This window comes from Ruditapes philippinarum, unplaced genomic scaffold (assembly GCF_026571515.1).
Source record: "Ruditapes philippinarum isolate M1 unplaced genomic scaffold, ASM2657151v2 ctg3576_1_1_1_1, whole genome shotgun sequence".
Taxonomy (NCBI): domain Eukaryota; kingdom Metazoa; phylum Mollusca; class Bivalvia; order Venerida; family Veneridae; genus Ruditapes; species Ruditapes philippinarum.
This window is the reverse complement of record NW_026858846.1, coordinates 14,352-64,885: the sequence shown is the minus strand read 5'-3', so window position 1 is coordinate 64,885 and position 50,534 is coordinate 14,352. Positions and strand designations below refer to the sequence as shown.

Below are 50,534 nucleotides of genomic sequence, written 5' to 3'. Positions count from 1 at the left end.
TTTTAGAAATATTTCGTTGACAGTTTTTTTTCTATTTACATATCATTTCTTAGAATAAATCGATAGAGACACTGATTTACAAGTTTGACCAGAGTTTTTAGGCATGAATTTCATTCTGTATTTAATTGCTTGAAAGTAGAAAATCTGAATTATATCAGTTTGGAACACAAAATATATTGCTCTACAAATCTCGAACTTGTATGGAACAAATTTTCTCTGTTATATATTTTGTGTTTTGTTTTTGTTTAAAAGAAGCCTTAATGTCTCTCCGGTTGCATGTCCGTCTCATTCAGTGCTGCAGCACTTTGATTTTGGTTTATGTTTAATGCTCGGTAGATCTCGCTAGCATTTTTGTTTAAATTTACATTTTCATAAATAAATGAATGTTAATGAACGAAGTTTTGTTGATTTTTAGCCCAATATTTTCTTTCTAGTTTTAACTCTTTTAAGTCATGTTGAAAGTTGCCATCTGAAACCTAAATTTTATTAACTTGTTTTTTTTAAAAAAAAGGGTTAGTAATGCCCCCGTTGGTTTTTATTAAAAGTACCCCAAGGGCTCAAAAAATTTTAAAGCATAAATAAAAATTTTGGAATGTTGTTTATCTAAAAGGTTTTGTAAAAAGTGTTTTTTTTTTTAAAAGTGTTTTTTTTTTTTTCCCCCTTTTATTTAATTTAAATGTAAAATTTTCCCCTTTTAAAATTAAAGAAAAATGATAGAATGTTAAGAGGTATCATCATCACACTTGGAATACTTGTTGTAAAACAAGGGTATTATACTGAAAGCTTTAAATTTGCATTTACACCCATTTTAGCTTGTTCTCAAAGAAAACAAATGAGGTATTTCTACTGTCATGTTGCCCTTGTGGTTGCTGTAGAGAAAAGTTAACATGGACCATTTTAGCTTGACTATACGAAGAATATGGAGAGCTATTGAAGTCGCCCTGGCGTCCGCGTCTGCGTTGGTTAAAGTTTTTTGTAAAGTCAAATATCTCAATTATTGCTTGAGATATTCAATTGAAACTTACAATACTTATTAATAGTAACATTGTACAACATATTGACAATTTGGATAACTCTGCCTACAATATTTACAGAATTATTCCCCTTTTTAACTTAGAAATTTTGGTTAAAGTTTTTTTAGAGTCAAATATATCAATTATTGCTTGAGATATTCAATTGAAACTTACAATACTTATTTATAGTAACAATATACATCAGTTTGCAAAGTTGCATAACTCTGTCTGCAATATTTGCAGAATTATTTGCCCCTTTGACACTTAGAAATTTTGGTTAAGGTTAAAGGTCTTCAAAGATATTTACTTGAAACTTTACACATGTACTAAGGGTCATAATTGAAGGTCACATCTCAAGATTCATTACTCTGCCATGTATTTTGCCATGAATTATACTCCCTTTTTGTACTAAAAAAATCTCCTTTTCTTGGTTAAGTTTAACATGCAAGTTTTGCATATCTCTGAAACTATTAAAGATACAAACTCGAAACTTCATATGTATATTTGTGGTCATATATAATGATCACTGAACAGCACTCATATCTGTGTCATGTATTTAGGCTTATTTATCTCCCCCTTTTTTATACGCCCGTTTGAAAAACGGGACGTATTATGGGAACGCCCCTGGCGGGCTCGGCGTCTCATTTTGTCCGGAGCATATCTCCTACATGTATGGAGGGATTTTAATGAAACTTCATAGAAATGTTCACCACTATGAGGAGCAGTATCGCGCACATGAACCAGGTCTCCAGGTCAAAGGTCAAGGTCACACTTAGAGCTCATTGAAAAATGCTTGTCCGGAGCAAAACTTCCACATGTATAGAGGGATTTCAATATTACTTAGCACAAATGTTCACCATTGTGAGGCGGAGTGTCGCACGCAAGATTCAGGTCCTTGCAGCCAAGGTCAAGGTCACACATAGAGGTCAAAGTTCAGATAAAAATATGAAGATGTGTATATGGACCATTTAGTCATCATTTATTGAGGGATTGTAACACAAATGGTCATTATCAAGACTATGGCTGTGATACATATAATTTAGGTCAATATATACAAGGTCAAGGTCACTAAAGATGATGAAATATCCAGATTTTGTCCGGAGCATATCTCCTACACGCATGGAGGGATTTTAATGAAATTTCATAGAAATGTTCACCATTATGAGAAGCCATGTCACACACATGAACTTAAGGTCTCTAGGTGAAAGGTCAAGGTCACACACAGAGCTCAAAACGCTTGTCCGGAGCAAAACTTCCACATGCATAGAGGGATTTCAATATAACTTGGCACAAATGTTCACCATTGTGAGGCGGAGTGTCGCGCACAAAATTAAGGTCCCTGCAGCCAAGGTCAAGGTCACACATAGAGGTCAAAGTTTTGATAAAAATATGAAGATGTGTATAGGGACGATTTAATCATCATTTATTGAGGGATTGTAACACAAATGGTCATTATCATGACTACGGCTGTGACACATGTACTTCAGGTCAATATATGCAAGGTCAAGGTCACTAAAGATGGTGAAATATCCAGATTTTGTCTGGAGCATATCTCCTACATGTATGGAAGAATTTTTATAATACTTTATGGATATGTTCACCACCATGATATGTATTTGCTCCATGCATGATTCAGGTCTCCAGGTCAAAGGTCAAGGTCACACTTAGAGCTCATTGAAAAACGATTGTCCGGAGAAAAAACTTCTACATTCATAGGGGGATTTCAATATAACTTGGCACAAATGTTCACCATTGTGAGGCTGAGTGTCGCACGCAAAATTCAGATCCCTGCGACCAAAGTCAAGGTTACACATAGAGGTCAAAGTTCAGATAAAAATTTGAAGATGTGTATAGGGACCATTTAGTCATCATTTATTGATGGATTGTAGCACAAATGGTAACTATCATGACTACAGGTGTGACACATTTAATTTAGGTTAATATTTGCAAGGTCAAGGTCACTGGAGATGATTAAATATCCAGATGTTGTCCGGAGCATATTTTCTACATGCATGGAGGAATTTTAATGTTACTTTATAGAATTGTTCACCGCCATGAGACGTAGTGCCCTGCACATGAACCAAGTCTCTAGGTCAAAGGTGAAGGTCACAGTTAGAGCTCATAGGAAAACGCTTGTCTGGAGCAAAACTTCTACATGCATAGAGGGATTTCAATATAATTTGGCACAAATGTTCATCATTGTGAGGCTGAGTGCCGTGCATAAAATTCAGGTCCCTGCGACCAAGGTCAAGGTCACACATCCTGTGCATATCTTCCCTACTGATTTGTTTTAAGGTTCATTTAACTACACAGTGCCAAGAATAAAAACTTGCTTGCTAGATAACACTTATCCATAATGCCCCCATCTCCATCTAAAGCTTTCGTAAACGGGCGTATTTTGTGACTATGGCACCCTTGTTACTTACTTAGTCTCTTGGTTAATGTTTACATGTAAGTTTTACATATCTCAATTACTATCATAGATTTTGATTTGAAACTTCACATATGCATGAAGGGTCATAATTGTATGTCACTATCTTGCATTTAGGCTGATTTATCTCCCCTTTTCTACTTAGTCTCTTGGTTAATGTTAACATGCAAGTTTTACATATCTCAATAACTATTAAAGATATTTATTTAAAACTTCACATATGCATTAAGGGTAACTCTTGAAAACTCTGCCTACAATATTTACAGAATTATGCCCCTTTTTAACTTAGAAATTTTGGTTAAAGTTTTTTTAGAGTCAAATATCTCGATTATTGCTTGATAAATTCAATTGAAACATACAATACTTATTTATAGTAACAATGTACATCAGTTTGCAAAGTTGCATAACTCTGCCTGCAATATTTGCAGAATTATTTGCCCTTTGACACTTAGAAATTTTTGGTTAAGGTTAAAGATCTTCAAAGATATTTACTTGAAACTTTACACATGTACTAAGGGTCATAATTGAAGGTCACATCTCAAGATTCATTACTCTGCCATGTATTTTGCCATGAATTATACTCCCTTTTTGTACTAAAAAAATCTCCTTTTCTTGGTTAAGTTTAACATGCAAGTTTTGCATATCTCTGAAACTATTAAAGATACAAACTCGAAACTTCATATGTATATTTGTGGTCATATATAATGATCACTGAACAGCACTCATATCTGTGTCATGTATTTAGGCTTATTTATCTCCCCCTTTTTACTTAGTCTCTTGGTTAATGTTTACATGTAAGTTTTACATATCTCAATTACTATCATAGATTTTGATTTGAAACTTCACATATGCATGAAGGGTCATAATTGTATGTCACTATCTTGCATTTAGGCTGATTTATCTCCCCTTTTCTACTTAGTCTCTTGGTTAATGTTTACATGCAAGTTTTACATATCTCAATAACTATTAAAGATATTTATTTAAAACTTCACATATGCATTAAGGGTCATAATTGTAGGTCACTGACCAAGATCCATAATTCTATCTTGCATTTAGGCTGATTTTTCTCACCTTTTTCAACTTAGAAATTCATGGTAAAGTTTTCCTTGTAAGCTGTTATCTCCATAACTACTGAAGGGTTTGTGCCTGTTTTGGGACAATTTTATGCATTCATAATAATAAAGCAGTGGTTTACTTGATAAAACATCTTAATAACAAGCCTTTGTACGTTTTCGGTCAATTTTATGTATTCATAGGTAAGCATAAATTATACGAGGGACGGTCAGAAAATATCCGGACTTTTCATGCTTCTCTCTTTCCACGTGCAGCTATATACACACATTATATATTGGTGAAAACTACATTCATTCGCCAATAACGTGGTCAGTTTATTTTCAATGATAGTTGAGTATACACAGTATTTTGCTCTCTGATATATGATAGGTGTTTCGTCTATCATGGACTCTTTGTTAGAGAAACAACGCTCTGTAATAAAGTTTCTGGTTGCAGAAAGTGAACAGCCCTGCCACATCTTTCAGAGGTTTAAAAAAAGATTTTCTGATAAATGTGTATCACGTTCAACCTTCTACAACTGGGTTTCTCAGTTTCGTGAAGGCAGAACAAGTGTTTGTGACAGGCCTAGGACTGGGCGGCCAGCTGAGGCGGTGACCCCAACAATGGTAGCAAATGTTAAAGCTTTTGTCAACAAAAATCGTCGAGTAACTTTGGAGGAGGGTAGCCAACAAGTTTAGCATCGGTAAGGCATCGGCACACAAGATTTTACACGAACACCTAGGCATGAGCAAGGTAAGTGCCAGGTGGGTGCCTAGACAGCTGTCCGCAGATCAAAAGGCAACCAGAGTAACCAATGCAAAAGAACATTTAAGTCGTTTTAATCGTGAAGGAGATAAGTTTTTGAACCGCATTATCACTGGAGATGAGATTTGGGTTCATTATTCCGAACCTGTGACCAAACCTGAGTCAAAGCAGTGGAAACGAGCTGGTTCCCCACCTCCTAAAAAGTTCAAGCTGTCTCCTTCGGCTGGCAAAGTCATGCTTGTTGCCTTTTGGGATTCACGAGAAATGATACTTACTCATTTAATGCCAAAAGGTCAAACTGTCACCGCCAAGTACTATTCTGAAGTAATTCTGAAAAATCTCAGAAAAAAGCTGAAGCAAATGCGTCCCAGGTTAGCACAGAAAAAAATGTCCTCCTTCTTCACGGTAACGCCCCCTCCCATACCGCCGCAGCTACAGTGGAGGTTATCAACTCTTACAAATGGCAATTGTTGTCTCACCCTCCTTATAGCCCAGAGACCTCGCCCCCTGTGACTTTTATTTGTTTCCAGAACTGAAAAAAATTGCTTGCTGGAAAGAAATATAAGACCAGGGCGGCTTTGATATCTGCTGTTACACGTACAGTACCTAAAACATAGGTCTACGTCATGGTCCACAGCGTGAATACAAAAGCCCCCCACGAAGATGGCAAACGTGCGTAGACGTAAGTGGAGAATATTTTGAAAAAGAGTAGAAAGATTTTTTTTTTAAATGTTGAATGGTTTTCTCGAGAACGAGTCAAAAGTCCGGATATTTTCTGACTTCCCCTCGTACTCAATAAAACACCCATGTGACAACTTTTTCGAATAGTTTAGCCTTACTGACTCCTACATGTACATTTCTCATTTCTTGTTTGTGTCCCCCTCAAAGAAAAGGGGACACATTGTTTGGCCATCCTACATTGTTGCAATTCAATAACTTTAGAACGCATGGACTATTGAGTTTTGGGTTACGGCTCAAAGGTCAAGATCATTTTGACCTTGTATGTCAAAACAGTTTCTGACCAAAAACAACTGATAGGCCCTCATCCCTCAAACTTCACAGGTACATTGGTGTTCGCTAGTAGATGACCCCTATTGCTTTTGGTCAGAACTTTTTGTTATCAATAACTTGACATAAAAATAGAACACTTAAAATTCATAGGAACATTGGTCTTGGGTATTAGATGGCCCCTTTTTATTTTGAGTCAAGGGTTAAAGGTAAAGGCCACATTGATCTTTCATGCCAAAACAGTTTCAAACCAATAACTCGGCAGCCCATGCGCCTTTGGTCGGAGTATTGGTCTTGGGCAGTCGATAACCACCTACAGGCTAGGTCACATTGACGTTGTATGCCAAAACATGCTGTAGACCAGACTGCCTTGACTCATAAATGACATTGACCTTCAATTTTGCTTAAATTAGCTATAACTTTTTTACGCCCGGCCCAAAAATATTTCAGCGTATAATGATATGCACCTGCTCATCTGTCCGTTTGTCTGTTAGCAGTTTTTTTTTATTTTGAACCGATTGAAGGAAATTGAAACTACTTTGCGGAAATGTAAATCATAATGGATGTGCGGAGCGCAGGTTTGACCTTTCTCAAGTTCAGATTTCAAAATATCGTGTCAGCTCTGTTTCTTTTGAACAGATAAAACGACATTGAAACATGGCAGAAATATGACTTATAATGAGACGGTGTGCCGACCACAGGTCCCGGCTTCCCGAGATCTAAATGACCCTACCCAAGGGATAACTTGATTTATGCAGACTTATATAGGAGTTTTCGTGTCCAGTCTATATCTTTTGAAAAGGTGGAAGGAAATTGAAACTACATAACAGAAATGTGAAGACGAAGTCTTACTGGTTTTACCTTTCTCAGGTCAAGGTCACGCTTAGTCATTTTGTATCAGATTTTGTATTTGTATTTCATTTTTTTTGTCTGCTCCATATTTTTTGAAACAATAGAAAGAAATTAAAACTTTTTTTGACAGAAATACATGTATTACTTATTGTGAGAAGGTGTGCATAACACAGGTTTGGGCTTCCTGAGATCAAAATTTACTTTGCCCCAGGGATTACTTTTAATAACTTGCTTTAACTAGATTTAGGTATCGGAAAACACATCTTATATTTTTGTTGATAATTGCTATGCCTCTATATTTTGATATTTAGCATTGCCTAGCAGACCTCTATAAATGTTTTATGAATCATGCACTTAGGGTAAAAAATGCTTCCACCCTGGAGGTCATACAGTACCAATAAGGTTAATTAAGATAGAATATTTTTGCAGACAAGTTTCTTGATCGGGTCTCTACCCTAATTGAAAGATTATTTTTGATAACTCAAGCAAAACATTTGGGCGTACAATGTACTACATGTATATTGCTTGGTTTTTTCAGTGCTCTTGTTTAAAACTTTGCTTGATTTCTGCTATGACTGGTGTATGGATGGAGTGTAAACTTATAGCTACCTGAAGGTCAATGTCTTGGAGAAGGTCAAACACAACACTCATTGTGACAAGTCATTCGAGAAGAATTAATTGAACTTGATATTGACTCTAATTTGACCTCCAAGTTGACACTTTAATAGGTCATATTAGTGAATTTTGCTTGAATGGTCATAACTTTGATATTTATTTAGGATCTGATTTATACTTGGACAAAAGAACACTTATTAGAAATCTGTCCTGTGTAATAAGTCAAATAAAAACATGAACTCATAAAAATCATTAACTTTTAATAACAGATTGTCTTCATACTTCCTTCAGAACAATAACCAAAAAAAAACTTTTCTCATTTAAATGACTTTGACCACAGGATCGAATAATTATATTTTGCTGAAATTTTGTGTTATTAATTTGTAAAATTGATTCATTCTCGGACAAAAAATTCCTATGACAAAATTGACATGATGAATATTTCAAATATGACATCGAACCTTAGTGACCTTGACATTTGTTGAAACTGAAAGTATAGCTATAATGGAAACATTTGTTAATGAGAAGACGTTTAATGTTTTCTGCTCACCAGCTCTATTTAATATAGACAACATATTTTAGTTTTTCCAATTTATTAGAGCAAATTTATCAGAAGTTGGAATGTTTGCCGTGGCATTAGTGGACACATGGTAAAGTTGCAGCTGTGATTGGCATGTTTGTATTGCTACCTGAAACAAAATGAAAAAATGCATCGTTTTTATTTATGCTTAAAGTTAATCCAAAGATATCTGACTGAACTTAAGTCAGCGTGAATTATAAGAAATAATGTTGTGTATGTGCAGTTATGGGTGACTTGGGACGATACCCAATGTATATCTACTCATCAAAAAATTGTATTAAATATTGGCTAAGACTGTTAAAAATGCCAAACAATAGATATCCTAAATTATGTTATAATATGCTATTATATTACATGTATGATACAATAGGTAGGAAAAATTGGGTTTCAGATATCAGAGAAAATTTATTTAGTAATGGTTTTGGCTATATTTGGGAAAACCAATATGAAACTATTAATGATGATTTTTTGAATCTGTATGTCAATAGACTAAAAGATCAATATCTACAAAATTGGAGTGCCAAATGTATGCTTAATAAGAAATTGACATATTATTCATCATATAAAACAAGATTTACAGTTGAATATTATGTACATGTCCTAGATATTGTCAAATTTCGAAAATGTTTTGCTTCTTTTAGATGCTCTGTTCACAATCTTCTTATTGAAACAGGTAGACATTATGGCTTAAGTAGAGAAGAACGTATATGTCCTTATTGTGAAACTTCAATAGAGGACGAGTTCCATTTTATGTTAATCTGTCCTCTATATAATGATATACGCTGCCAATATATTTCGGAAAATTACAGAATGCTACCAACACTTGCTAAATTTTATTCATTAATGTCTAACGAAAATGAAATTAGAAACACTGCAATGTATTTTTTCTATGCATTAGATAAAAGACAAGGTTTCTTAGATATTTTTCAATGAATACTGAAATACTGTTAGTTTTGTATTTAATCATGTCTGTATCACTCACTGTTTATGTATGTATATTATATATATGTTGTAAATGTTTATGGGCCGGAGGCCTAAAGGCTTATCAATAAAATCTTAAAAATCTTAAATGTGCTATATCTATAGTTCTGTATTTCTGTAACACTCATTTGACAACTTGTGGTATAGAAATGAATACTGTTATGTAATATTCAAACAAGGCACATGTGTCGCCTTATGATAGCCAATTGCATGTTGCAGCTACTGTGTAGCAGGAGACACAAAAACCATTAACAGGGCAAAACGCATCTTTTATTCAAGGGCTATAACTCAGCCGAAAAAAAAAACATTCTACTGGAAAAAAAAACCCGTTTAATATACGCAAGTACTCGAGGTACCTATCTATCCTGTAAAGTTTCATTTAAATTGCATTGGTAGTATAAGAGAAGTAATCCAAAAAGAAAATCATTAAAGGGCCATAATTCTGACAAAAATCATAACTAGGCTGAGTACTGATCATTCCCTGTAAAGTTTGGATGAAAGTAGTTTCTTTATAGTCTGGACACGCTTCTGTGTAGCTGGCAGGGCAAAAAAATCACTTTTTAATTCAAGGGCCAAATCTCAACCAAAAAGCCATTTAAGCGGAAAACCCGTGTAATATGCGTAAGTACTTGAGCTACCAATCAATCCTGTAAAGTTCCAATGAAAAAGGTCAAGTTCGATTTTCAATGCATTCAACTCATTAATGGAAACGTTATGCCATTTTTGTGTCGCCTCTACGGAGTAGTGGCGACATATAAGGATCACTTCTCCGTCGTCTGTCCGTCCGTCCGTCTGTCTGTCCGTCTGTCACAAAACTTGTCCGGACTACTCCTCATAAACTACTGGTGCAATTTCATCCAAACTTTACAGGAATGATCAGTACCACGTCTAGTTGTGCATATTGTCAGCATTTTCCGGTTCAATGATTTTTGTCAGAGTTATGGCCCTTTAATAATTTTTATAGTTTGTCCGGACTACTTCTCTTATACCACTTATGCAATTTCAATGAAACTTTACAGGATTGTTTTGTAGCTCAAGTCCTTGCGCATATTGCAGGGATTTTCCGGTTGAATGATTTTTGGCCGAGTTATGGCCCTTTGATAAAAAGGTGTTTTTTTGTGTGTTGCCAGATACACAAAAGCTTGTCCGGACTACTCCTCATAAACTACTGGTGCAATTTTATCCAAACTTTAGAGGAATGATCAATACCAAGTCTAGTTGTGCACTGTCTGTCTGTCTGTCTGTCCGTCTGTCACAAAACTTGTCCCAACCTGAAATTGGCCATCATGAGGCGACACATGTGATCACTGATCACTCTTGTTTGAGTTATTGCCCTTTGTTAATTTTCATATTTAATTTTTGTCCTGGCCATTTCTCCTAAATTATATTGTTCACAAGGCGACACATCCGACTCGTGGAGTTCTAGTTTCAGCACATTGTAAAAAATATTGGTTTCCACACAATTACTTTAAAAGGACTACCCTGAATGAGTAATGTGTAATGTAATAAGTGGTCGAACCCTTTTTCTTTCAAAATGTATTTTTCTACTTTTTTCTATATATTTGAATTGTACATCTTGTAAAAAAAATGAAAGGAGAAAAAAATATGTTTAAATTAAACATCAATGTGTTTGTATTTTGCATATCCAAATACAGGAACTTAAAAAATTAGACTGTATGTTTTTTCTTTTACAGTTGATGGAAAAATCATCATCTGATCAATTAACAACAATTAATTTGTTAATTAAGGCACTTCTTTAAAATTTGCCATTGGGCGTATATTGTTTAGCTTATTGTAGACAAATTTATTTTAAATCAAATAATGCATACACAAGATATAGGCATCATGTATAGGAAAGAAAGAAAAACAATGAAGTATTTGTACAGAGTTATTTTACAGATCTGCTACATTTACCTGGAATCCACCGGACTCGCACTTTATGAAAACTCCAGCTACAGAAGGACCTCCAAATGTCACAGCAGCTATCGCCGTATAGTGAGGAACATTCTGACAGTTCTTGACCACCTAGTGTATTCAATATTTATCTGTATTTCTATATGGTTAGACTGTATATTGTAAATCATATTTAAATGTATAATATAATAAATTTACTCCAAACAGCAGAAAGACTCTTTACGATGAATATTGTCAATAAATCTGATATAAATTTATGAAGAAAAATAAGTCAATGAACATTATAATGTTCCAAAAATTTAGTCAATGAAGCAGAAAGGAAGAACATAATCGTCAAAAGCTACATAACAGAAAATAATAACATAATAGATAAATCCCATACAATAGAAAGAAACAACATAATCGATAAACTCTAAATGACAGAAGGAAAAACAAAGATATAAATAAACGCCATAAATTAGAAAGAAACAACATAATCGATAAATGACAAAGAGTAGAAAGAACCAACAAAATAGATAAACTCCATATAACAAAAAGAAACAGTTAAATAGATAAACTCCATATAACAGCAAGAAACAACATATAAATAGACACCATTTATAGTACAGAAAGATAAAAACACAACAGCTAAACGCCATATAACAAAGATAAACAAAATAATTAAAAGTTTCCATATAATGGAAAGAAACAAACAGCATACAGAAAGAAACAACATAATAGATAAACACCGTATAACAGAAAGAAAATAAATATAGATAAATTTGCCTTAACATGGATGATTTCTAAATAAAATACCTTATCCCCGTCAATCCAGCTTGAAGTATTAGGAGCGCCGCAGTACTTTTGTACGAGTGCCTCGCTTGGCTGGTGAACACCGTCAGGACAGGTAGAGGTACCAGTGTAGGACACCGAATTCCCTTTTGCTACACTACTTATGACACCAAACTTATCACAGTCTCTTGATACAAGGGCTAAAATTGGAATATAATCTGTAAAACATTTTTTAAATTTTTTTGTTTGAATTATTTTTTGTACTTGAATAATTTAGTTATTTTTTAAGACTAAATATTGTTTAAATTTTGTTACTGGTTATTCTCTCGGGTACATGTTCGGACTATTTTACATTGAAGAGAAGGATATACGAATTACCTGTGGCTGTTGAGCTTGACGCTGTTGAAAACGTTGTTGATGACGTCGTTGTTGATGACGTCGTTGTTGATGCTGATAAATTTTTCATGCTAGTTGTTTGTATTTGGTTACCTCCAAACTTTTCAATGATTTCTGTCATATTGTATGCTTCTGGAAATATACAATATATCAAAATTTAAAAGTAGGCTTCCTTCTTTTATTCATTTATCTTTGAAAGTCGTACCGATAATTATTCAAAATTACAAACATTGGGAGATGTGTGAAGTTGGCGGCCCAGCGGCCTGGCGGCGTGAAGTTGGCGGCCAGCAGCTGGCGGCGTGAAGTTGGCGAGTTGGGCCGATATAGAAAAGTACATCGATTTGATGTCGGTCCGATGTAGTATTTTGGTAGTCTGGATTATCTGCCCCTTATCACTATCGTTACTTTTACGTAGCAAAGTACGACCGGGAACCAGACTAGTATGGCTACGTGTGACAAAGGCAATCGGTGCGTGGCTTGGATAATATACATGTACATGACCACGCCCACTTATTTTTTATAAATTTTTTTTTTCCTCTAATAAAATATTTTTTTTATTCAAAATGTTTTTAAAATATCTTATTTTCAATAAATCAACAAAGAAAATTTGTTTTTAAAAATTTCATCCATATATATACTATACCGATTGCCTGTGCGTGGTGAGTGGCATGATAATGTGACGTCTATAGATATAAGTGTCCGTAAAGTTAAGAAAGCTAGATCAATGTGTTATTTAGTAACTAATAAATTTTGCGTATATTTTGTAAGGATTTAAAAACGCTTACTGCATTTGTTACATGTTTTTTTACATGCATCCGCAACGTTAATTTGGTTGTTACAGTATCTCGATAGTCCGAGGCATATTTGCGGGTCTTGTGTATCGATGCACGGAACACCTGAAAGTGTAATTAAAGAAGAATAACATGCTTTCAAATTGGGAAAGGAGGGAAAGAAAACAAATATTTGTAATAGTTATCTAAGTTATCGCATACCCGTGCCGCTTTTGCAACTCCTTAAAAATGGCAGTGCACGGCCGTGCACATATTTTGATGTGACGTCACAAACCTAGCGATATTGTATATTTTTAAGCCATTGGAGTTGATTTTTTAATACCTACCGCTCAGTTTTTTACTGTTATCATTATTTGAATAAAAGAACCAATACATTATCTTGCAGCGTACATGTAGCTTAAGGTCTTCAGCTTATCCGTTGATATACTATGACGCATCAGACGTAAGAAAAATTGTTTAAAGTTTTGGAAGCGAGAACTAGCGTACATGTTGCTGACTTTGGGAGCCTTCAGTAGTCGGAGAGGGTGTTATTTTAGTTCAAGGGTTGCTAATGTGCACTATAACCATGAGAGACATGTGTTATTTTTTATTATACCGAACCAACATATTAAAGTTATTATGTACGATAAATAAACCAAAAAAAAAAAAAATCGTCCAAGGCATTTAAAAATGATTCATTGGATTACAACCGTAATTAAAGTTACGAAAAAAGCAATTTGTGCAATTTTTCAACTTTGACTTTCATAAGAAATACTTTTATATCGGTCTCCCCCCCCCCCCACCCTCCCCCCCCCCAAAAAAAAAACAAAAAAAAAAAACTCTATTTATAATTAGGTGTGCATTTAGATGTTTATTTACATTTGCACTGTCGATTACATTCACCCGGTGCTGTGCCGCTCTCATAATGAACTGATAGATAAACAAAATGTCCTTATAACGAGGACTTAACCCTTTACCTCATATATACGTGAAACAACGCACTTTTGACCGCCCTCTTTTAGGCCTCAGATGGTGAAAAAATGTCCTGTTTGGGCTCCAAACACATGTTTTCGTTTGAGAAATGTTGATAAAAAAGTGAGCACTTTTTCGGCGCCGCCCCCATCCAAAAGGTACATCAGGGGGTTGCCAGAAGGGGGATGTGCCCCCTTCTGTTGGGGGGGGGGTGAAGGGGGCGGTAGTCCCCCTCATCGCCAAGAAAATTTTGGACTTGTGAGAGGCTAAAAATGACCCCAGGTCGATCATAAGGTAACGTGTAACCAACACTGAAAAGCCTTTGACTCTATCTGAATCCATTGAGAAGTTGCAGCACTTTGAAATCAATTTTGATGGAAAAAATCAATGCAAAATAGTGATTTTGGGCAATTTTGAGATGTCCCCTCGTTGCCATGGTAACAGGAAATTTAAGACTGAGCATGTTGTTACAAAGGCAATGGTCGAGTCAACATGTGTGCCAAGTTCGATTAGTATTGAAGAAGTTTTTATAGTTTTATAGCAATTTGAACTTGTAAGGGAGACTTTTCAATGAAAAACAGCAATTTTTCACAAAATGCTAATGAAGTAATGGGTTAACAACAAATCACACTTTTCGTGCTTTTTTGCTTAATCTCAGATAAATAAATTCAAAACCCTACTTGCACAGTAGGCAGGCGATATTTTAGCTTTTCCTGAAAACCGTTCTCTGCTATAATTTATAAACAGATTATCACTTTAACATTTGTAGGTCAATGTTCATATGCAAATATCTTAGTTTTAGTCAAAGTTTGGGAAACAAACATTATTTCACTATAAAATAAACTAACCAATTGGTCATTTGTTTGGGTCGTCAGACCAAACAAATAATGGTTGTGAAAAGCTGATATGCTTATTTGCAAAATGCGAAAGTAGTCCGAACTCCTCGAAGCGGTTACTTCCCTTTATAAGTACACTAACGCCGAAAAAATAAGGGGAGATCACTGCGTAAAGATTGTCAAATGACAGGCGCATTGATTTCCAAGCCTTCTCTGGGAAGAAAAAATAGTTCCCGATTGGTCGAAGATTTCTAATATTGTGTCATTCTTTACAGATGTACATGCTTATATTGAGCTCCATGATTATTTACATCAGTGTTAAACAACAGGTTTACAGTGAACAAAATATCTCGAACTTAATAAGGATTACAAACCCTTATTAAGAATAATATGGTGTACTTCAAGTCATTTTCTTATAACTTCCCCTTGGTCCTGGAGTTACACGCTCGTGTAGGAAGCAAAAGGTCTGGGGATGAAATCCCAGTTAAGGCAACTCATGTTTCTTTATTTTTTAATTCTTTCAGCCAAAAAACATTGAATTAATTGAATATCAGTGATGCAATAAGCGTTATACCTAATTTACTACAGTTATAACACTGGAAACAACGTTGGCGGCCTATACAAAAACAAATTGGTTTATATCTCACAACCTTCACCTTTCTGACATTCTGAGACCTAAACAAATTCAGCGCCTTCTGTGCTTTGATTATAGCATGGAGCTTTAATATTGTAAAACATTTGGCGGTCATTGGAAAGAACTATAACAAGAACATCTGTATAGATTACCCGCCCTTGGGGTCGAGATAACGCCATATGAGGTATAATAAACAAAAATACCCGTCTGTCGAAGATGTTTCGGATTTGGTAATACAATGTATTTGTTTGTCAATAGGAATTCTTAAATCGATCCCGATTATCACGCATTGTCTTTATCAACACACTCGGAAAAGAAAACAACAGTTATAGATGCGACAACGGCAGTACTACACACGTACATCGAGTAGATGGTGATTGTATTTCTGATTTTTATACCTCCCAATGATATTTGGGTAACATTTAAAACATACATCTAAAGGACTCTGTTAAGAAACTTCTGGCCATGTTAAGTACTGATTGTACAAATATTATATGCAAATGTTTTTAAAGTTTTTCAATCAAGGATAAAAAACTTGACTTTGCAAGAATTTTGATTCGAAATAACCACACTAACATTTGGAGAAATAAGTCACAAAACATACGACATTTGAGTATCGTTATCAATAGGCTAATAAGCGATGGCGGCCTTAGCGACCGAAACGTTTATAATTGTTAAGATAAAAAAAATATATATACATGCATACAAAACCGACTCTAAATAAAATTCTAAATGAAGATATTTTAATTATTTTCATTTAAAGGTCGTATTTATAAGCAGGTCACACATCTTCTTTCGCGTGCGTTTTTGCAATTCATGCGTCTTTTCAAATTAATTTCTGTTATTCCATATACATTATAATACAATAATTATCAAAACAAGGTAAGAATAGGCCCTGTAAGACGTTTCTATCATTTCAGCTGATACAAAGAACGATATACGTTTTAACAGAGAACTTTTTTTTCGTTATTTAATGCAGAATATACACTAAAAATAGAAACCTGACAGTGTATATTTTGTTATTATTTTCATGAAATCGATGACGGAAGCATGAAAAAGAGATGCATGCATAACATTGATATGCATTTTGTTGTTTATTAATTATGTTTAAGTTTGTTAAATTACGCTAGTTCTAAGGAAAGTGTCAAATTCAATTTATCAATTTTGTGGCTATAACGTTTTGACTACGTGCAGATAGGTTTTAATCATTTCATTAACAGTTTTAAAATGCATGCGATTTTTTTCATTTATTTCAATATCGGTTACGGCGACCTCTGGCTCTAAGCAGTGCGTCAACGCGTCGATGCATAAAATTGACGAAACGTTCAACAAGGTTATTTGGAAGATTGTTCCATTCCGCTATCAATGCATTTGTCAGTTGGAGGATATTCTGTGGGGCATGATGTCTTCTGACATTTCTGCCAAACACATCCCAGATATGCTCTATCGGATTCATATCTGGAGATATTGCTGGCCATTGCATGGTATTGACGTTGGCTGCAGCTAAACGAGCGTGAGTTATCCTCACAGTGTGAGGACGGGTGTTGTTAAAACACAACGGGACCATTTCTTTGCATAAACGGAATAGCCTCGGCATTCAAGACTTCGTTGATGTATCTCTGGGCGTTGTAGTTGCAGTGTATAATAATAATAAGCCGGGTCTTTTGTCCACCCATTATCCCACCCCATACCATGACGCTTCTACCACTGAAACGATCATGCTGCATACACAAACAGGTGCAAACCTTTCGCCCTTTCGACGGTAAATTCTTACACGGCCGTCGGCATGACTGAGATTGTAACGAGACTCGTCTGAAAACAGGACAGTATTCCAGTCACGTCGCCGCCAGTGACGGTGCGCACGTGCCCACCTAATACGGGCCTGACGATGGCGTAAAGTGAGAATACCGCCTGTATATGGGCGTCGCGCTCTAATCGGGCGTTGTTGTGCGCGCAACCGATTGCGAATGGTTTGTGCAGTTACGTTAAACGCGGGCGCGGTCAAGGTCGCCGGTCTGAACCTGTCACGTAAGTGAGTTAAAACAATTGCACGGTCGTCCCTTTGGGTAGTTGCCCTTGGCCTACCTGGCCTTGGACGATCGTGCACATCACCTGTAAGTCTATAGCGTCTTACAAGTTCATGAACTGTGTTGCGACTGCAGTTAAACGTTCTACTCACGTCAACAACAGATGCCCCACCCAGCAGCATTCCTATTGCTTGATTTCTCTCTGCTTCTGATAAACGTGGCATTGTGAAAGCTATCAACTTTAGGTGTGAATAACACTAAATTGTTACTGAACACATGTATAGTGCCTTACATCACTGTCTATCTGACATCGTTCAGCATGCACGGGGTTCACGTGCAAAAACTAAAATTTTACGCTTAGCTGCATTCTACCGACAATACGCGGTCAAAACAAAAAACATGTATAGTGTATCTATAGTACACGAATACTCACTACACATGTTTTGATTTAAATCACAGATTAGAAAATATTTAAAAGAAACAATGTGCCAGGTTTCTATTTTTGTTGAGTATAGTTTAAATCTACTCGTATTATAAAGAAAATATTAGAAAATTAATACCTAGTAGTATTTTTTTGTGATTTTGTTTGACTTAAGGTTACACTCTAATGAAGGCAGAGGATCCGAGTTATAATTGTTGTCAATGATATTATAATACTCAGACGTATTTTATTTAATTTACCGTAAAAGTAATCTTATTTACGCTGTTCAATATTACATTCGTAACATGAATTACTGTTGATTTCATTATCGGGCGTATTTGATGATTTAACTGATAAACCATCGCATTTACACTGTTCTAAATTGTATTTGAAACATAAATTAATAAATATGCTATATCTATGTAATGAATTGATCAATTAACATATGTGTCTGTCTGTTTTTTCCTACCATTCAAGGTATCTACAGTCAACAGTTGTTCCTACAACATATATTACACACAGAGATCCAAAGTTTTTATGCCCTCTCTTGGATTTCCAGTATCCATTTGTCCGTTGTTCCTGTTCCTGTGTGTTCTGTGTATCTGAATGATGTGAATGTATGTTTCATCTTTACAGTACGAACATAAGCATCGTCTTCCTACATAACCGGTAAACCGCGGATAAAACTACTGTCTAAGAAAGCTGATACAAAAAATATCATCGTTTCATTTTATTTTATTATTTTATTTTATTTTATGCTTTTCAGTGGATTACTGATTTATCCGTGAAAATTATATTTGATAATTTCACAGTGAAAATTATCAAAATATAATTTCACTTTTTTCAATGACGAAACTACTTTTTTAAGATTTTCCCCATGTGGTACCTCAATTTTATTTTTACTGACAATTCTGACAATGTCAGGCTGTTAAAAGAAATAGCAAAGCTGAAATAGATAAATAACTTAAATGTCAAAAGTAATAAAGAGAGAAAACTTACTTCAATTCCTTCAAATTCCAATCAACAAATTTCGTCTCTAAATTTTTTTGTTTCGTTTTTACAGTCTGCAAAATACATTCCTTCCCCATGCAAAACTGCTCTTGATGACATTTGGGCATATTTAAGTATCCTACAATCAATAACTGCCGTATGCTTTATGAAAAATTGAAAAGCATTGACAGCCATCACTCGTAAAATAAGTAAAACAACCCCAGTGAACCCAGCGTTCCTTAGCAAGCTTCCAAGTTCCTAGCTCCTTTTCTGAATGTTTTCACCTCTGTCAACACTTATTTTTTGTCAGTTACAATCCTCAAATAAGTTTTCTTTCTTTTAAAAAGGTGTATGACTAACAAATCCAAATTATATCCTTCTGAATCTTACACAATTATTTTCCTACCATGAAATACACAACTTTAAAAAATGGCTGCCGCTTACATTTTACAAAGCCAGGTCTAATATAAATTCGCAGTAAGTAACAGAAATATGGATGGATGGTTGGACTTTTTCTCCTACAAGAATTGTTTTTATTATTAAAACAAGCGATCAATCATATTTTTTTAATAAAATGAATAAATATCACCGTCATTTAACCTTGATTAGCGGACTTATTTTTCAGCTCAAGACTTCTTGTTTTAAATGAGAAATTCCATCTAAATGGGGCTCTCAACGGGGGAAACAGATTTTAATATTAACGTTAAAATTATGGAAATTTCGTTTTAACTTGTTTTTAAGCATAAAATAAAAAGAAAATTTGTCTGTTTGTTGTGTAAGATGTAATTTTATTTCATCTCGTGAACTTTAAAAACAGTATTCTCACTCGTGGCTACGCCACTCGTGAGAATACTGTTTTTAAAGCCCACTCGATGAAATAAAATTTCATCTTACACACAAACAAACAAATATCCTCTATATATTTCTTTATTTACGTCAATAGTGCACAACGTCTTACGATAATGTTGTAATACGCACATTTTAATCTATTTAGTTACATTGTTCTTCACATATAGGTGACACGGAATAGGGCAGAGATTGTTGGTGTAAAGACAACCGCCGTCCTATAGAAGATATTGTTTTTTCTTCTTCATTTTTTCTCGTCATAATTCTGCGGTTGTTTAAACAAATAAATAAATAAACAAGAAGAATCTTTAAAAAAGATACTCGGCAATTTCAAACAACATTATCTACGCTGTCGGTAAAGCAATTATTTTTATAAATAGAAGATCTACTTGATTTATATGCAAAAATATATAAAAAATATAAATATTATATCAATTGAACACACCAATAATCATATAATATATTAGACATTATTGAACAGCATAAACTAAGGGTACCTGATAAGTTCTGATATTATTCTCGTTATTTTTGAACAAAATTTAAATTTCAGATGTTGTATAAAATAAACTCAGTAAGTTCATACGTAAAATAAACTGATCACTGAAAATGTAATGAGATCTGAATGCAAGAAGTATTGTTGAACAGAACTTAAATATCTGAGCAATGTAACTAAAAAGTTAAAGAACTATCATGTACATTTATCTTATAACTATCCTTTGCATCTTATTTTATAATGTCAAGAATTATCCTTTATATTTTAGTTTAGAACCACATGTATCTTAGAATGACACGAACTATCCTTTTAAATTTTATTTTAGAATGGCCAATGAGATTCCCGGATTTCATTTTGTATTTTTAAAATGACCAATAAAAACTCTTCTTCTTTTAAGTTCTTCCCTGTAAATTTCACGAAAACAGTTCGGCCTTTGGCCGGGAAAAAATAAAGATTACACATTTTGCTGTAAAAAATGTTATATCATGTGGTGATTTACAGAAAGCGAAAGACACAATATGCATATAATACCAACTATAGTTTATTTAAGTTACAAGAAATATCAATATGAAGTGTAATAGGCAAAGCAATCCTTTAATTAATAAACTGTTTTGATTTTTCTATAAAATGAGGCATTTCTGATTTCTTTTATTGAAGGAGGCAACAGTTATGGACGTAGTTTATGTAACATGACTCAAACACTCCTTTCTGTTGTGAGATATGCGTCATATTGTAATGACATGCGCTGTTCTTGTTCTAACTAGATACATGTATCTAAAATTCATTATTCTTACAACAAATAATGCGAAAGTCGATATTTTCTAAGAAATACAGGTATATGATTTTTTTGCAAAATAATTTGCCAAAGAACTTTCATATTCGGGCAGTCATTACAGGGGGTTTTCAGACATATCAATAATGATCGTGTGTTGTAGCGTCGTTCATATTGTCTCTTCTGTTTGTCTATTGAAAAAAACGTATTTATCTTACAACAGATAATGTGAACTAAACGCTATAATTTATAGATAAATGAAATGGATATTTAAAGTATAACAATCACCAATACTTGTTCCACGGATACGCAGATGACAACCTAACAACAGATTCTTACTTGTTTGAAGTACACTCGATTATTTCATAGCTATTATTAATCGTGTTAAATTCGTTAGGAGAGAGTGAGATTTCTCTTGACAAAGATTTCTCTTAATTTTTTTTTTATTTTAATTTCCCCAATTAGAGACAGAATTAGATTAAAAACTGTAAACGCGGAAATTTTCTTGTGTCGGAATAGTGATCGACATGACGTAATGAGGTAAGATTGTTATATCTTCAAGAGGGATATGCAATTTTAAAGTATCTATAATGATTCTCAAGCAGTTCACGAATTCTGTTCTGAAATTTTGCATCATTAGCTAGATTTTTACCTTCTCTGCATTTTGTACAATCTGTATAGATCCATCTTTCTCAGTCGTTATTGTTTATTAGTAATTTAAAGAACAATATTAGAGTAGATGTCAACTTTCCTTGATTTGATGGAAGCATTTTGATTTAAGCAGGCGAGGTGGGTGGTAGGAAGAGCTCATATAAGATCCAAAAGCCTAATTTCATTAAGTTGAATTTCTTACTTAGATCAAGCATATTTTGTACTGTGTTCTCAGCCCGATTTGAGTGAAAAGCGTTGGAACGTTTTTCATCTTAAATTAGAATAATTTTCTGGAAAAACGGAGTGAAGGAACGATCTGAAATTTCGCAAACACGTTTTTTATCGGTCTTTACCTACACCAAAAGAAACATTAATGTCGAAAAATTATTTCCAGTACCATCGTGTCAAACAGCTTCATTAAACACAGCTTTAAATTGTATCCCCGATGTATATCAATTATAAATGTCACTTGTTTTGGGATTATTATGAGTCAAGACGAATTGCGCATGATTTAAGGTCATGGCAAGCAACATGTTTTCATAATAATGTCTTTTATACTTTTATCAGAAGCCTATCTACATATGACGTATATTTATATATATATAATAAACAGTTGTCACACTATTTACTTATAAATACAGTTTTTTGCATGTTTACATCCAAGCTTTACAACTTGCCAACCGTAAATACACTGCAAAAGAATCATTTTTACGGTATTTGACCGGGTGTAAACGATTTTATAGAAGCAAACGCTTTCAAAACTTTGTGACATGTTTTATTGATCATGGAAAACAAATTTACAAAGAAAACATACAATTATATTTTGTTTTTATAGTATTATATTTTGTTAACAAAGTAATGGATTACACAAACTAACATCAGTTGCCCCTGGTAATGTAATATAAATGACTGCAGTGTTAACTAGAAATATCTAACCTTTATTGAAAAAAAATGAGATAAAAGTCCGTAAATAACGCTTAGTAGTCTCTAACAATTATATTTTAGTATGGCTATGTGCAATGTATATGCTTAAGTTTTATGTATTGTTCAATGAAAGATTAAAGAAAAAATATTGTATCCTTTTTGGTTACCGGTTACATCTACCTGATTAAATTATCAATATACTATTTAGGCTTTATTAAAATGAGGTCCATGATTAGATATCTACGGTGGCATAGAGGTGACATTTGCAGTTTTATTTTATCTCGTAGACTTATTATCTTGAGGCCTCAAGATATTATCTCGTGGCCACGACTTATTATCTCGTGGCCTCAAGATATTATCTCGTGGCCACGACTTATTATCTTGTGGCCACGAGTTATTATCTCGTGGCCACGAGTTATTATCTTGTGGCCTCAAGATATTATCTCGTGGCCACGACTTATTATCTCGTGGCCACGAGTTATTATCTTGTGGCCTCAAGATATTATCTTGTGGCCTCAAGATATTATCTCGTGGCCACGAGTTATTATCTTGTGGCCACGACTTATTATATTGAGGCCACGAGTTATTATCTTGTGGCCACGACTTATTTCAGCCAATGAAAATGGTCGTTTCATCTTGAACAAAAGTTAATATCAATAAGACCTTATATCACACTGGCCACAGTTTCACAAGAGCGGCGGGTGAAGAAAGGGAACGTTTTATAATTATTATTCTTCTTGTTTTGTATGATCAGGTGTTTCTTTCATTCTTCTTTAAAGATATACTTTGCTTAAATTTAGTATTAGAAAATATTGATAATTGTTACATTGTCCCTTTGTACATGTAAACATATAATGAACATGTTTTGACTTCAAAGATAGTAGATATGTTATGTTTAAAATTCTACACAGTATAGGTGTTCACCATGAATATATATATTGTCAGTTTTTTAAGTAAAGATTACCTGACCTGTTATAAGGAACGCAGCTTCCTGTACATAGTTTATTGATTTCTTTATTCAAGTTAGACGCATTAAGTTAGAATACCATAGATTAAAAAAAATCTGTGATTTTAATTTTCAATGATGAGCACGGTATATCTAATTTAATTGAGATTTAATTAAGAAATATATGCGGTTGATGTATACTTTTAAGGTCGTTCATGGAAAAAAATTGCCCCTTTTCCCTGTGGATTCGAATCCCATTAAAGACTTGTATCTAGATAGTTATTATTGAAGATATACTACAATATCACAATGATAAATGAGTATCTTTGACGGGTTATCTGAATCTTTTTCTTTATTATAAAAACTGACATACTAGTATACAAGTTTCAAAGACATATGTCAATTCTTTTAAGATCTCCTCTTTGATTGGTACTGCTTATGCTGTGCTATTGCTACTGCCAATTTCACGTTTTATAATTTTGTCACTGCTACTTCTGTGCTACTGCTACTGCCAACTTCATGTTTTATAATTTTGTTACTGCTACTGCTCAATACTACTGCTAACTTCCTACTGGTGATGACCACTTATAAAAGTGAGTGTATTTTATGAAAAACTGCATCTATAGAAACTTGATCCTTAAACGTTAGGACCATAAGATAAGAATACAGAGGGCCAATTAGTGATGACAAGACTCTACTCAGTGGACGTGTTAATGTGGTCAATACAGTTTATAGTGATATACTAACTGATAAGCCTTACTGAAATTCAGCACGTCTCTGGGAAAATGCGTGAACTTAAGTAAATATATGGTGGTGATTGACACGCCCCTCCTGTGACTGCTATTGCCAGTGTGATATTAAATTTTGTTCAAGATGAAACGACCATTTTCATTGGCTAAAATAAGTCGTGGCCACAAGATAATAACTCGTGGCCACGAGAAAATAAGTCGTGGCCTCAATATAATAAGTCGTGGCCACAAGATAATAACTCGTGGCCACGAGATAATATCTTGAGGCCACAAGATAATATCTTGAGGCCACAAGATAATAACTCGTGGCCACGAGATAATAAGTCGTGGCCACGAGATAACATCTTGAGGCCACAAGATAATAACTCGTGGCCACGAGATAATAAGTCGTGGCCACGAGATAATATCTTGAGGCCACGAGATAATAAGTCGTGGCCACAAGATAATAACTCGTGGCCACGAGATAATATCTTGAGGCCACAAGATAATAAGTCGTGGCCACGAGATAATAAGTCGTGGCCACGAGATAATATCTTGAGGCCTCAAGATAATAAGTCGTGGCCACGAGATAAAATAAAACTGCAAATGTCACCTCTATGCCACCGTAGATATCTAATAATTTTATGAATATGGTCTATAAGCAATCATCGGAATTCTAGTACATTTATTTAGATACATAAATAAATACTTCAGAATACATTGTCTTATAATATAGCACTATTACAACGTCAAATATAATTATATTTCAGAGCTAAAAAGACAGGAAGTAAACTAGTATTTATTTGAATTGCCTGAAGCCTTCTGGTTGATTGACGGATGACATAGAAAAATATACTATAGTAAACTGTAAGTGTAACAGTGATATATATATCGTAATAAAATAATTTAATCTAGTTAACGTTTGTATATCATCAAAATTAAGTTATTGGATGCACACAAATTCCTTCAATATCGATCAGTTCTAGTGAAAATTGTGAAAAGTGAAGACATTGCTGACATATTTATATGGATACAATCAGTATTGTTTATATCAGTGCGGAAGTGATTATTGGCGTGGCCTCGTGCGGCGGAAATGGATTGGTTCTATTAGCTATTTTAAAACATCGCAGACTGCAGACAGTTACAAACTGTTTCATTGGTAGCTTGGCGTTGGCAGATTTTTTAGTTGGGGTCGTCGTCGCTCCATTGGCAGCTTTAAGCTATTTAGGACTACCTCATAATTTTTCTGGCTGTGTTTTTACAAATTCGATTATTGTTGCATTCACACAAGTGTCTATTTTCAACTTGTTAGCCGTGGCATTTGAGAGATATTTTGCGATCAAACATCCGTTTGCATACACGAAGCATCTAGATATTAAGCTTTCTTTGCTGGTAAATGCTGGAGTATGGTTTCTAGGTATGGTTATCGGATTAATACCATTGTTCGGATGGAATCTTGAGGACAAACGTAACGAAAATTGGACTTGTAATTTTGAAACTGTTATAGACATGGAATATACAGTGTATTTCCATTTCTTTGGATGTATTGTGATACCTTTGATTATTATAATTGCTATATATTGTTATATTTTCATAATTGTGCGGCAGCACATGTCTAGGATTACAGCTCTGACTATCCCATCGCCGCAATACAGCACGTCAAGTAGTTTAACAAAATTTAAAAAAGAAATTCAAGCCGCAAAATCACTTGCTATTGTTATTTTATTATTTGCAATCTCTTGGATTCCAATACATGTTCTCAATACTATAACGTTGATGTGCACAAATTGTTCTAGCCCAGTAGAACTTTTACTAGCAACGATAGTGCTGAGTCATGCTAATTCCGCCATAAACCCGTTCCTATATGCATACAGTAACGGTAATTTTAAAAGCGCATTTAAGAAAATGTTTTGTAATCAGACTACTAATGAAACACATACAACAGCCAATGCTGGAAATTCACAAATACAAAGTACAAGAAGCGTGGCAAACATTTCAGGTAACCTGGATATTGAGAGTCAGCAGCAGAACATTGTAAACTTGTTAAGCTATAAGAAACTTTTAAGATAAGTGTAAATAAAAGTTAGTTCATTAAAAACTTGGTTGATTTCAAAATGAATTCATCATTTGTGTTTAAATTTCCCTTTGCACTCAAAGGGTGGTGTCATCCTGGCGATTAGATCTTTCCGCCATTTTTTATCATTTCAATGAACAATTAAATCATTCGGAACATCTCGGGTCTGACAACCATAATTAATTGAAAAATGCCCAATTATAACCAAATCCGATTTTGTATTTTCAGTTTCTACAACCATAATAATAAGTAATATAAATAATGTATTGTTTACTTTTATATTGATAAATGCACTAAATTTAGGTGGACTTTTGCTTGATATATTGGTGTAAATTTTGTCATCAACTCCTAGCATTAAATTACTATTTGTTTAGTTTCTTAGCGTAGGTTGGACTTCGAGATTTTTCTCTAGAAGGGACAGACTCTACACTTTATCCTATTAAAAATATGAAAGAAAAGGTTTTATACACGCAGAACACAAAATGTCACGTGGTATAGCAATTCCTATTTTGGGACCTCAAGCTAATACATAAGTAACTCCGAAACTCAGCTCATTTTTTTAAATGCAATGCAAATTGCATGTATTGTTAATTATGCATGGTTTGGACAACTTTTTCATAATTTGCAATTCGGATCTGATACGACCTTTTCATGAGTAATCTATAAAATATGATGATATATGCAACACAGAATATGGCATTCCATTTACATGCGGTTCACTAGAAATAACCATTAATTATTTTATATTTTAAATGAACTTAACTTTTCACATAAGAACCTCACAAAATGTTTTGTTTAACTATTTTTTAAGTTGTCTGTGTTTGCAGACAATATGTTGTCGTTTTTATCTTTAAAAAATTGTGGACTATAGACAACGTTATTCTAATTTCGAATACATGTCAACTTAAACATCTTATATGGCCAAAACTTTGTTAGCATGATCCTGATACTCATACTGACCGTCTATTTATACAGACACTGAATGTACATGTATATAGTAGTACTGCTGTCGTCGCATTTAACTGGTGTTGTTTGGAGTGATAAAATTAGAAATGAAATACATTCGTTACTTATTATTTGAAGAGAACTATCATGTTAGAGCTTCATTTAATCCGTTAATCAGCGGGTATTTGTTTGCATGGAGTCGTATATCTCATGTTATTGATGTGAATAAAAATGCTTTAATATAATATATGATACTTACAAAAGTTACAGCTTCCTGGACAGGTATCGGCTGCTATCTGTAGAAATTGGTGGGATCTACATAAATTATTTTCTTTCAAAAACGTGCAGTCTTTCTTTGTATCCTCACAAATACCTTTATATAAACAAAGAATATTCATATACAGGTATAAAAATAATAAGCTATCCATAGTCACGTCAAGATTTCAAAGAATGATCATATACTATGGAACGCCGTGACTGTCTTATGTTATCAATGTTTTTGTTATCTTGTGAGACAATGATATTATTTTGTCGTTTGAGCATGTTAACATGTGCAATTACATCATGTCTTGTCTAAGGAACATGCTGACTTGTACAAACAGCATGTTAACTTGTCAAATTATTATGATGACATGTGGGGACAACATGCTAACTTGTCAAAGTATCGTGATGACTTGTGCAAATGACATGGTAACTTGTCGAATTATTGTGATGACATGTGCAAACAGCATGTTAACCTGTCAAAATGTAATGATGACTTGTGCAAACGACATGTTAACTTGTCGAATTATTGTGATGACATGTGCAAACAGCATGTTAACTTGTCAAAGTGTCATGATGACTTGTGCAAACGCCATGTTAACTTGTCAAATTATAATGATGACTTGTGCAAACAACATGTTAACTTGTCGAATTATCATGATGACATGTGCAAACAGCATGTGAACTTGTCAAAGTATCATGATGACTTGTGCAAACAGCATGTTAACATGTCAAATTACCATGATAACTTGTGAAGACAACATGTGAACTTGTCAAAGAATCGCGATGACTTGTGCAAATGACATGTTATTTTGTATCATGCTGACATGTCAAAACGTACTGTTAACTTGTCAAAGTATTATTATAACTTGTGCAAATGCCATGCTAAGATGTCAAAATTCCATGATGACATGTGTAAACAGCATGTTAACTTATCGAATTATCGTTGTGACATATGCATACAGCATGTTAACTTGTCCAAGTATCATTATGACTTGTGCAAACGACATGTTAACTTGTCCAAGTATAATGATGACTTGTGCAAATGCCATGCTAACTTGTCAAAATTTCATGATGACATGTGCAAACAGTATGTTAATTTGTCAAATCATCGTGATAACATGTAAAAGCAACATGCTAACTTGTCCAAGTATCATGGTGACTTGTGAAAGCGATATGTTAACTTGTCAAAATTTCATGATGACATGTGCAAACAGAATGTTAACTTGTCAAAGTATCGTGATGACTTGTGCAAATGCCATTCTAACTTGTCAATGTATCATGATGACTTGTGCAAATGCCATGTTAACTTGTCAAATTATCATGATGACTTGTGCAGACAACATGTTAATTTGTCAAAGAACCGTGATGACTTGTGCAAAACACATGTTAACTTGTTAAGGTATTATGAGCATGTCATCACGATAATTCGACAAGTTAACATGCTGTTTGCACATGTCATCATGAAATTTTGACAAGTTAACATGTCGTTTGCACAAGTCATCATGATATTTTGACAAGTTAACATGTCGTTTGCACAAGTCATCATGATACTTTGACAAGTTAACATTTTGTCTGCACATGTCATAATGATTATTTGACAAGTTAACATACTGTTTGAACAAGTCAGCATTGTCTTTAGACAAGATATGATGTAAATTGCACATGTTAATATGCTTAAATTACAAAATAATATCATCATTTCACAAGATATCAAAAACATTGATAGCATAAGACAGTCACGGCGTTCCATAATATACAGTATATATTGTATACTGTGTACTGTATATGACTAAGACATGGATAAACTAAACTAATAAATTGCACTGATAAAACAAGTCTTCATGTAAGCCAACAAATTGTCTAAGTTCCTGGTATACGTTAAGTTGGTAACATTTTGAGAATGTAAAGTTTAACAAATGACACTTTCCTAGTTATGTTATTAGCTATAAAGATTGTTGACAGGTTATATGACTGTATATAAACGGCTGTTTGTAAATATAACCATAGCCGCTAGGCGAGGGTTATATTGCAAACAGCCGTTTATATACAGCCATATAACCTGTCAACAATCTTAATAACGAATTTATAATACAGCAAACATCATTTTTTAGAGAAAAAAGTAAGATTTCTTCATGAATCGACAACAGCCGTGTATATAAAACTATATAAACGTCACGATTATCCGATGAAAAGCGACGTTACAAACGTGCAGTATTATAATAAATGATATAATGATCAGTATTTCTCTTAACAATTCATAAAGTTTCCATTGAAACATTTTGATATTGTTTTATTCATTGAGACCTACTTTATACTAGATTTGTAATTGTGAATATATTAATGTTATGTCTTTATATACAAGTACAAATGTTGCTGCAATGCAGCAATTGAGAAGCTCCGCGCAAAAATGTGCTCATTACAGATACATTACCAAATCATTCCTACGCACAGGTCATGTTATATTCAGATTAAGTACAATTGTATATTATTCCGGATGTTTTGTAAATCATTTTTGCAAACTTATACTTATCGTATACACTGTCGTGAGAGAGGGGCCAGATATCAAATTAAAAAATGTTTTCACTAATGCCTACTTGGTAAGGAAAGTAATTCCATTGAATACAAACAAGACTGTACACATACATGTACTTATCTTTAATTTTGTCTATGTAAGTATATTTTATTCTTAAATTCTTAAATATGAAATACACTTACGACATTCTCCACATTTCTTTGGACAAAATTTCTTCGCCTCTGACCAGCTACAATCGATTTTAGAACAATCCTCCTCCGAGGTATCTGCGCAATATTGTGGTGTGATATCTGTTACAGCTTTAAAACAAAAAAAATAATTATTCAGATTTCCCTTTTATTTAAAAGACTTATTTATACTTGTACAAGAAATATAAATAATATTTGAGTTAATGTTCATTAGCCCAAATTCAGAGTGATAAAATGTATTATTTTCTCTATTTGGCCTTCAATTTTGTGAATGTCGAGTTAACGTCTTAGAGATAAAATATGTTTATAGTGTTCACCATTGTTTGTTTCTGTTTTCGAATTTTCCATATTTTTTAATCCCGTCGTTGTTTTTGATTTTGCCATATGGCGACTTATCAACTTTTCGCGTTGATGAAAACTTCAGATATTTTTTCAAGTACCAGTGGACAGTATATATATATCTTGATAATCACATGAAAAACTTGCCCAGCCCGCATTGCTCAATCGGTAAGAGCGCGAGACTTGAAATCTCGACATAGTGGGTTCGATTCCCGGGCTGGCCAACTAAAATTACTAATCAGTCTTTAAGATGAGACTTTAAATCGAGGTCCCGTGTATGAGTGCTTAAAAATTGTCAGGCTAAAGAACCAGGTGAAGCTTCTGGAATTGGGGCATCGTTCTGTATTTGTACCTTGCACTATCCTCCAAAATCTAAAATGACTAACACTCTTCTGAAGGACTCGCCCATATGGGCAACCGGTGGCGAGTATAAATAAACTCAAAAACACACAAAAACTCTAGAGTGAGTCCCTGAAAGGTTTGTTTTAGCCACATCGGTACAGGGTAACCGATTTGAAGTTAATGACCTTAACAACTTGGTCACAGATTTTAAAATTTACGTCAAAGGTCTATCCGGTATGGAAAATACGAGAAGAGGAAATCGTTTTTATTAAATAATAATCTTACCTATAGTATCTGAATTTACAAAACACAATGTGTTTTCTAGTAGAAATATCCATATTATTCCAAAAAGAAGCATTTTTAATGTTAAAACTTAAAATAAAATTGTATCCCCATATGACATGCAAAGAATGGGTCGATGAAAAAGTATTGCTGTAGGAGGGTTGAATATTCACTTTTGCATCATACATTCTATGAATATACTTACAAATTGGAGTGTATATTCAAATTGTTTTGTTTTTTTTCATCATTTTGGCAATTAATGGAAAGTGATGACATATTTTAAGGTAGAAATAACAAACAAAGTTGAAAGGTTTCTAAAATTATCGCAACAATTCCCGCATTAATAACAGATTGCTAATTATTTACAAAGGTCGTCCTGATAAATGTGCAAACTGCGATTGACAACATAAAATTTCACAAATGAAAAATATATCTTACATCCTTGTTCTAACAACGTGTTTGTTTTGACATCTGTATCAACATGAGAACCTTGTGATTAAATCCCTATTCTATTCTTCGATGTTTCGTTTGGACAAACTTGATTTTTTATTTTGATGGTACGATGGTGAAATGCAATGTTACCATCGTGCATCGCGGGTTAGGACAAAAAAAATCACGACACCGTACCAGTCAACAAACTATCATGGAGTCATAAATTTCAATGCTGTGTTATAGGTATTACAGTTTACATATATTTGATAATAGTATTAACACCTTGTCTAATCAATTTTGAAACATCCCACTAAATCACGATCCCGTCGATATCTTAGACTGCTTATCTGTTAGTAACCTACATAGAATGTAGCAATGTCTAAGATAGCACTGACATTGTCACAAAGTAGGTTCAAGATAGCGGACACTTTTGATAACTAGCAATGTATTTGTTACCCATGCACTCCAAATCCACGACCAGTTGCTGCCCCGACATGGGGGGGGGGGCGTCAATGTAATAAAAAATTAAAAAAATAGCTAGTGATACCGGTACTATGTTATGCACATTATTAGAAAATGGGCGAGAGTTTTACCATTTGAATTTATAACCGAAATTTTACCTGAGGTAAAACAGTACAATGACAAAATGAGACAGTACGATTGTGACAGTACAACATTACAATGACAAAATATGTCAGTACTATAGTGACAAGACAACAATACAATGACAAAATGTGACAGTAACATGGTGACAGTACAACAATACAATGACAATATTTGACAGTACGATGGTGACAGTACAACAGTACAATGACAAAATGTGAAAGTACAATGGTGACAGTAAAACAATACAATGACAAAATTAAACAGTACGATGGTGACAGTACAATAACAAAATGTGACAGTACAATGAAGGAAGGACAACAGTGCAATGACAAAATGTAACAGTACGATGGTGACAGTACAACAGTACAATGACAAAATGTGAAAGTACGATGGTGGCAGGACAACAGTGCAATGACAACATTTGACAGTACGATTGGTGGCAGGACAACAGCGCAATGATAAAATGTGACCTGAACGATGGTGACAGTACAACAATACAATGACAAAATGTGACAGTACGATGGTGACAGTACAACAGTGCAATGACAAAATGTGACAGTACGATGGTGACAGTACAACAATACAATGACAATATTTGACAGTACGATGGTGACAGTACAATAACAAAATGTGACAGTACAATGAAGGAAGGACAACAGTGCAATGAACAAAATGTAACAGTACGATGGTGACAGTACAACAGTACAATGACAAAATGTGAAAGTACGATGGTGGCAGGACAACAGTGCAATGACAACATTTGACAGTACGAATGTGGCAGGACAACAGCGCCAATGATAAAATGTGACAGAACGATGGTGACAGTACAACAATACAATGACAAAATGTGACAGTACGATGGTGACAGTACAACAGTGCAATGACAAAATGTGACAGTACGATGGTGACAGTACAACAATACAATGACAATATTTGACAGTACGATGGTGACAGTACAACAGTACAATAACAAAATGTGAAAGTACAATGGTGACAGTAAAACAATAAATGACAAAATTAAACAGTACGATGGTGACAGTACAACAGTACAATAACAAAATGTGACAGTACAATGAAGGAAGGACAACAGTGAAATGACAAAATGTAACAGTACGATGGTGACAGTACAACAGTACAATGGACAAAATGTGACAGAACGATGGTGGCAGGACAACAGTGCAATGACAAAATGTGAAAGTACAATGGTGACAGTACAACAATACAATGACAAAATGTGACAGTTCGATAGTGACAGTACAACAGTACAATGACAAAATGTGACAGTACAATGATGGAAGGACAACAGTGCAATGACAAAATGTAACAGTACGATGGTGACAGTACAAATGTACAATGACAAAATGTGAAAGTACGATGGTGGCAGGACAACAGTGCAATGACAAAATGTGACAGTACGATGGTGGCAGGACAACAGTGCAATGATAAAATGTGGCAGAACGATGTTGACAGTACAACAAAACAATGACAGAATATGACAGTACGATGGTGGCAGGACAACAGCGCAATGATAAAGTGTGACATAACGATGGTGACAGTACAGCAATACAATGACAAAATGTTACAGTACGATGGTGACAGTAAAACAAAACAATGACAGAATGTGACGTAACAGTGGTGACAGTACAACAATACGATGACAAAATGTGACAATACGATGGTGACAGTAAAACAAAACAATGACAGAATGTGACAGAACGATGGTGACAGTACAACAATACAATGACAAAATGTGACAGAAGGATGGTGACAGTACAACAGTGCAATGACAAATGTGACAGTACGATGGTGACAGTACAACAATACAATGACAAAATGTGACAGTACGATGGTGACAGTACAACAATACAATGACAAAATGTGACAATACTATGGTGACAGTACAACAATACAATGACAAAATGTGAAAGTACGATGGTGACAGTACAACAGTACAATGACAAAATGTGACAGTATGATGGTGACAGTAAAACAAAATAATTTGACAAAATGTGAAAGTACGATGGTGACAGTACAACAGTACAATGACAAAATGTGACAGTATGATGGTGACAGTAAAACAATACAATACAATATGTGACAGTACGATGGTGACAGGACAATAGTGCAATGACAAAATATGACAGTACGATGGTCAGAGTACAACAAATACAAAGACAAAATGTGACAGTACTATAGTGACAGGACAAAATACAATGACAAAATTGTGTCAGTACTATAGTGACAGGACAACAATACAATGACAAAATGTGACAGTACGATGGTGACAGTACAACAGTACAATGACAAAATGTGACAGCATGATGGTGACAGTAAAAAATACAATGACAAATATGTGACAGTACGATGGTGACAGGACAATAGTGCAATGACAAAATATGACAGTACGATGGTCAGAGTACAACAATACTAAGACAAAATATGTCAGTACTATAGTGACAGGACAACAATACAATGACAAAATGTGACAGTACGATGGTGACAGTACAACAGTACAATGACAAAATGTGACAGTATGATGGTGACAGTAAAACAATACAATGACAATATGTGACAGTACGATGGTGACAGGACAATGGTGCAATGACAAAATATGACAGTACGATGGTCAGAGTACAACAATACAAAGACAAAATGTGACAGTACGATGGTGACAGTACAACAATACAATTACACTATTTGACAGTACTATGGTGAGAGTACAACAATACAATGACAAAATGTGATAGTACGATGGCGACAGTACAGCAGTACAATGACAATATTTGACAACACTATGGTGAGAGTACAACAATACAATGACAAAATGTGACAGTACGATGGTGACAGGACTTCAATACAATGACAAAATGTGACAGTACGATGGTGACAGTACAGCAGTACAATGACAATATTTGACAGTACTATGGTGACAGTACAACATTACAATGACACTATATGACAGTGTGATCATGACAGTACAACAATACAATGACAGTATTTGACAGAATGATGGTGGCAGGACAACAGTACAATGACAAAATGTGACAGTACGATAGTGACAGTACAACAATACAATGACAAAGTGTGACAGTATTATGGTGACAGTACAACAATATAATGACAGTATTTGACAGTACTATGGTGGCAGGACAACAGTACAATGACAATACGATGGTGACAGTACAACAATACAATGGCAAAATGTGACAGTACGATGGTGACAGTGCAACAATACAATGACAAAATATGACAATACTATGGTGACAGTACAACAATACAATGACAGTATTTGACAGTACTATGGTGGCAGGACAACAATACAATGACAATATTTGACAATACGATGGTAACAGTACAACAATACAATGGCAAAATGTGACAGTACTATGGTGACAGTATATCAATACAATGACAAATTGTGACAATACTATGGTGACAGTACAACAATACAATGACAGTATTTGACAGTACTATGGTGGCAGGACAACAGTACAATGGAACTATTTGACAGTACGATGATGACAGTACAACAATACAATTACAGCATTTGACAGTACGATGTTGGCAGGACAACAGTGCAATGACAAAATGTGACAGTACCATGGTGACAGTACAACAATACAATGACAAAAATGACAGTACTATGGTGACAGTACTACAATACAATGACAAAATTTGACAGTACAATGGTGACAGTACAGCAATACAATGACAAAATGGTACAGGCCTATGGGACAGTACAACAATACAATGACAGTATTTGACAGTACTATGGTGAGAGTACAACAATACAATGACAAAATGTGACAGTATTATGGTGACAATACAACAGTGCAATGACAATATTTGACAGTACGATAATGACAGTACAGCAGTACAATGACAAAATGTGACAGTACGATGGTGACAGTACAGCAGTCGAGACAAAATGTGACAGTACGATGGTGGCAGGAGAGCAGTACAATGACAAAATGTGACAGTACGATGGTGACTGGACAACAGTACAATGACAAAATGCGACGTTACTATGGTGACAGTACAAATGTACAATGACAAAATGTGACAGGACAAAATGTGACAGTACGATGGTGACAGTACAACAGTACAATGAGAAAATTTGACAGTACTATGGTGACAGTACTACAATACAACGACAAAATGTGACAGGACAAAATGTGACAGTACGATGGTCACAGTAAAAGTACAATGACAAAGTGTCAGTACGATGGTGACAGTTCATCAGTACAATGACAAAATTTGACAGTAGATCTACTATGGTTACTACAACTTTACGAGGTATGATTTTTTTCTGTTACTCTAAAACCCATGGGATATTTATTTTATTTCCCCTGAACAAATACTGTAATCATTCGAAAATTTCAATTAACTGTAACAAATTGAACCTAGAGTAACAATAACTCAACTATCCTTACCTTGCACTTTTAAGTGTACTTGTGAAGTGAATTTTCTTTTTATGATGATATCTACCAGTCATAAACAAACAATAAGTTGTGTTTCATAATTTCATACACAAACCCATTTATGCGGTTATGATCTGTGAAATCTGATCCTACCGCTACTGTATCACATGTTGTTCTTTTTGCCATGGCCATTTACGATGATATCCTACATATGTCTATCACATCTGTTATATTTCATGGATTAAATATATTATCCTTTATTGCATGCTTTAATCGTCTGTTTGTTCTCTTTTGACGCATTCATGCAATAACTTCCGCTAAAAACGGATGTTTAACTTTAACTATTCATCTAAAAGGTATTTAAGACGCGAAAAGCACTCTGTATGGTGCAAATAACTTAATTTTCTGAGTGTCATTGTCACTCTGGTGATGCCAAACGAATCCCTCCTTCGTGGTGAACGAAAAAAGAGGTTGAATCGAGAAAACAAAATGGCGGTCATTTTTGGCTTGCCGCAAGCCATTTGTTTTGGAAAAGTTGTTCCGGTTAGGTGGTTTCCTGCTAACATTTGTTAGTGCATGATGGAACGGGAAACCAGTCTAGGTTTCCGCTGCAATCATGACAATTCGGGCGATTCCGTCATACTGCGGAATCAGACGAAGTAATATTACGGAAATCTAAGCTATTTTTAGCTACTTTGGTAATCCAGTTTGTTTATATAAATAGGATTTCTATTTTTTAATTTGATTTAAGTACACAAATTTTATATAACATTTATTAACCCATTGCTTCATGAGCATTTTGTGAAAAATGGCTGTTTTCATTGAAAAGTCTCCCGTTACAAGTTCAAATTGCTATAATACTATAAAAACTGCTTCAACACTAATCAAACTTGGCACAAATGTTGACTGGACCATTGTCCTTGCAACAACATGCTCAGACTTAAATTTTCTGTTACCATGGCAACGAGGGGACATCTCAAAATTGCCAAAAATCACTACTTTGCGTTGATTTTTTCCATCAAAATTGATTTCAAAGTGCTGCAACTTCTCAATGGATTGAGATAGAGTCAAATGCTTTTCAGCGTTGGTTACACGTTACCTTATGATCAATCTGGGGTCATTTACAGCCTCTCACAAGTCCAAAATTTTCTTGGCGATGAGGGGGACTCCGCCCCCCTTCAAACCCCCCAAAACAGAAGGGGGCACACTCCCCCTTCTGGCAACCCCCTGATGTATCTTTTGGTTGGGGGGCCGCGCCGAAAAAGAGGTCAATTTTTTTAACAACATTTCTCAAACAAAAACAAGTGTTTGGGGCCTAAATAAGGCATTTTTTCATCATTTGAGACAACAAAAAGGGGGGGGGGTGAAAAAGGCGTTAAAAGGCGTGTATATGAAGTAATGGGTTAACTGAAAAATGATGAAAATACTTGAAATTACCCTAAATCGCGTTTTTTTCATGTTTAAACATGGCCTGTCATATAAATTTGAAGAAAAATTGTTGTTTTGTAGATTTTTTATTTTTTTTCATTAACCCATTGCTTCATGAGCATTTTGTGAAAAATGGCTGTTTTCATTGAAAAGTCTCCCGTTACAAGTTCAAATTGCTATAATACTATAAAAACTGCTTCAACACTAATCAAACTTGGCACAAATGTTGACTGGACCATTGTCCTTGCAACAACATGCTCAGACTTAAATTTTCTGTTACCATGGCAACGAGGGGACATCTCAAAATTGCCAAAAATCACTACTTTGCGTTGATTTTTTCCATCAAAATTGATTTCAAAGTGCTGCAACTTATCAATGGATTGAGATAGAGTCAAATGCTTTTCAGCGTTGGTTACACGTTACCTTATGATCAATCTGGGGTCATTTACAGCCTCTCACAAGTCCAAAATTTTCTTGGCGATGAGGGGGACTCCGCCCCCCTTCAAACCCCCCAAAACAGAAGGGGGCACATCCCCCTTCTGGCAACCCCCTGATGTATCTTTTGGTTGGGGGGCCGCGCCGAAAAAGAGGTCAATTTTTTTAACAACATTTCTCAAACAAAAACAAGTGTTTGGGGCCTAAATAAGGCATTTTTTCATCATTTGAGACAACAAAAAAGGGGGGGGGGTGAAAAAGGCGTTAAAAGGCGTGTATATGAAGTAATGGGTTAAATATCAAAATTGGACTGAAAAAAGGCTACCTTATCATTTAGGCATTTTTTCAAAATTCAAAATTGACCGTGGCAACCAATTTCTGTGGCACCGTTAAGCTGCTAGTGCTTTGTGACGGCCTTAGCAACAGCACTTCACTGACTGAAAAAATAAATTTCTTAGTAAATTTATTTAAAACAATAAAATGCGGCTGTGGCTTTCCATATTTTAACAAAACAAAATTCAAAATTGGACCGATATAGGCAGAATTTATCTTTCGGAAATCATTTCATATTTTATAAATTACTAAATTGTCTGTGGCTTACCGGCAGTCGGATCGATATGCGAGTGATGGTAACATATGAGGCGGTTGTCTCGATATATCTGAGACATCTGGAAGAACTACATGACGGGATGAAGAAGACCACTCTGAGGGGATGAGAAGAAGTCCGTGACCAAGCCCCAAAAATGTCGCACTCTCAAAGTAGGCATTAAGGGGGGAGGTCAAAGAAGACATCTTCGAAGACCGAAGACGTGGAAGAGTTCTTCTAGACCCACCAGATGAGGGAAGCAGTCCATGGTCCATGGCGGAGCTGAAAACTGGAAGGAGTGAACTTGTCTGTCCGTTTTGCTTGTCTGTGGCACCGAACCAAAAAACACCGGTCCGAAGCACCATTGCTTGTCCGTGCGTCTATATGTCAGGAAAACCTTACCCGTCCGCTTCTTGATCCTTTATTTTAGGCAGCAACACATTCTTTTACCAAACAACATAATGCACACAATGGTCTCATTGGCCTCCCGTGTATTATTTCATTAATAAATCTAAAAACAATAGCATTTTATTTGGGCTCATTCAGTGAATTACTGAATTCCAATCAAATAGGTCACCATTTTAGAATTATAACATACTTTAAGGGCATGACTGGTGACATGTCCGGGGTCCGTACTCGACAGCGCAAGCTGCTTTTTGTGCCCTTACGGGCGGATGGACCCTCATTAAGCATTAACAACATACATACATTACTTGATTTATCGGTTTAAAGCGTAAGTAGAAGGAAGAAATAAATTATAACCGAAAATGTTCCGTTTCAAAATTGCATAGCTCTTTCACATTTGTCTGCGATAGAGTTATATTAAAAATAGCCCATGCATATCCTTAACCTTACCACGTGCTGATCTACAGAAAGCGCATCCTGTGTTGTCGGTATATCTGTGATCAATAGACAAGTGACATAGATATTTTAGGTGTAACATAGTTGATACATGCATATTAATTGGTACCACGTAACGAAATCTTTTAGTGCATTTACTTGTCTTTATAGCTGCTGTTTAAATGAAATTAGCAACTGCCAAAACGAATGACTCTCTCTGGAAATGAAATGTGCACACTTGTTTCCCTTCAGTATGATAGATAGATACTTTCATTTCCTCCACGTGGGAGAGCCAATGTTAGTATTTTTACGATTTATTATTTTCTTTATTAGTTTTATAGTTTTATACAATACGAATAGATTGACAAAAAAAAATTCGTTTTTACAAAAAAAAGTTGTTACTGTTATACTCAGCATGTTCCGGTTCAGTTATAATCACTGGTGGCACAAATGGGCACAGGTGCTCGTCCAGTCTTGGAGTTAACCTACCTACCCCTTTAAAAGTGAAACATTTAAAAAATAAATAACTAAATTTTACTTCAAACATCTATCAGTGGCTACTGCCAATCAATCATCATTCTCCAAACACACTTTATTGATAGAATGTATCAGTGCATGCCGTTTTGTACATCAATATATTTAGTTCCAATAGAAAGTGTGGAAATACTGTATAAATACATGAGCAATTATAGTGTATGGCATGTAAAACGTTGCAGTATTTGATAAATTATATTTTTGTTCTATATCCAATATTTATATTGTATAACTCTAATTTTATATTCTATACCATAATATTTATTCAATCCTGCTGAATATTTGTTCATCTTAAAAAATATCTGTGTGCGATAATTTTCTATATGTATGTTCTATATTTGAAAATATATATTGTATAATTAAAAATATGTAATAGAAAGAGCACCGAAACACGAGGCTATCTGATTTGTACGAGGGGGCGTAGCCCCCGAGTATAAATCAGATTGCCGAGTGTTTTGGTGTTCTTTCTCTTTTGTATCATAGTCAAACATAAAAACACGTTCCCTGTTGTCACAATTTTATACCCCGGGAAAAAGTAACCAATGATCGAGCATCTGAATATGATATTTCTGCCGCTTTCCCTTTCTCTGCCGTCACAATATGTAAACCCCAGCAAAAATGAGCCAGTCAACGGGCATGATCTGGAGTGCGGGTAACTAATACCTGCACTCCAGTTACCGCACTGTGCATGTATATGTATACGATTTAACTCTGACACTTTTTCAACAGAAAGGTCCCCAAACTATGATACAATTATTGTTTGTATCATAGTTTGATATAATAATAATATAATTTGATCATATTTATATGCGCAATACAAAATAATATTCATTCATTTTGAATAAACTGCAGTTTAGTCGGGTAATTTTGACAAAAACCCAGCGGTCAGATCTCTGTCGAGTTACACTTGCGGTGACTTCGAGATTACATATCTTCTTAAAACTTGAAATGATTGTAACGACAGCTTAAATTCCTTTAAGAGTAATCAATTCCCTACTATTTGGTACCAAGATATTGAAAATTGGTGAAAAAATGTTGGAGTTATGGAGTTCATATTAAGATGAGTGCTGAAAAATGAGCGGCGAGTTGCATACCTTTACTAAATATATATTACAACATGTATATCATTTTTTTATTTTTTGTTGGAGATGAATGTAATTGAATTAAAAGCATGTACTAACTATTAAAACATGTTTAAAATGAAAAATACTACAGTTTACATGGTTTTGAGAGGTAGGAGTGTTGTAGAGTGGGTGAGGGGGAGGGGGGTAGGCCCGGGGGTAGTGACCAATCAACGCGCCGAACACCTATGGTTTGGATGGCAAAGGTAAGTTTGTTTTGTGTATTTTACATTTACTTTTATCATTTATGCCTTTTTACTTTCACACTAAGTGCCATAGTTAAATATAACTACGATTTTATGTTAAAATATTTTTGGAAATAAACAGCAAACTAATATCACCAGTAAATGTTAGTATTTGATTTTATTCTATTCCTAAAATAAACGATATATATATATTTATAAGAAAACGATGTTAATAAGACATTTTTAATATGAAAACTTTGTATTTTGAACATTATATTGCTACTTTGAAATTAACAAATTTCACGATTTTTTAATCTACGGAAGACAAAACGGGACATAATTTACATCGTGAATATGCATTATTTTTTATAACAAGGTATTTTATTGTACTGGTCGGGGACCATCAAACGAACACCTTTTGAACAATTTTCCGTACAAATTTCATAATTTCTAACCTAGAAACCTAACCTTAAACTTTGACACAGTTCAGCTAGGTTCTTCTCCTTACTAACAAACTAGTTTGTTTATTTCTGATTGTAGTGACACTTATATCTGAGGCTCCACAAGGAGGGTATCAAAATTACCTAAATTGTCTACACAACAGTACCATGTGTCCGGACAGATATGTACATGACGTGATTTAATTCAGAAATAAGCTTGGGTGTTTTATTATTTTATTTTTAACATGATATACACTATTTCAGCAACAAATGCTGACGATTTGGATATTCTATTGTTTACTCTGCAAATGATTATAGCTGGTATATGAGGTCAGGCAATGCTTTCTTGACCCCCAAATTTCAATCGTCAACATTCTATAAATAGACAATACAAATATTACCATTTACGTAGGTTGAAATAAATTTATTTGCTTAATTTTAGAAGAAACATGCATTTATTGTTGATGAAAAAGTGACCGACAACCACTGAACAAAGAAAAGACTAAATAAAGCATTTTCGGGGCCGTCCGGGTTTGGTGGTTGTCTGGTTTTGGTGGTCCCAAACCAGTATATAAAACAATATTCAGATTTACATGTACGTATATATAAATTTATATTTAGATATATATTTTGCATTATTAAACATGTAAATGTACATAAATAAAATCAATACTTTCAGATAGGACATCCATGATTCACACACCAATGGTCATATGATGATTATCTAATGTTCAGCTGTCTCTTGTATCAAGGTGTGTCATACTTTAAGTATTATCTATGCACAATTTCTATCTATAATATATGAACAATGTTTGTTTTAACTTGTCCTTTTTTTAAATATGCTATTATGTGAAATAGACCACACCATTATGACATTTGAGTATCGGTTGATTCAATATATGCTAAATTCATACATGATTTCTCACAAAATATGTCTTTTATTTCTATAGATGATACAAGCCACATTCCAAACCATGCTGATGGAACAAAACAACGATATGAAGGGCGTTGCATTTCGGTATGTTTATACTGACTACTTGTATATTAAATTAATAAAAAAACTCATGACAATTTCTCTGTAAATATACACATGCTTGCCATAAAGTTTTCGGACAAAAGGTTTAATGTATGTTAAATGCAGGAAATAACACAGGCTATTTAAGGTAAGCTGAAATAAATGCACATTTTATACTGAATATTTCTATACTGAATTTTTTTTTTTCAGAAAACCCGTTGTGCATTTCTGATTTCGCGGATCTACAAGTAAATATCAACATGGCAACAGGTATATTTTGTTTTTACCAGTGTCAGATGGTTTATACATTCATCAGGTTCCCATGTGGTCGCATACTGGTCTGAATAGTAAGAAAATCAATACACAAACATATATAAATTAGCATATTTCATAAGTTATATACATGTATGATGTATATTCATATTTTACACTACATAATACTATTGTTACTGTGAAATAATGCATATACAAAATAAAAATATATACAGATCTGTAGATTTAAAATATACTTTCAGATTCTACAACGTGCGTATTTTGTGCGCAGGATATCCAGAATTGGTCCCAATTGTCACTCTCAGGGAGAAGGGAAGCAACAGTGTTAACCATGCTAGCGATCTGAGGAATTCAAGTATACGAACAATTACAGGCCAAATTGTGCATCAAGACTGTAGAAGGGATTTTATTCACAATAGAAACATTTCAAATAGTTCCAATGTTAAGTGTAACCAAGTTAAAAGTCATTTAAGATCAAATGCTAACTTTGCTTTAAAGTGTGATCGCTTGTTCTGTGGTAAGCCTGCTAAAGTTGCATCTGGTAAACGTAGGTGTTCATCCTGGTAGAAGTTTTGATTTTCAGGAAACACAACGTCGGAACCCACGGTACCCATTCCGTATATACTACATTTAATATTATTACCGATACATGTATACGGTAAATAGCCTGGGTTACCGAGGATGCAGGAAACAATACAACTCAAATAATCTAAGAGAAACAATGTGTGGGGAAATGTTGTTTTAAACAGACTGTTGTCAGTTTTGGAATTTCGTCAGATTCGAAGAATGTATATTTCAGATCAGACATTGAAAACCCAAATAGTTTGGCATATATATTCAAAAGACACCAAAATGTGATTGGAATAGAGATTTGTTATCTCCTACCATTCCTGCACGCTTTCTCTGGTTGCGACAGTTCTTAAAATAATGTGTAAAAATGAAGTGTTCCGGCAAAATGCTGCAATATTTCATTCTTCAACAAACAAAGAAGAAATTATTACAGGTGATGAAAATGCCATGAGGATATTATATGGTGGAGCTAGGGAGATAAATTTGAACGGACTGAGATTTCACAAATTTATAATCAAACCCATGTCAAGTTGATCTGTTATTCAAGTTCAAAGCATTCCGCCTAACTCTGATGCTGCGGCGCAACATTCTTTACCGTCATATTTTCAAACACAAACATGGATTGGAAATGATAAATTAGATCCAACTGAATGGGGATAGGAACTTCTCGAAGGACTCTTTTACCCACAAAATCTACACAACCCGCTGCTCCAGATTTTCTTTTAAATATTATCAGAATGATGCAATTGCAAAAAATGCCACTCTTAGAGATGTACCTGTCGCAAACATAACCTTGAATTTTCGGTTGGTTGTGGAGAATGTCATTGTATTAGCTGTTCAAACTGTCGGTCCATTTCAGATATTGATTTTGCAGACATGGAGGACTAGATCTTGTATCGACGCAATGCTCTTAAACTAAGTTGTCAATTTTTACCTGTTTTGTATTGAAATGTATTCATATTTTGTGTTATTATTGGCAATGTACATGCATCTGGCATCTTGTTTTTACATAAGCAATAGAGGTTTCACTTTAAGTTATTCATATAAAACTTTGCAGACAAATATGTTCTATATATTGAACAGTCTCATATTCCTCGCGAAGTAAATACAAATTTAAATAGCTTTTAATAAAAACAAAAGATTTAATATAATACTCTGTTAGCTTGCCATATGAAGTAGTTCTTTAGTATTGTAGTTATACTCTTTTATCCAGGGTCAAATTATACTAAAATTTATGCAGGTGTCTATCACAGAACAATTAACTTGTACATGTACTTAGTAGCACCAAACTATGCGCTATAACATAAATGTAGTAAAATGTTTGAAACAATCTAACTCCAAATGTACAATAGTATTGTATATTTAGAGTTAGATTGTATATTGAATACATAATTATCAATGCTTTCTTATATTTGCTTGTGTTGCGACACACTTTTTTTTCTATAATTGTCAATGTCAAAGTTCACCTATTGTAAATAAAAATGTATTACTATACTGTCTGAAATACAGAACGATAATTTCAAATTTATAGAAGTGGTCTTATATGTTGTAGACTGTTATGTGTTAGTACAAGCATGACAATTTACCCTACCATATACTTAAAGTGATTTAAGTGTACATATCGATGTGACAAAAATGTAGTTCTTGTGAATGAAACAGCCTGTATATTCATGTTCTTTATATTTATTATCACTACATTGTTGCTTGCCAAATTAGGTAGCTCTTCGGTACATTTATACATTTGTAATATAGTTTTATTCCGTGTGTAATGTCAAATTTCAACAAGTGACACTTAAATGTATATACTACAATTTCTCCATAGACCGGGCATAGTATTTTTCATCTGTAGTTTTGGTAATTGTTACTCGCTCTTAATAATACTTACTTGTTGTTGTTGTTCTTTTTTTTTGCTTGAAACAAACAAATTATTCAAAATGCGTTGGATGTTCAGAATGTTAGCTAAACAAAAGTGTACCTGAATTATTCAACATTATTTTATCTAAAACATAATTTACAATACACATGTATGTCCATTTTAATTCATATGAATACAGTTGACATAATTTACAAAGTACTTCTTCATGCATAAATATGTTATTATGTATTGTTTTTACTGTAAATATACATGGAATGGATGATTTGCTGCTTATATATCGGAATTTGACTGGTTAAAAATTTTAACATAAAGTGGGTGGGGTAATTTGACACCAGTTTGTCATAGAATTGCCCACCAAAATTTTTTTTTTAATTCTAAATGCATAAATTTTTGTATCAACATATACAAAAATTTGTTTGTATGAAGTTTGCATGTAATAAATATGTTTAACTTATATATAGAAGTGTTTTTTAGTATCATCGGAAATTAACAAATTACGCCGATTTTATAACTGAAATTTAAGGGTGTCAACTTGAAAGCTAGAATTATCACATTTCCCCTTCAGCAAAAGAGTGCAACTTTTTTCCTAATATCAAGCAGATATGGTACCATCATAAAATACCAAAACAAAAACTTTTGCAATTAGTTCTAGGTTAGCTTGATTTTCGGGCTAATTTGACTAGACTAGTAATTTGCTAGAAATTGTTGATGATTTTTCATATCTGGTTGTAAAGTTCTCTTATAATGGTAAATTTGCTAAAACAAAGAATCATTTATTAGTACAGGCAAGAAAGGCTATGTTTTCAATTATAGTTAAGGCTAGAAAATTGGATTTACCTATCAGTATGCAAATTTATTTATTTGATAGCATGGTAGCACCTATATTGTTATATGGTAGCGAAGTGTGGGGAATTGAAAATGTGAATATCATTGATAGATTTCAATTAAAATTTTATCAACTCATATTAAAATTGAAACGAAGTACTCCAAATTGTATGCTTAATGGAGATTTAGGGATATTACCTTTATCTATTCATATAAAAGTAGAGTTTTGTGCTTTTTGAAAAAGATTTTAAGTAGCAAACAAGAATCAATAAGCCATATATTGTATGATATGTCACACTCTTTGTATTGTAGAAATGTGTTGAAACTCCCATGGATAAATAGTGTTTGTATTTTACTAGATTCACTGGGTTTATCAAATTTTTGGATTGATAATGTTGCCACTTCTCTTCCATTGTTTAAGAAAATTGTTAAAAATAGACTGAAAGATCAGTTCACTCAAAATTGGCATAGTGAAATGTCAGAATCCAGTAAATATCTGAATAATAGAATGTACAGAAGTGAATTCAGATTTGAAAAGTTTTTAGATATTTTACCATCTCATTTAGCTTTGGTAATATTGCGCTTTAAGATGTATAAACCATAAATTGCCTATTGAGTCTGGTAGATTTTGTAATATACCAAGAGAATTAAGAGTGTGTAATTTATGCAATAATAGCTCACTTGGTGATGAATATCATTACTTAATTAATTGTCAATTCTTTAATACTGATAGAAAAAAAATATTGCTAGAGAGTATAGTACTAACGTTAATTCAATCAAGTTTTCTGTGTTAATGGATTATGTTATTTTGGTTTTGGAGTGATATATGTGGATATATTACCTGTCAAGATTTTATATCACCCGAGCCGTTAGGCGAATGTGATATTTTATCTTGACAGGTAATATATCCACATTTATCACTCCAAAACCAAAATAATAATTTTATTACCCTTCCCCTGCCGAGTTAATCGAGTTAAGACGATTTTAAAATAAATCATTGCTTCGACGAAATAAGATTCCCTTTAGGGTACCCCTTCACCACAACATGACGTCACATAAATACATGACGTATTTTCTTTCGAACCTAACGAATGTAAACAAGAGAAAAGGAGTAGTCTGTTGAACACACTTTTTTGGAATTAATATTAAGCTTTCACAAGATCATATCTGTTTTCAATACTGATGAGAATATGTATGATTACTCTATTTTGGTAAATATTTATCATTTGACAGTTAAAAAGGGCTTGTAAATCGGAATTTACATCGCGTAAAATCAAACCGTACGCGCATCGCCACAGCGCATGTTGTTTACAACGTGGGGTACCCAACGGGGAAATTTAGTGTGTATATTACCCGTCTGGCTCGGTAATATCAATTTCTTTCGGGTGATCAATATCCATTAAAAAAAGCGGAAAAAATCTGGAAGGGTAATAATATTGTATATGTGACTGATGCCTCTAAGAGGCCCAGCATTTTCAATAAACTGTTCAAACTCTTCAAGCCCCGCCTATAAATTAAGCACGAATTTCTGATAAGGCGTTATCATCCTCATTAAACTAGACTATAGTGTAGCGTCCCTTTGAATGTCACTTGTAAATAGTGCATATGCTTAATCCTCCTTATAAATGTATATGTACGTCTAAAGAATGGAAATAGATTTTAAAGTCTTCAGGACAATCGTATAATAATGGTTTTTCATATGTCTAATAATTTCTGATTCCTAATATAATCCGATTTATGTTCCGTGATTTTTGTGTAAATGCATCTTACATGATACATCGCACATGTAATAAACTATTATATGTCTTATATTGATATAATTTTGCTGCAAGAAAATGTATCATACATACGAGAAATAAAAGAATCATACAACTAAGAACAAACTTGTCATTATTAAAAAAATATATAACCCATAACCAATTTTGAAATGGACTGTTAAATTTGTTTAAAAAAATCGCCGTAAGACCATAAGGTAGAATAGTAGAATGATTTATACAATTGTAAACCAAGAACATAACAAGTACAAATGTTGCTGCAATGCAGCAATTGAGAAGCTCCGCGCAAAAAAATGTGCTCATTACAGATACCTTACCAAATCATTCCTACACACAGGGAATGTTATATTCAGATTAGGTACTATTGTAGATTTTTTCCGAATGTTTTGTAAACCATTTTTTGCATAATTATACTTATCTTATGCACTGTCCATAATTAAAGAGAGGGGGAAAATTTTAATATAAAAATGCTTTCACTGATGCCTACCTGGTAAGGAAAGTAATTCCATTGAATACAAACAAGACTTGTAAATGTTATGTGACATGACTGTACTGTGTTCTGTTTGTGTCACTTCTGTAGTCAGTAACAGAAGATGATAGAAATATCAAAGTCTGTTATAATTGTAACAAATATACAAATAGTAACAAAAGGGACTTATATTATAATATAGTAATATTACATGCATATTTTTCATGTCAAATTAAAAAAAAATGGTTTCTTTCAATACTGAAAGTAGAACACACTCTGAAATGAAAAAATGGGATGAATTTCAAAAAGACCAAATTCAGGATTTTTTTGTTTGTTATACACGCGTTACATGGTGATACAGTATTTAAAACAATATAATAGAAGACTGTTACCTGAATTTTAGGTAGGTATGAGGAAATTCACTAATATCATATTCGTGCGAGACAAAGATATGAAAGCTATTTGACATTGGTAATATATAAAAAAAAACTATTGTAAATTAATCTTTAGGGAGATCAATATATATTTTTTTGTTGAATTGCTTTAAAACCATTCTTAAAAAACATTACACTTCATGTTCAAACTGCAGATCAAAGTTTCTGTTGTTGTCATGATATCTATCTATAGTCTATGCTTAAGGTGATTCCGCTTTGTCAGCCATGTTTGTTTTCACTAAAGTCTGTCAAAAGTGAAAGTAGGCCAAAATTCATATAACAACAAAGCTCTTATTGTGAAATAATGAACCATTTGAAAGTACACTTCCAGGTTTATATTTAAGGACAATTATAAACAAAAATAAAAATGATAACAATAAGAATATTTACCTTGAATGTGCTACATTTCTGAAGACCAAAAACATTATGTTGCAAAGTTTTATGCACATTTCATGAATGGCAAAATCCTTTTTAAAGTCTGTTTTAGTGCCAACAAAAGCTATTTTTTGCAGCAAATACAAAAATCTTTCAAAACTTAACTCCAAATAAATCAGTATCTCATGTCCTTCTAAGCACATGGCCTCCATTATTTTTTGTAAAAAAGTAGTGCAAGAAAACAATCATCATTTATAGCCTTATGAACTACAATTAAAATGAAAACACACTAAAATAGACTTTAAACTGGATTTTGCCATTCATGAAATGTGCATAAAACTTTGCAACAGAATGTTTTTGGTCTTCAGAAATGTAGCCCATTCAAGGTAAATTTCTTATTGTTATCATTTTAATTTTTGTTTAAAATAGTCTTTAAAACATAGAATTGGAAGTGTACTTGCAAATGGCTCATCATATAACAATGTGAGCTTTGTTGTTATATGAATTTTGGCCTACTTTCACTTTGGACAGACTTTGT

The 50,534-nt window shown here is 34.0% G+C and overlaps 2 protein-coding genes across 2 annotated transcripts; one reads left to right on the top strand and one right to left on the bottom strand.

The window, feature by feature from the left end:
* Nucleotides 1-7,984: 7,984 nt before the first annotated feature.
* Nucleotides 7,985-31,499, bottom strand: LOC132754468 (uncharacterized). The gene is made up of 8 exons (XM_060745096.1): nucleotides 31,360-31,499; nucleotides 30,388-30,504; nucleotides 27,668-27,781; nucleotides 13,165-13,275; nucleotides 12,362-12,511; nucleotides 12,008-12,183; nucleotides 11,213-11,323; nucleotides 7,985-8,426 (listed from the first exon to the last, which is right to left on the bottom strand). The coding sequence occupies exons 1-8, from the start codon at nucleotides 31,430-31,432 to the stop codon at nucleotides 8,316-8,318; spliced, it is 963 nt and encodes a 320-aa protein (XP_060601079.1). The 5' UTR covers nucleotides 31,433-31,499; the 3' UTR covers nucleotides 7,985-8,315.
* On the top strand, nucleotides 21,439-27,429 carry LOC132754467 (adenosine receptor A1-like). The gene is made up of 2 exons (XM_060745095.1): nucleotides 21,439-21,680; nucleotides 25,160-27,429. The coding sequence occupies exon 2, from the start codon at nucleotides 25,416-25,418 to the stop codon at nucleotides 26,457-26,459; it is 1,044 nt and encodes a 347-aa protein (XP_060601078.1). The 5' UTR covers nucleotides 21,439-21,680; nucleotides 25,160-25,415; the 3' UTR covers nucleotides 26,460-27,429.
* Nucleotides 31,500-50,534: the final 19,035 nt, after the last annotated feature.

Bases quoted from the DNA above. Each gene is read 5' to 3' on its own strand.
- LOC132754467 (XM_060745095.1), top strand. From the start codon at position 25,416: ATGGATACAATCAGTATTGTTTATATCAGTGCGGAAGTGATTATTGGC.
- LOC132754468 (XM_060745096.1), bottom strand. From the start codon at position 31,432: ATGCTTCTTTTTGGAATAATATGGATATTTCTACTAGAAAACACATTG. The intron at 11,324-12,007 runs GTATTTTATTTA...TGAATACACTAG, and splicing joins GCTGGATTGACGGGGATAAG to GTGGTCAAGAACTGTCAGAA. The intron at 8,427-11,212 runs GTAAATGTAGCA...ATTTTGTTTCAG, and splicing joins GCGAGTCCGGTGGATTCCAG to GTAGCAATACAAACATGCCA.